Source organism: Panulirus ornatus, chromosome 6, assembly GCF_036320965.1.
Source record: "Panulirus ornatus isolate Po-2019 chromosome 6, ASM3632096v1, whole genome shotgun sequence".
Classification (NCBI taxonomy): domain Eukaryota; kingdom Metazoa; phylum Arthropoda; class Malacostraca; order Decapoda; family Palinuridae; genus Panulirus; species Panulirus ornatus.
Window position 1 is genome coordinate 4,709,008 of NC_092229.1, and position 63,487 is coordinate 4,772,494.

The 63,487-nt window shown below is 40.3% G+C and overlaps 2 protein-coding genes and 1 long non-coding RNA gene across 4 annotated transcripts; 2 read left to right on the forward strand and 1 right to left on the reverse strand.

Moving 5' to 3' along the window:
* The first annotated feature begins 11,523 nt into the window (after window positions 1–11,523).
* On the forward strand, window positions 11,524–21,096 carry LOC139749016 (uncharacterized). Its single transcript, XR_011712866.1, has 3 exons — window positions 11,524–11,638; window positions 17,441–17,547; window positions 19,476–21,096. It is a non-coding gene; the product is annotated as an uncharacterized lncRNA (long non-coding RNA).
* LOC139749015 (uncharacterized) lies at window positions 12,296–29,719 on the reverse strand. The gene is made up of 12 exons (XM_071662396.1): window positions 29,663–29,719; window positions 27,929–28,090; window positions 26,662–26,861; window positions 25,324–25,463; window positions 24,789–24,942; window positions 23,058–23,552; window positions 21,104–21,258; window positions 18,417–18,618; window positions 17,839–17,987; window positions 17,068–17,187; window positions 15,430–15,598; window positions 12,296–14,451 (listed from the first exon to the last, which is right to left on the reverse strand). The coding sequence occupies exons 2-12, from the start codon at window positions 28,080–28,082 to the stop codon at window positions 14,134–14,136; spliced, it is 2,256 nt and encodes a 751-aa protein (XP_071518497.1). The 5' UTR covers window positions 28,083–28,090; window positions 29,663–29,719; the 3' UTR covers window positions 12,296–14,133.
* A 1,580-nt stretch (window positions 29,720–31,299) lies between these two features.
* LOC139749018 (carboxylic ester hydrolase-like) lies at window positions 31,300–45,337 on the forward strand. Of its 2 annotated transcripts, none has more exons than XM_071662397.1 (12): window positions 31,300–31,456; window positions 36,337–36,599; window positions 36,802–36,957; window positions 37,387–37,534; window positions 38,454–38,639; window positions 38,927–39,120; window positions 39,393–39,543; window positions 39,790–39,968; window positions 40,896–41,055; window positions 42,772–42,901; window positions 43,396–43,510; window positions 44,765–45,337. In XM_071662397.1, the coding sequence occupies exons 1-12, from the start codon at window positions 31,375–31,377 to the stop codon at window positions 44,978–44,980; spliced, it is 1,980 nt and encodes a 659-aa protein (XP_071518498.1). In that variant the 5' UTR covers window positions 31,300–31,374; the 3' UTR covers window positions 44,981–45,337. The 2 variants fall into 2 exon arrangements, with proteins under 2 accessions (XP_071518498.1, XP_071518499.1); XM_071662398.1 differs by having other exon boundaries at window positions 31,319–31,456; window positions 36,340–36,599.
* Window positions 45,338–63,487: the final 18,150 nt, after the last annotated feature.

Sequence of the window (63,487 nt, forward strand, 5' to 3'; positions counted from 1 at the left end):
GTAAATTTTCTTGGGAAATATTAGAGAGGATAGTGGCGAAGTTCGTGTGATAAAAATTATCGTGGTTACTATGAGGGACGGGATAGAGGACACAATAAACACGTAGAAAAAAAACAGAAGGAAATGGTTAACGATCACATGAAATAGGCGTCAAGTATAACATAAAAAGATAAGAAGGGAAGTAGAAATAAGGATAGAGAGAGAGAGTGGGAAGTCTAAGAGGGAATAGTACAGACACGAAGGGCGGTTGAAAAGGGAGACGAGAGAAAAGAGATGAAAAGATTAAACTACGACTCTCAGAGACCGAACAATAGAAACTAAATATCCCGCATCTCTTATGATGTAGTGTCTTTTGTTCACCTTCCGCCCGGCACCATGAGAGAGCTTGGTAGGTCGCCATGGCAACAATACATCAGCGGAGAACATGGACAATGGGTCGTCTTCTCACCGTGAAATCCAATCAGCTATACAATACAAATAGCGTCTCGGCCGACCACATACCCATGCAGTGGATAATCACATAAATTAGGACTCATCTGATCATAAAAAAGGCCCCAGTTGATCTCGTACAAAAAAATAACATCAGCTGATTACGTAAACATAGCCTCGATTGGTTCTCAAGAATACACAAATATCAGCTGATCGCGTAAACAGAGCATCAGCTGATTCTCAAAAATAAACAAATATCAGCTGATCACTAAACGCACACGAGCTGATCGCTTCATTAATCATCCATGATCAGAACTAACATATGTGAGGTGATTAAATCAAGAGAGCTTCAAATGCTCCTAGTCTATAATGTCAGATGATCATATTAAGGACGCATGAGATTATTATATACATGATTAATCAGATAACATGAAAGTACATGACCTAAATCTGGCAACATAAATCAGCTGATCAAGTGAATAACAGAATAATGCGAGTATGAAAAGATTTCAGTTAAATAGAATCACTAGACTTTGTCATGTCTCCCTTTACGTGTGAGCACCTACCTCATGGCTCTTATTTTAACAGGGAATTTAAAGGAGAGGAAGAAGAGGTGGGATAAGGCAAGGGATAGTTTGAAATGAAAGAGAAGACTAAAGTGTGCACGAGCGTTTGAAGCAAGTTTTTTTTTATGCATGTGTCTGAAAGCGTGTTTTTGGGCGACTCATTGATTGCCCCACAGGAGACTTGGGGGTGTACATGCATTTATGTCGTATGCTTTGGTTTTTTGGAACGAGATTCGCTATGTTAAGCTGAAAACTGATCGGAGAAAAGGTAAGGTGGACTGACCACCTAGCGGAGACGAAGGTAAACCCATGACTAGATATTTCTGATAGCCAATGGTTCACCTCTTCCTCGTCATGAATTATAAATCATGAGATTTTGTAATAGATCGTCCAGCAAATCGTGTGAAATTACGTCAACAAATACTATTTTTGAAGTTCCTTCAAGCGTCGTAAGGTAAGGACACAGTATGAGATCCTAGGCCACTTTGTGAATACTGGGTCACTTTGTGAGGACTAGGATCTGGATCTCACAGATGATTTGAGAAAATAAGCTTCCTGCCCTTACGTCAGATCACGAAAGAAGAGACAAGTATGATAAGCCAGTGGAAGCCTAAGTGTATATAACCCTAACAGGCTAGATCAACCCAAGGAATGATTCAAACATGTGAAACAAAAAATGAATTTGCCATTTCATCTCTTTTTTGTCTGAAGGAACTTTGTAATTTCTATCATTTTCTGAAAACCTAACTAAACCAACAGGATAGTTGAAGGTCTTTTGCAAATCATGTAATTTCTGTTACTTCGAAAGACTAAAGTCAATACACTTTCATGTTCAGAGTCTGTTGGACGTGCGTGTGGTAGCGCTTCTAAATACACTGTTCAAACATAGATTTATATTCGAGTTATCATGAGAGGTCTCCACACAAAAAGAATTGAGAGCAGTAAGTAATAAATGAATTATCCTGCCCCGATGTGTTCCAACACTACCCTACCCCCCTACGATCACCTCCCAGTTACGAACCCTTAACCCCATCGCCTTCCTTTAGGAACCAGCAACCCCTAGTTAAGACTCCCCTCCCTCTCTAACTAGTGGGCAGCTGCAAAATTTCCCTCTAAAGTACCCTCAACCACATATTCCCCTCGAACCACAACAATGGTCCTGGACACAATGAAAAAAAAGGGGGGGAGAAGGGTCTCTTAAATGCCCCTCAGCCATCCCGCCTGAGGGAAGCCCAAAAATCGAGCGTATAAGGAAAGGTTTCCGAGTCGCCATGAGAGAGGAGAATTAAGCACTGAAGGGTGTTTGAAGCCTCCCCCACCATCATGGTTTCCCTCCGTGAAAAAAAAAGAACACACAGTTGAAAACGAATCAATACTACCATAGAAAAAAATGCCACCGTGAAGAAAGGGTATTATGACAATGCCACCATGAAAAAAAAATGACATCGTTACAAATGCCACCATGAAAATAACGCCATCATTGAAAAAGCCACCATGAAAATAGCGCCATCATTAAAAATGCCACCATGAAAATAACGCCATCATTACAAATGCCACCAAGAAAAAAGTCCATGATCAAAGTCCATCATGAAAAAATGCTATCAGGAATAGCCATGCACCATAAACAAGTCATCATCATCATCAGAATCATTTGAAGTATCTATATCATGACCATATCCTTATCTATGCATTATCTATATCATGACCATATCCTTATCTACGCATTATCTATATCATGACCATATCCTTATCTATGCATTATCTATTTCATGATCATATCCTTATCTATACATTACCTACTTCTTAACCCAATATATCATGAACGGAGTATACCGCATACTGGGCCACCGAAATCCGTGAATGTCACGGCGTACGGTCGTCAAACTACAGTCAAGCATTCTAAAAGTCACCACTAATGTTTAAGGGACGAGGAGAGGAATCCTCAGGGTCAAGAGTGTGTTAAGGATGAGAAAAAAATTGAAGGAAATTATAGTAATATGGTCCTTGTGGAGGGGGAAATGTAATTAGGATTGTTGCTGTGATAGATGGCAAACACAGAAATATAATCAACAAATTGCCTTTAAAAACAATTACCATGATTTTTCGATTACGTAATTATTCTTATCTTTTATATCTCTGTCTGAGAGCTATATTGGTAGATATTCTGAATGTAAAACGTATCGATACGGCGAGTGACATCCAATGGGCATTAGAAGCAATTTCTTGAAGATGTTTTTTCCTATATGATTTACCGCAGCGTTAATCACATACGAAAAATTTGCTTTAATACACAAGGACAAGTTCAATACACAAACATTCCGACACACACACACATACACACACACAGTAAATCACGCCCCACGCTCACAGAAGCGCACCATAAACACAAACGGACGCAAATAAACACACAAGAAACACATGAACCCACGCGCACACACACCCTTACACGCACTCAATAAAAAGACACACATACGTCTACTTAGCCTAATAATGGTCAAACCCTTGTCACCTCACAACTCATTCGTCTTTATTCCCATCAAGTATCCATTGTTCTGTCACACACACACACACACACACACACACACACACACACACACCCTTCCATACAGTCTATTGTTTCCCTTCCTTCCCTCCATCTCCCGTAATCATGGTACGAAACAATACACATTAAACTTCCTGTTAACGATCGCCTCCTTCACTGCGTTCTCTGATGAAGCAGGCGGCTGACTCAAAGCCTTTTTTTTTTTGTGGGGGTGTGTCTTCTGTACATTGCACGTATCACATACAACCGCGATCGTAAATGGCACTTGTTGCCTTAGTTAACAGTATATGGACGTCGATTGTCAATCTTATGTGTTCTTAAAAGACTGTAGGACAAACGTACGACCCTTGAGCGCGACGGTACGACCCTTGAGCGCGACGGTAAGACTCTTCAGCACTAACCGTGCGACCCTTGGGCATGATGAACTACCCCCTGACCTGACCCTAAATTAAGGTTCACATCAAAAAGGCTAGACCATTATATCCAGGGGAGGGGGGGCATACCGTCGTGGTCATGGGTCGCACCGTAGCACACAGGGGCCCTCACGTCGTGCTCAAGGGTCGTACTGGTAATGCTCAGATTTACCACCCCCTGCCATCTGTTGGCACTACCCTCACCAGCACAAACGCTGCTCTGATAACAACCTACCACATCTCCAGGTACTACTACTACTCTCCTCCTACTACTACTCCTACCACTACTACCTTTTATCCTTACCTAACCACTTCGACTGAACCTCTACCAGTACATCACTGCCCCAACCACACCAACCAATGCCGGCTGCAGCTTCCCCTCCCACAACAATAACAGTTGATGAACCTACGTGATAAATCGCCCATTCATGATCTCTAAGTCTCGAGAGCAACACACCATCGTCGCTAGTGTTCCCAACCACACACACACACGCATACACACACACACACACACACGCACTTTAAAGAGCTTAACAAGGCCCCATTTGACCACCATCACCTTCAAGTGCCCACACCCCCCCCCCCAACACAATTTTCTCCTCGAAACCACCACTCAACAGATGGCCATGTCCTGACACCACCTAAATATGGCCATTATTTTGTGCTTGATGGCTGACTGACTGACTCTCTCTCTCTCATGATCGCTCAAAATCTTTTTCACTCCATCCTTCCGTGTGATATATATATATATATATATATATATATATATATATATATATATATATATATATATATATATATATATATATATATATATATATATATATATATATATATATATATATTCTCTAGCGAAGCTCTCCAACTTCCATTCTTTTACCCCCTTCAGACCCAGATTATTAAGCAGATGTGTACCCTCCCACCCTCCAAGCCCCTCCTTACCTCTAGCTTCCTTCCCTCCCACCCTTCAAGCCCCTCCTCACCTCAAACCCCATCCAGACCCCCACCATATGCCCCCAACACGAAGCCCTACTCATCCATTAGTGGACTTCACCAATACGTCTCATGTTCCATGTCCGGCTCCCACCCTCAACCACTTATTTCTTTTCTGAAATAAAAAAATATTAAATTCCACATCATTCATCTAAACACACTAGGTGTAAGAATTCCTATGTATGAGTACGTAAGTTACTGGAGAAGTAAACGAACAAAAGGCGATAATTTGTAACGCAAAAGTTAACCATATATATCAATGTCCTCGCCTTCTGAATTACCCACTGACGACTGTTTGAAATTAGGCCTATCGACCGCCTAGGGTCATTAAGGACGTCAGGGTCGATTAACGATCAAACGAAAACCTTAATCACCTTCTCCAGGTGTTCAACCTAATTCAAAACCATCGCCACCCTTGCCACATGCGTTATCTTTAATATACCATCCCTATCAAAAAGAATTTCTAAGTGCAACAGCACTGATGCATCGGCAGACTTCACAATACCAGGGGTGACGAAGGTAAACTGATACTCCATTGAGAAGACTCCGACCCCTTGTGATTGGTGTTTGAAACCACAGTTTTGAGGGTTCAGTCTGCTCGACATATGGGCGTAGCTCCCTCCTGGTTGATGAGACAGGGTATACAGCGGGCAACGATATCACAACCTTTTTGTGTGTGTTTTGACAAAACAACGCGTGATAACACAAGCCATTATATAGATTTAAGTAAACTGTCGCAGCGAAACAGAAAATGACAACAAGACGTTTGGATAAGGGTTTTGTCATAGGCTGCAACGCCATAACTTGAGTGTATTCAAAGTCATATCTATATAACACGCTATCATTATATATATATATATATATATATATATATATATATATATATATATATATATATATATATATATATAAGAATTATATATTTGATATATAATCATTAGATTTTCTAAGAGACAGAGAGAGAGAGGTAAATCTCGGGAAGGATCGAGGCAAATACTCAGGTAGAACATTTCCCGCCATCCTCGATGATCACAAGACAAGCTGATGGGAGACGATACTGAGCCTCACTTTGTAAGCCCACAATGGATTGCCCTAAACACACAGACAGAGTCAACTCCCTCTAAACTCCATTAAACCCTCCCGAGACATGTTGCTAAGGTGGCCGGGATTTAAAGAGGACGTAAGATATCGGGAGATACGCTTGGGAGGAAGCCGTGTCACATACTTCTTTGGCGGTGTACACTCGGAGGTGGAGAGGTTTTTGCTACATTTAGCACCTGCCGCTGTCTGTTACCTCGCCCGGGGGGCCCAGAGTGTTGGAGAACTGACATTTCATTTGTTTGATTCAGGCTTTCTCTCTGTTTGAAACTGATAGGATTTTGTAGAATTGCATGTCTACGGGAAATCTATTAACAGGCTTCTATTGGAAACGAAATCGGGTGAAATGGGACGTGAAAACACTCGAATAAAATATGCCTTAAAACACTGCCCATGTAGTTTCACTTACGGTAAGCAAACTAGTGTTCGATACCTCTGTGTGTGTCATGGCCACATGGCAAGACTGCCGGAGGATCATGACATCACCTACAAGCAGACATCAGATGGTGGTTCCTCTGTTCAACTGCTTGTACAAAGTACCTCCGATGGAATACCTCTGGAACGGACTGTTGGGGAAACGGTCAACAGAGACACTCAAGCTCTGTGTAGCACAGAGAGCTTCCACCTGGAACCATCTGCTGTGTCAGAGTCTCATCTAACTGCGTAGCGTCGCCACATATGCCTCGCAAAGCTGTGTAGTGTGAGAAACCTGCAGGAACATGGTGCGAGTCATTCTCACCGAGGAAGCTTCTCGTCTTCAAAAAGGACTGAAGCAGTAGACTGATCCGTTCCATGACTACGATGATGATGGATCTGATCATCATCTCAGGAGCAGGTACTTCTCCTGACGTGGCAAATGTCCTGCGAAAAGGTCAAAAAGATCAAGGACAGACAGCATACTGAAGTGCTTGTGGACACAAGACTTGGGAAAAGAGATCCCATTCTTCGAACGACTTCCGAAGGTGATATCAAAAAAAAATCGACAATACCCCAAGCAAAACTGGTGGCTGAAACGTCCCACAGGGGACAACTTTAGTGCCTTCCACAATCGCTCTGAGACTTGGCTTTCGTCTGTCTCCATAGACGAGTCTGAAAATAACTTGTATACTTGGGATACCCATTCTTCGAGTTCAGTGCAGCGTTGAAGGCATCTCTTTGTGCGCATGTGGTACACATTTCTAATGTTGGATTTAGCTGTCTAGTGTGTTCTAAAGGTATCTATCTATCCATTCCTTTCTCACTAGTCACACCCAATGTGTGTGTGTGTTTGTGTCTGTGTGTGGGACAAAATCTCTCTCTTAGGGATCAGGGATCGAGGTAATGTGAAAGGAATAGTGATGGCGACAGGGACAGTAATGTTGGCGATATGGTGGTGGGGATGGTGATGGGTGGTTGAATGGTGGTGGTAAAGGAGAGAGATGATGGCGATGAGGAAGCCTAGCCTTGAACATGACACTGTAGAAAGGACAGCGAAAAGCTCGTGTATTGCTGGGCGTCGGCTGATACTGGATAGGCTGTGTGTGTGTGTGTGTGTGTGTGTGTGTGTGTGTCAGGAGACGAGAACAGGAGGGAAGAGAATGGGTAAGAAAGAATTTAGGGGACAGACGAAAGAGAATGAGAGGTGAAGTCAACGGGTGAAGCCATGCAAGGTAGACTGAATAAGAACAGGGCAAAAGATGGATAGTGAAATGAGATCGGATGATAGCGGGAAGGATGAATGGAAAGGAGGAACACGGATAAAGAGAACTATTTAAAAGAAGACAAGCCTCGGGTCCCGGATGTCGAACGATAGAAAACGAGTATATATCTTACCACCCACTAAATATAGTGGTCCTCTTCTTTCCCTACCTTTCGCCCCCGCACAGATCATCTGAGATTGGCCGCCACGGTAATAATACGCCAGCTGGAAATAGCACAATGCAGCGCCAGATGACAATAGATTTCATCTGCGGGCCAAAGAGCAATATCTAATCAGGGAAACAATGCATCGCAGCCAAAAATTAATCAGTTGATTATACGAACTCCATGGCTATTTCATTTTTTTTCATATATTTCATCAGCTTCGTCTGTTTTCACTTATTCACTTCTCTATCATTTCTGCATCCCTGAGGATATGAATTATCTCGAAAGCGCTCGGATCTTCGTATTTCATTTACTTTGTAGTTACCAGCGTATATATGATTAACATGATCACACTGCTCCGATATAATTCTATGGAGAGGTAATCGCACTTCAGTCAGAGTTCAGATAATTCAGTTTAACTACAACACGGAAAAACCCGCCTCGTCAGGTGTAAACAGTTCACAAAGTATCAACTTCTAACACAAGCACACAGACCTGCACTCCCTCTTAAACCCATGTCAGAGTAGGAACAATGTCCCTGGACGTTAAAGGGAAAGTAGGAGGTGCCTTGTGGTTAAGGATGGTAATACGGGAGTGGATAGAGAGATGCGTGTTCAACTTCCATTCTTATGCTATCCTGTCATGCTAGTTTATCTTTCATTATCTGGTTGATGGTAGGATGTGCTTTAAGGTTACCTAGGGATAGGTTAAAGTTAGTAACATTTAAAACAGATCCAGTGACAATAAGGGTAGCATAATCACACGAGTGAAATATGACTGTGCTTTGTTTGCACCTGAGGAGGTGGATTTCTTCTGCAAAACATTACGACCATGCGAGGGTACATATCTGCGTATGTTTCTAAACATAATCTACTCTAATGATTGCCGAAACATCTACGTTATCTTAGAAACCCCCACAATACGGAAATCCCAAGTCTGCCTCTCAGTAAACCAAGTCCACTTCCCCTATTCTGTTGGTATGACTTTGGTATCTTCTCCCAAAAACTGGCCTCTTGTGTGCCCGCACACCATTAGCTACACCACGCAACACTAAGCAAGCTGCTGCGTCACATGATTACTGTGTGGCTGATGGCAACTCGAGGGTGGGCCGTTTTGAGAACTGTTTCTTTCCCTACACCACGAAGCTTTGGAATTCTCCAACCTCTCGTCTTTTCCAATAACTACGACCTGGGACATTTCAACAGACATGTCTCATTCACTTCAAAATGTATAAATGTTCTCCCTTATCTCCTTTCTTCAATATCCTATTTTAATTAAGGCCCGGCCTCGATATGGACTGTTGTCTGTGACTGATGTCTCCGGGAAAAACAAATAAAAACAAAACCGAAACACACGTGGACATTGGTCCATCACACTATAGCCATGAGATCCCCAAGATTAGTTTCCTAACTCTGACCAGGTTTGGATCCTAACACAAATCTAACGAAAACTAATCTACAGAAACGTTAGGGTGATCCAAGCCCATCTCTCACTCATTCCACATTGTATTGAGGGATATAAATAATATAGTAGCCATAAATCTACCCTAATCTTACCTCATCTCAGATGTCCGTCCTTCCTTGGGAAACCTTCAGTGTTGACGCACTGCTATGGACCAATACCGGCCACTTTACACTATCTTACGTCATCCTTTCGATACGCAGCTCTGTGAATTGGTATACTAATGTCAACAAGTCTAACAAGGGTAGTCATTTTCTCTATATTCAACGAATACACTCACACTGTAAGGTCATTTCAGGATACACCAATCCATTTACAGTTCAGTCTGTTTACGCGTCAAAGAGTCAAACATACAAAGGTCTTAAAATCAACACAAACACACACCTAATTATGGAAGAGGTCTACTGTTTATCAAGAAACGTCACACCAGTCACGAAAATACTAGTTATTACGGTAAGATGATTACGCTACGGGTTCTGTTCCCTCACAAATATGCATAATTACTACGCACGGCACGTTATCACTTAAAAAGATATTCAGAGTTACTGAACGGAGCTGGAAATCACCTTACACCACTGAAGGAACAACTTGTCACCTCAACAACCGCCGTGATTATGCCAGTCTTTGTGTTTAACGTCTTACTTCGATTCACTCCCGCGAATGAACTGTTTCGGAATTTCAGGCGAAACAGTAAGGCAGTGAAGTGGTAAAAAGCTAAGTCCCAGTGTTTTCCTGCCAAGGTTGCAGTTATAGGACAACTTAAACCCTCAGCAGCTTTATGCCACTTCGTAATTGCACAGGTATATCGAATTTATCTATCCTCATCCAAATTATTTTGTGACTCATTTCAAGAAATGGCGAACCACGTCTCGAGTTTTATATCAACCCCAAAAGAGACATGAACATCTATGCGGTTCCTTTGTAAGAAATGCTACATACAAATTTAATCAACTTCAAATATTCATAAAAAAAACAAAAAAATAATTTGAGGAGATAAAAGTAAATTCGTCTTATCAAGACACTTAAAGAGGTAACACGGAATTGAAGACATATCCGGATTCCGGAGCTTGTCGTGAAAAGACGTATGAATAAGTGTATAAAGTGAATGCGAAACATGATAAAAGCTAGTCTGAATATTCTCTAAGGGAAAGCTAAGCATGATGAGAAATGAGAAAGCAGGTCGGAACAGATGTTGTGCACTTGGTGCGTAAATAACTTTGTTGATGTGTAGTGGTAATATAGTTATTAGTAAGACAATAACAAGTTTAAAGTATGATAATATCACGCTCATGATCTGATACTGAACCTAACTGGTTTATTAACAGCATAACTGCGAAAATAGCATGTTGTTAGGATGACTCTAATATGAATGCACTGTGTTTTAATCATCAGCAACGAGTAGGCTGATCAGTTCCTAGAATACGTCAATCCTCGTCTACGTTAAAAAACATTCCCGAGTAGTATTATAAACAGGTGGATTTTGTAAAAAAAAAAAAAAAGCCACTAAAATCAAGAGGCATGTCCTAAATTTAAGAGAAAACGAAGTGTTCAAAACCCGACTTTACTGAAAATATGATGGATTGCCCAGCGTGGGACTTTCAAGAATCATTGCCATCAATTGCACCGGAGCCTTGAAGCAGCAGGAACCCATGGAGAAGGGGTCCTGGGGTTATATAAAAATATGCTATCGAAAGTTTGGCATGGCACTGGCTTCAACACAGTTTTCACTCATGCACATATCAGCCGCTACTTAGATACCCTCAGATGTTATGTACTTATCCGTTCAAGAAGCCTGCGACATATGACCACATAAGAGATTATTACGTGTAACTGAATCACCCGGCACAGGGAATCGAGTACGTTCGCGGAACGAGGACTAGCTCACGGATACGAAACAGTGGTATCAAATGAAACAATCGACTGGTTCACCGTAGTAAGCTGGATACCACAAGACATACGTGCCAGTTTGCTTTGAATACTTAAATGAACAGTTGAAAGAATGAATGGTGTAGCATTTGATTTGGTGGTGTGGAGAAAGCCTGTGATACGGCTGAGGGGTTGTGTAAGGTGTTGCTAACCCTATGCCTCTTCCCGTAATCTGTTTCGGACTGTCCGAAAAGCGCTTCTTTCTCTAAACACAAGCAAGGCTTATGGTCTTGATGGCATCCATCCCCGTGTTCTGAGTGTGCCTCTGAACTTGCACCTGTGTTTGCTCGTCTGTTACGTTTCTGCTTAAAAACCAGAACCTTTCTTTCTCTTTGGAAACGTTTTGATACATCCCATCCCTAAGAAAGGTAGCCGTTCTTACCACTCTTAACTATTGTCCTATTGCTTTGACATCTACCATTTCCAAAGTATTGGCATACCTCCTCAACTCCCATATCTTTAAATACCTCGAAAACACAGTCTTCATTCTGATTACCAATATGGCCTCCGTAACGCGATTTCCACTGGTGATATTCTCTCTTATATTACTAAGACCCAGTATCTACCCATCTCCATTAAAAAGTCACAAATCTCCACTCTCCTTTGACAGTTCTGTAATTCCAACTCTTGACTCGATGAACATACTTGATATTACTGTAACATCCACTCTTTTTTGAAAACCCCACATTATAGGAATAGCTAAGTCTGCCTTAAAGAAACTGAGTGTCCTGTTTGAATGTCGAACCTTCTCTTCTGAACAGTTGCTTCATATGAATTTGAATTTCCAAAAAAAAAATAAATAAATAATGACAACCCTTTCATTTTCCATGGCTTGACTTCCTGAGAGCAGCAGGAGCCCCAGGATTTCAGACAGATCGAAGGGACTCCAGGTTAAGATGCGAGATATCTTTTGTCACTCCAAAAGAGTCAGTAAGCTCCCCGATACTGTCTTTAGCATAACCTTAAAGTTGCAGGAGCCCCATAAAAGTGGGCTGTAAATGAAATCAGATTTTCACAAACCATAATTGTGTTATATTGTTGTACTTCATTTATTAGATAAGAGGACTGCAGACCGACCCTATGTACATGATCTTTACCTTTAATCACTTCCAAAAGGAAGGTTAATTATAATATATCCTGACAAACATGCACTCAATATATATCATAAACAATGTATAACATTATATATTATATGCATATGGTAAATTTACCTAGAAACCAAACATGCTCCTGTAAATTTACAGATGATGAACAAGTGCAATTATTGCTATAATTGCAAATTTTCCTGCAAGGAAAATGCATTAAGATGCAATATAAACTATTTATCACAATGACATCAGGTTTCTTTCTGTTGTATATATAGATAAAAATCTTAAGTGGGGTTTGCAAGATTTTTCTTCTAAATTCACATGCTTCTACTAACTCTACGTGGGTGCTAAAAATAAATGAACAACGGTCTCATTTGCACCAATCCCCTTTCTAAGAATGCCACTGACACATTAACAATCATACTTACAATCAGTGCAATCACCTAGTGTTACTGTGCACAGTGTTTGAAACTTTCATTTTTTTTTCTATACACTTTATTTATTTTTCATGATCACCCTATAGATGGAACACTGTACTAGGTGAGCAGGAAGCAAGGACCAGATGTAGAATATTTCTTGCATTATTAATTGTAAATATAGGTATTCAATTTTCTATAAATGTTCAATTTTGTTTTATATTTCTAGACATAAAAAAAAAAAAACTGGATCTAGGAACATAATTCATGCATAAGTTGGAGACATTCTGTACTGAAACCACAATGTACCATCCACAGATAAACCCCACAGGCTATTCAATGGTTTACAATGAACGCTTCATTATGCCTTGGTTCAGCCAACTAACATGTCAACCCCCACACATCACATCGACCCAATTCACTTCATCCATGAACATATGTAAACCTCCTGGGTGTTCAGGCCCCTATACCCCATAGCCTTTTAATTGTATCCCTCCATTTCTTCCTTGGTCTCCCCTTCCACTTCCTTCCTCAACGTCTGACAAGCTGATCCTATTAATCAGTTTTCACTCATCCTCTCCATATGTCTGACCCATTTTAACATATCCTGGGTAGTTCTTCTAACAAAGTGCACTTACTATCACACCTCAAATTCATTCCTTACACAATTTCTTCCAACAAATAAATTATTATTAATTTATTTTATTTTGCTTTGTCGCTGTCTCCCGCGTTAGCGAGGTAGCACAAGGAAACAGACGAAAGAATGGCCCAACCCACCCACATACACATGTATATACATACACGTCCACACACGCAAATATACATACCTATACGTCTCAATGTATACATATGTATACACACACAGACATATACATATATACACATGTACATGATTCATACTGTCTGCCTTTATTCATTCCCATCGCCACCTCGCCACACATGGAATAACAACCCCCTCTCCCCTCATGTGTGCGAGGTAGCATTAGGAAAAGACAACAAAGGCCCCATTCGTTCACACTCAGTCTCTAGCTGTCATGTAATAATGCACCGAAACCACAGCTCCCTTTCCACATCCACACCCCACAGAACTTTCCGTGGTTTACCCCAGATGCTTCACATGCCCTGGTTCAATCCATTCCATAAATACAATACTTTAAAAGAATTTCTAATAAGAGCTGAAGAGATGATGCTACACTAATTTTACAACTTTCTAATAATTACTCTAAATTCTAGACATAAATAAGAGATTTTTCCATATAAATATATATATATATATATATATATATATAGATGATAAAACAAGTAGGACTATCAAACTGTACCTGACTAATTCCCTGAAACCTGAAGACAAAGCCTGATCTACACCTTAAAGAATGATGTAATAGGTATTTGTCCTCTTGGGAGATCAATCTTCTTTCTCGTCACAGCTTTCTCTTTAATGTTTTTCACTGGACATTTCTGCTTTTTACATCCTGACTGCTCAGCATTGTTAGGCTTCGTGTTTTTAACTGGGGATTTCTTCTTTTTGCATCTTGACTGATCAGCAACATTGGATATATCTGACAAAAGGGACCTTTTGCTGCGCTTTTTTGTTCTTTCACCACCTTTCTGACCACCCTGAGATTCCTTTGTGGATTTGTCTGGAGCAGTGTCAGCTACTTTTTCTTCATTCAGATCCTGTTTAATATAAAAGGTTGAATGTCAATGCAAATTTTTGTGTGAGAAGGTTATGTGAAATAACTGATGGCAACAGTATACACTTTATGGATGGGTGTCCAGTAGAAGACATGCTCTTACTTTCTAGAAAAGTAGACATATATGATTACTTACTTCCTGTCCCAAGAGTCCCTTCTATATGCATATATATGTATACAACCACAGGATCCATTTAAGGGCTCCTGTTGCTTCAAGGCTCCACTCCAATTAGAAGCAAAAAATTGATGGACTCCTTTTGGAGTGAGAAGTTCCTTGATGAGATTGCACTCATTTACTTCCATTATTAATGACTCAACCTTCCTGAAGGTGGTCATTCACCAATAATGTCACTACATGCAAGCAGTATGATAACATCTGTATACACAGATTTATCTAACTTTCCTATTCAAAGATCCCCTGCTGTGGGTCTCCCTCAGAACTCTGAAAGCTGGCCATTTCTATCGGGAATGATCATGGGGCAAGAAGTGTAGATATCTATTGTATATGCAAGAAGTGCAAGACAAGTCAATGTTCAGTGTATTCATTGTCTTGGGCTTGAGTGATCATGTGATATAATAAACCAGTGTTTGGAATTTTGGAAAAATGGGTAAATCCAGAATGCATATGGGAATGTGTAACTCAAGCATGATTGGTGTGGGTGTGTCTGGCATGAAAGGTAGAAAGAGCAGGTTAAATTGTGCTCTAGAGGATGCATGAAGATAATTCTACCACATTCACACCCTAGGAAGGCATTCCCTTAGCAATGGGGAGTAAGGCATCTAAGATAACAATGCAAATACAAATTTGACTTCTGCAAAATTTTCTCAGCTTTACTGTGTGACCACTATTTATGTATCCAAATTCAGTGGTTAATCTCACCCTATATTATAAAGACAATTTCTTAAATAAAATTCAGTACCATGTTAACCAAAAGAATAATGTCATTTTACTCCAACATACCTCTCCTTGGGATAAAAATTCCACAATATTTTTCCAGTCATTAATAGTCTTCCTTTTACCTAAGACCTTGAGAGAAGGACCAGTAATTGGAGAAGCTGAGGTAGGGCTACCTGCTCCCATGTTTACAGGGGAAAGATCACTAGGGGCCCATGCACATCCTGAATAGTACCTGTAAAATTATTAGTAATACTAGTATCAGCAGTAATAGGGAAGTTGAAAGGAAGAAGAGAAGTAGGGAAGGAGTAACAGGAGGAGGAATCATTATATCATACAATGTGGAAATCCATGAGTGTGAATGGGATACAGCAACTAAAGACAACAAAAGCTTGAGTGACATGAATTTTCACCACAAATTAAACAAGATAGCAATCACTGAAAGGATTTCAAACACCACTTGCAACAATATCTTGAAGGGCAACAACTTATCAGTAAATATGAAATTATAATAAGAAACATATGGCAAACAATAAATTTGCTAATACCAAACAAAATGAAAGTGCAAAACCAAAGATATGAAGAGACTGAAAACACTAGGTGTATGAATATGAGCATTGAAAAGAAGAAAAAGCTTGGGAACCCCAACTGCAAAAAGTCAAAGAATTCAAAAAAAATGAAGAATGCAGATAGATGCAGAGAGAATGAAATCCGAAATATAACAAGAAATCAATACTGGACCCTTTAAAGTGGTGGAAAAGTATGAAAATTACCCCATAGATATGTGCAAGAGCAATACAAATTGGCATTCAGCTTAAAATGCAATAATATATCATATGATTAACAGTTTACCAAACACAAAAAATGCACTCACAGATAGTGATATATCAGGAGATAGTACAATTGGAGTGACTGATCAGCTTTGAGAAACTTCAGCACCAGGGCCAGGTGAAATCCCAGCCATATCCCTCAAAAAGACTGAGACAGCAATAGGGAAAACAATGATGTTACTGATAAGGCAAAGTTTAGATGAAAGAAAAGTTGAAGATACAAAGTGACACTTATGACATCAGCATACAAAGGATCCATGCAAATTACTAAGCCGTATAGACCAATTAACTTGACTTCACATGTAATGAGTCTGATTTAATTCTGGGAGTGTGGAAAGCTCTACAGCCTAACAATTATTCAGCACTTTGTAGCAAAAAAGATATCTAACAACTTAAAACCATCCAAACAGAATTACAGACATATATTTTCTTGCTTAAAACTATTTCAATAAAATCATGTACATCTGCTTCCTTATAAAATTCATCAATCAATTTACAATGACAATGTTGTCCAAAATTTCCCAAATACTTTTATTTCTTCTGTTACAGTTATGAATTGTTCATATCTGACTGAGCTTCCTACATTTATGGTGCTATGTTTGTACATGTTCGATGGTAATACTGGCATGTCACTTCATTATATGGCCATGGGTCATTGTTATGTAAGCAATCCTTGATCAAAATAGAATGTCTCAAAATGCTACTTTCTGCCAAAGAATTGTCATACATCAAAGCTTTTCTTTGGTACTTTGTTATTTTTTTCGAAATGTAAGTCCAATCAAGCTTGTCATTTACATCTAACAGAATTCTTTATGCTGCTCATAAATCCTTTAAACATTTGAAATATCAACCATGTGATGGGATGGAGTCATACTTTTTGGGTTCTGCAGCAGTATTGGTGGAAAAACCCATCTTCTTCAGGACTCGAGCCTGTAAATCTTCATCATCTTTGTCTGATGCCCCAAATTCTTTACTTTCCAATTCACCAGGGGACCTAAGAAAAAAAAAATCACAAAATTAATGTCTGAAGAGATTTCAGCTTTAACACAAGCTTTGATTCACTATAAATATATAAGTCAACAATTAATACCTATGAATCCAATGTACAGATCACCGGTACACATTTACAAATCTAAATCATTAAAATGATGATTGAAAGATCAGTCAATTAGGGTGTGCAAAACCTGCTTTACTGCATTTCTACTACGTGATAGGAACAAACTGGCTAACTTAATACTGTTTTCCAGGCTGTTTAAGATGGCAAGTCTTTACTCTCTAGTTTAAACTGACTGGTTCCAACAATGAGCCCTCAACCTTTACAGTGATAACTACATTAACCTCCTTACCATCAAAGGTAGGTTTCCTTTACAACTCTGCACATATTACATTTTTTCAGGTTGTATAAGATATGTATTTAAACTTACAGATTTAATGATAATAGCCAGACACAGTTTTGTCAAGGTTAGGCATGTGTTGGCAACAGCACCTTCTGCCATGCTATGGTAATTATGTGCGGCAGCTGGAAATTTGCAGTTTTCATGAAAGGGTCCACGTACTTAAATTACAGTTTGAGCTTTATAAGTAACAGTAAGTAAACCTTTCGATTTGTTATAAATTCAATAGAGCAAATACTGTGATCACACACCTGAAAAGTGAGAGAACAGTAGGTATCTTAAGTGGTGTTGTAAACTTGTGTGCACTACTGCACTGTGTTAAGAAGTTCTCTCCAAGAGCATCCACAATTCCTACGTCATACACATGCCCACTGGCTTCGTCACATAGGTGGATCAAGTACTGTAAATTCACATATATCAATCATTAGAAAGAGACTAAAAACTTACAGTTATTAACAGCAACATCTATACATATCAAAAGCTTTTTCTTATCAACAAGATCATGTTATTTTTTATCATTTACTTATACTATTTTTAATAATAAACTGCATCAGGAAACCTTACATACTTCATAATTCAGTGTATGAATAAATAATGTATCCATACCTCCAATACAACCCTATAAGTGGAACATCATGGGGTGACATTAAGTACAAGGATGATAAGTCTTTGATCCTTATCTGAGAAAAAGAGAGAGAGAGAGACTACCTGCTTACAAGTACCTACAACAAAGTTTTGCAACTGGACAGAGCAAAACATAGTGCTAATAGCATATCCTGCATACTACTCTCAACTCTCCAAATATCAAAATAAAAAGGTAGCTGCTCACCTTAAGACATGGCTGTAAAGAACTTTGTTGTAAAGGTGGTTGAGCTTCAAGTTCACCCGCATCTGTGGCTAGATTCATGATACAACTGAGTGCTACATTAAGGTAAGTCCACACTTTCTCCACAGTGGCTCTTTTCAGAACACATCCTCTCATCCGTAACAGGTTAGTTTTCAGTGCAGATAACACATGTATTGCCCCTTTCCTGAAATACAATTCTAAAGATGACTAATAGATAGACACTAACTGTTGCAAAACTGTGATGATGGGATATAGACTTAATGGTTAAGCAATTAAAAGGTAAACTGAAAATTTTTGGCATCGAAAAGAACAGTAATACATACTAAATTATCATGGATGTATGTAGAAGACTTGCTGGCCTGTATTAGTCACAAAAGCATTTAGATTTGCATGCTTTTCCATTACTGACCCTCTTTTTGAGATAGAATCACAGTGCAGCTAATCCAGTCTGTTACATATCCCCTATCTCCATACTCATCCTTCCAAGATAATTATTTCTCCACATAAGTCATTTATTGCTTGCCTTATTTCTGTCTTCTCTTTCTTTTCTTTTTTTTCCCATTCACAACTTTCCCCATGTGCATACATAATTAGGAAACTCATTCTTTCCACATATTCATATTTCTAGTGTGTGCCAAAGTAAAAATGGGGTCTTCCCAGGACAAGCAAAATTTACAAAACATCCAAAAAATATGAGCCACTCTAACAGCTACAGCCTATCAAACCCAGCAAAATCTAAACATCAAAATATATTAACAATTTTAAGAGCTACAGCCATTCAAACCCAACAATGCACATACATGTCAACATTTGGCATGTTGCTTGTCATCTATATACTGGTGAACAACATGCCATTTACAGCTAACAACCTAGCACATTTCGTGTGCTCTCACTTTTCTTTAATATGCTTGAAAAGTAAGTGAACTTTCTGTTGATATCATACACAAAATCACTATTGTCATTTCCTGGTATCGGTGAGTCCAAACACGACTGCTAGTTGTCATCTGAGCCCTACAAAATCATGTTTTTTCTACATTGCAGATATGCAGGATGGGTCTGAATGGGTGCCAAATCTATTCCCACCATGGTGTTCTATGGATAACTGAGAGGCTTGAAGATTCTTCTGTATGCTTACTAGAAGTCTAGGTGACATATGGCTTTTATATATGCCTCTAAAAAGCAGACCTTTTCAAACATAAACAGTATAGGGAGAGCACTTAAAGGTTAGAGGAACCACCTGTTACTACAAAAGCAACTGCAAACTGTGAGAAAAGAACTATAAGGTCGGTGATTACCACATCTGTGATCCCAGTTAATGTTCTATAATATCCAGTCACATAATGACATTCCTAAACTCTGAATGAGGCTACATACTTTTACCTGATGAGAGGATAAATTCATCAACTTAAGATGTATCTCTTGTGCAAGTGCTATGGAGCATAAAGATCACTCATTTAACATGGTGCTTCAAGTGGTAGATAATATAGTATCTATCTGGTCCCTTACATGAAATCCACTGGATTTCTGATGAGGTAAAGAGACAACTCATCAGGGTCACTGAGAGTAGACATACAAAGTAATATTTCAAAGATCTATCCTATCACTCCTTTCACTGACATTACTGATATGTACCCCCAAATAAACAATGTTCCATTCTTCAACACAAATTCCACTACATTAGCCAATTAAAGAACCACAAAGAACTAACCAAGAGAGTCCAGAGAAAGACAGTGAAAACAGTACCTGAATAACAAAAGCCAGGTTATAGTAAAAGATTAAAGAACACAAACTTGCCTGGCAAGAAATAGAAGTAAGGGGTGATATAATTGCAACCTTTAAGTTTCAAAACAAGTTTGATGATACAGACAGTGAACACATCTTCTTAAGCAGCAAAAGGTGAACAAGCAGAAGCTTTAAAATGAAGCTAATCAAGAAACTTATTAGGAAGAATGTTTCAGAGTACCTTTTTAGCACCAGAAGTGGATGGATGGGGTAATTTGAATGTTGAAATTATTTTTCCAGTAATGATAATGCAGCAGTATATAAATATTTAAATAAAAGATGGTAGAGAAAGCTCAAGAGATAAGCTCCATAAGTGTAGAACTCCCTCTCTTTATTGTACAAATAAGTTCCATAATCACAAATGGGAAATCCTGTTCTCTCTTATCTAAGAATCTACCATATGACTTCAACGTTCCATACTTTTGAAAAATACATACTAGTCTACAAAAAACTTGTTAGAGATAGGAGATAAACACTAAAATGAACAGTATGTACAGTTTCCATGTAATACAAAAAACAAAAAGGAAATCTTTTTAAACGTCCCTCAAATTCCTGCATCATAACTTTTACAAGTGTCTGGTCCTACAAGTGTGATAATGCAAGAGTAAATCATGTCAGAATCTACTTAAATATACCTGACAATACAGAAGCAAATTACTGAAAGTAGCAAATTACGGCCAGCTCATGGCAATAATCTATCAAACTTCTGAGACTATTTTCAATTTCCCTGAATGACTGGCTTTCCTATAACTGCAGGCATGCAAATCAGTATGGATGAGTGGAAATTAAAAGAAACACTGGTGAAAGTTAAGTCAAGTCAAATAGAAATAACTGGCATTTGACTCTATATACATAGCTAGTCATATCAACACTTAAAGAATGCTTGCCTTGGGTTGGGTTCCTCCTCAACAATGTTTTGTAGTTTCATGACTGAATCAACAAATTCTCCTAAAGGCTTAACATGAAGCAGCACCGGATTTTTAGGATCTGCCTGATAACCCTTTCCTCCTAGTCTTTGGCGCATGATGAATGACAAAATTGTCTGGAAGAGAAAAAATATATACCATTAAGCAAAAAAATAGTACTAAGCTCTATGAATGAAAAGGTCCAAGCAAACTCCCTATCAAAATTTTGAATAAAAAGTAGGTAATGATTTGGCTTTGCTATGTCTGACCACTGCACAAATATGTCTTTCTACATCCCTTTAAATACTAAAGGAATCATCTTTAGACTGAGCTTTATTTCCTCATTTCAAGTCGTTGACAGATTTTGAGATTCTAACTAGATTACTAATACAGATTATAAAAAGTATTTGTCCTAGAACAGTCTTGTGGCATCTAAAATGTCATGCTGAATCAGTTGGATGTCTTTCTGCTTATTACCACATATTATACACAGGGCATGTGAAGGGGTAGGGTGAACCATGGAAAGGTCTCTGGGGCCTGGTTGTGAATAGGGAATTGTGGTTTTGGTACAAAAGACTGTGAGAAAGTGTGGCCTATCTTCATCTGTTCCTGGCACTACCTCACTAAAGCAGGAAATGGTAATCAAGTATCTAAAAAACTATTATACATCTGTAAACCAGTCCCTATTCATGCACAGAGTTGCTTTTATATGGTGTGAGCTTTTATTTTACCCAAAAATCTTTTATGTGGTAGTTCATCAAAAGCTTTTTGGCAATATACGTATTTAATAAGAGGGTACAAACAAGAGTATGCATGATGATAGGTTACTTAAGAAAATATACAGCAAATGAGGTAGAAGGAAATAGAGTAAGGAGAAGACAGCTGGCATCCTGGAAGGGAAAAGCAAGAGAATACACTGAAGACAGGATCCAGGAAGGTATGATCAGTAGGGAACATGCCAATGAGGTATGTTCTAGTGTGGTCATCCACACATGGGGAATTTCACAAGAAGGAACAAATATCAGAGATATATATGTAGATAGGTACACAGGCATATAGAGTGGGATGCTAAGTATTTCATTTTAAAGTCTTATTTTTTTAAAAATGGAGAAATAGTAATGATAATAATAATATAACATTCTAGTTAATATCAAATCAACTAAAATGTACTTAATCAAACCAATCTCATTCTTGGTATAACTAAGTGATGTATTGTGCCACTGCTTATTTTCATTATCAAAGGAAGATACATTATAATAATCAACATAGGTATGTTACATACAGTGCTGTCTGTTCAAAAAATGTATCTGGTACAGTATGTCTAAAGACTTTCATCACATACCTAGCACCTGCTTCTACATATTTCCAATAAAATGATATAAAAGAACAAGGAAATGTTTATGAATTACACCAGGGGATAGTGATGCTGTTTTCCTATGGTGCAGGGTAGCGACAGGAATGAATGAAGGCAAACAAGTATGAATATGTGCACGTGTATGTATGTAATGTCTGCGTAGGTGTATGTATATGTTGATATGTACATGTGCATATGTGGGCGTTTATGTATATATGTGTGTACATGAGTGGATGGGCCATTCTTCATCTGTTCCCTAGTGGTACCTCGCTGACACAGGAAACAGCAATTAAGTATAATGATAAACAAACGTACACCCATTCATTCGCTGTAACTCATGTTATTTCTTAAAATTTTTGATTTTGATAAAGTACTACATTCAATCCAAGAAAATGAAATCAATCTGCTTCCATTCAAATTAAATCAATTTAAGCCTACAGAGAATGCTTCTATGGATAACTGCTTTTAACAATTCTATACAGATTACCCTGTACCTGGTGGTTTAACAAAATAGTATATCAAATACTAATGGACATAAAGCTTTAAGCAAATCATTCTGACATGAAAAAAAAGCATACTTACCTGATACATTGGCATATTTTTCTTCTTAGCTTCAAGTCTTATATCAGTAAAACCCTGCTGTGTGATTTCCCTTCCAGGCATGCTACATGTCACAGTTAAAGCTAGCTCATCACGTGTATTTACAAGGAGTCGGAGATGAGCCAAGATTATTTGCTCCACATATAACTCTGACTCAGTATTGATATAAGCCTTGCAAGGACTTTTTGGAATATCATTAATATAATCAGCTAAATTGCTGTTAATGTTGTCCACTTTAACTACAGTTATTTCTTCAGATACATGCTTATGTGTTTCGTTTGGCTTATCTTTTGCTGGAGATAAAAGGTCATCATTTTCAACTATGCCTGATACATTTAGATCGTACGAAATAGCTGAAGCATCAAGTGTGAGAGGAAATTCAGCAGACAGCTTAAATACATGTGAACCAGTAAAGATGAGCTTCAGCAGTTCTCTCTCCATGGTAGGCATTTGATTTACACCTTCAATGATATATGCCTGAAAAAGTGAAAAAGACAATATTAAATAATTCATGAAATATTATTCATTTCTTTTTCATGTGTGTTTGCTATTTCCTACATGAACAATGTAACATCAGAAACAGATGACTGAGCTTTTGAAGTAAAACTCCTTGCTTGGCTCTTTCCTGTGCTCTTTATTCACATGTCATGCAGAAGGGAAAAATTTAGTCCCCACTTCCACACCACTCAGTCACCATCTAGTATATGCAAGATACACAGGTAGTTTTCTTGTCTATCCTACCTTCTAAATTTAGTACTATAAGATACACCACTTTTGCCACTAAAGCATTCAATTTTTGTCTGCTATCTTGAGAAATCCCTTTAGGATGCCATGTCAACACACAGTCCTGATTGACACAGCACTGCAACTGAGGTCTTAATGGATACTGATTTAAATATTTGAAAAGCTGAACCTATACCATTTCTGTTTAACTTTACTGTTTTATCTCTTCATTTGCCTAATGTCACAAGTTTCACATATTCAGAATTTTTTCAAAACAAATTAAATTGCTGACCATCCACACAAAGTCACATATCAACATCCAACATCAATACTCAACACACTATGGTGTAATTGTATGTTGGTTTGACTATCCAGTATGAAATGCAGGTACTGGTTGCAAAACTATGTAAATAAATCTCATTATTATGAAATGATATAAAAACTTGGCTGTACCTTTGCATTGTACAAAAGAATGTTTGTGTGGTGCAATATTATACGTACATACATAACAGGAGGCAGATATAGAACTAGGATGGATATACTGACATGGAATATGGGATTAAGTCAGTGAATGGAGCACTGAATACCAAAATCAAAAGAAAATGAAACAATGAACAGACAGGATTAATTGACTAAATAAAAGATGAATTTAGGTAGCAAAATTATGAAGAAAACATTTAAAAGTGTACATGACAGGCATATAAAATCACTGTAAAAGACTGAAAGGCGGGGGGAGGGTCAACATATACGAGTATGTCAAAAGTGTTTTAGAAGTGGATTTTAGATATAAAAAAGTTCTGAATACATCATCTTGATGAGAATTATGATAGACAGTAGTTAAGACCTTTCTACAGTTCATTCAATTTGTCTGACTAAACTTTACATGAATAAAGGTTACATCTAAAAGATTTTGTTATAACTCAGTACCAAATATAATATCCTTGATTAGTCTGGTACATATTACTTACTTCATTATTCAGTGCTCATTACCTTAGAAAGAATATCCTTCTGAAGATCCTGATTTTGTTTCAAGTTTTTGCTTACGCAGCTGTAGATACTAAAATGATCCACACAGCTTGAGTTCACAAGAAATTCTTGATAGTCTTGGATGATTTCCTTCATTTCTCTTGCAAGTGGATCATAACTGTAAAATCCAAAGCAGCACTAGCTTTTTAATATTGACAATGAGAGTTCACAATAGAAAACTCCTGTCATCTTATTACACTACAGTTACAAGTGCACTTGTTTATGCTTCACTTCAAATACTTTCATACATACATGGAAGTAAATTTTGCATTGATAACATACACTAATCAATAGTTCTAAACAGTCGTACAACTGAAAGGTGCAACAAAGGTAAGCTTTCTTAGTTTTTTTTGGGGGATCCATTATTGCATTGACTAGTGGAATGGTTTGGATGGGTACAGTCTAATTTATGTTAGCTTTGATTTCCTCTTACCATTTTATTTATCAGATCCCTAAAAGGTACCAAACATCAAAAAAAAATTACACAAATGTGACTTACCTTTTCTTATCAGAACATGGAAGTCCTAAGTCTACACAATTTTCACTCAGAGTCTCATGATCTGAAGTCAAGATATTTCTATACATTTCATTCCACACATCCAGCACATCACTTGCAGCTGCCATAAATTCTCCATGTTTCTGTAAAAAAAAACAAGTTTCTATTGTATAACTTGTCCTAAGATTATACAATAATTTCTAGAAATACTGAAGCAAAGTGAATTTGCTACTTAACATTACCTCCCACTTTCAGAAGCCCAGCCTTCACACAGCTTATCCCTGGCACATATATATGTCTTGTGACTATGACTCCTTTCACATTTGTAATCTCTTACGTCATCTTTGGACCTCATCCTCTATCTTCAGCTTCTGCAGTTAAAAGTAGTCACTTAAAATCCATTACCCTTTTAGACCTTACTTTTTGAGAAATAAAAGGTCCCATAGAACATTGTCTAAACTTTAAATTTAACCCATGAGACACAGATTCATGCCAGGAACTTGGTAGGATTGCAAAGACATTCACTACAGTATGAACAATTCTTTATTCTTGTACAAGTTCCTAAACTAGCTATCCTATCTTGCCTGGGAGGCTACCATGCTACTAATGTGGAGCCACTTTGAGGTTATCAGTTCCATAAGTTTTCTGAACATTTTCACACTCTCTGAACATCCTCTTTCATACAGTAGGACAACTATATTACAAGCCCATTCTCAACCTAAAACACAGAAAACTTGTTCTTTTCTCCCCTATAACATAAGCAAACCCACTTTTTTACCATATAACTTCTTCTCATGTCTAAAACACATATTGGCTTACCATTTCCATATCTAATGATTATTACTCTTTTCCTTAACTTGAAAGGTTTGAAGCCTTTCAAGACAAGCATTTGAAGGTACAATATTTGCTATGAAAATAGACAATAATAAGTTTAAAATACAGTGTTCATTTTGCATTACATTAACACCAAATATAACTGTGTAATAACGTAAGCACTCTGACTAACACAAACCATCAGTGTATGTACAGGGTAAAAAGAATAAGAATATGGTATGCACATTTTTAAGGCAACATATATTTGCATTAAGAAAATGGTAGAACCTACTCCTTAATTCTAATTGCAAATCAATATTTTTCACGAGAAGAATTAAGAGAATACATATCAACCTATATCTCTGATGCCCATTCCCTCCAGAAACTCCCTTGAAAGGGTGGCCACGGCATAAGAGTCTCCATAACTAGTGAATATGTACGCTTAAGCAAAATTAAATAACACAAATATATGCATGAAAACTAAATAAATCCCACTGAAGCACAAAAAGTGCATAGTATGGTACTTACATTTTTGTTTATTTTTGCTAAGCACAGCTGTATGACCTGGTACTGGTCATGTAATGAAAGAAGGATGGAACGTTCAGAGGGTAGGAGGTTATGTCTGCGACACAAGGACATAACATAGTAAGTTAGGCTCGTAACTTGACCCACACATTTCCATCCACTTTGGCCCAAGTAGATGACTTTATAAGGAAATTTTTCTTTCTCTGAAAGAAAATAATGATATGAATATAATTCCAAGAAAGGATATATCACAAAACTGTTACTGACACCACGTATATCTAGACAGACAGGAAATACACAAGAACCCATATAAAACCATTTGGGGTTAATCTCATGCATAAAAGCATGTAAACTGAATTTCTTTGTATCACTATTACCAACTTATGGAAAAAATAGGAATGTATTCCTAAAGCTTCAAACGATACTACTTTCCTCTATATCTTATATCTGGCAAGTGCTTTCCCTCCAGCTGTCATATAAACCCAATCATAAAACTTAACACACACCTCTGTGCATTTGGATATGTGAATAATATAAATGGTTAGTTTCATACCAGCTTGAAAGTAATTCTTTTATACTGGGACTTTAGTGTACATATGCATTAAACTTACCTTGTACTTGTGCCCCAGAAGCCCCTTCAATGGTGCTTACAATGCACAATTTATGGGGGCTAGGACATATACAGACTCCACAAGAGCAGAGACTTGTGGAACAGAGACAGGGAAGCAAAACTGCAGCAGACAGAACGGGATAGTTAAAGAGATATGCTATCAGAAGGGAAGAAGGCTCTTGATTCCATTATGGTTAAGAGAGGATGTTTCAGGCATTCACTTATTGATCAGTCAGCAAGATTATGGCCAGAAATGAAAGTGCTGGAATGGGTCAACAGTTAGGGATTTTACCACCTGTGGATGATATAGAAACACAAGCAAAAATGGAATATATCACCACCAGTATTGAGGGAATATAGAAATGTGTGTACTACAAAAGCAGAGTCAATGCACTGCAAAGCATCATGATTGGATCAAAGAGGGGAGCTGCACCGTAAAATATGACGGCAGAGAAATGATGGAAAAAGTACACTTCTCTGAACATCTGCATGGTCATACCTGCTGTATGAATGAAATGTAAGAGATATAGAGGTGTGACATATTCTTAGAATCATAACATAAATCAGGACAACAAATCCTTAACCAGGTATGCTTAGGTTAAGGAGTGTAGAAAAAAGTCTGCAGGACAAATCTAACTGTACATAAACAGATTACCATACCTCCAGTTAGGTATTCTTGAACCTTTTCAAGTACAGCTGTCCTCTGTTCAGCATTGTCAAGAGTGGTAATGAAAAACAATTTTGTCATATCTTGGTTACCCATGAATTCTTGAGGATATGAAGGAATTAAAACTTGGGCTTCAGGTTCAACCATTTAAAAATCTGTAAGATAGACATGCATCTTAAACTGTAATATGGTTGAAAAAGAACATTCACTGTCTAGGCAATAAAATTCCTCTCAGACACTAACACAGGATAATTTCAAATAAAAATGGAAATGAAACCAACACTGAACACAAGGAATAACTGGTTGAGAAAATGTAATTATCAAATCATTATACTTATGAATCAAACGCTTCCATTTGGAATAAGAATACTGTGCATGTGTTCTTACAAAAACAATGTACTTGTTTATCCCACAGCTTTGATATTGGAAATGTTAATATACTGCATGCGAACGTGTGCACAACAGCAGTGGATATGAGGTTATTAAGATCATAGAAATCTTTCATGCTCATTTCTGGTAATATAGCAAGATATTACTGTGAATTTCAAAGAAAAACCTGTTTTGAGTTTATTTCAACACAAGCAGCAGTTGTAACTACCCTTGCACTCATTACATTTTTCCCTTGCCCACAAGCATGGAAGGAGTACCTATTCTGGGAGACATAAATTATCCAAATTCCAGGAACATTTTTAAACAACCTTTCACAAGTTGGCCACTAGATTTGCTGTTCTACAAGCATCAATAATCCTTTTTATTTACAGAGCCAGATCTGATCACTATGTCGCACTGGCTGTTCTCAATGGTACTGGACATTTATCATAAAACCAGGCCAGTCATAATTCACATTCCCAATGGTTATTCTGCTTCAGAGGTAAACTAATTAATTACCTACTGTATCATTTACAACAAACAATATGACAGATCAATCCTCTACATGTATTTATGTAAAAACATCGAAATACATAGTGGATCTTAAACATGAAGTAGTCAAAGCTAATAGTGATGCGGAGCTAAAGTAGACAATAAATACTAATTATAAGTAGAACAAGTCATATTTTAGGAATTTTACTTTTCAAATTGTGACATATCCTTAAAATCAACTTCTGCCTAGTCCTACCCCTATGGTAAACCTGGACACAATATCAATGGGAAAAAATAATGCCCTGTGTTTGAAAATATTTGGAAATTTATATCATAATCATCAATATCACAGAATTTAGATAGAGTCTGGTCAAAAATCAAAATCAATTTCATTGTAAGTTTATGCCCCTGTGGCATCTGGCAATAGACCTGGGATGGGAATATTTCAAAAGGCTTGGGATTTGTAAATGTCAGTGGGTGTGGGAGTGATACCTGTCAACATCCCTGGGATAGATGTCAATACACCTGGGACTGGGAGGTCAATAGGTCTAAGACTGGTGTCAGCATACCTGAGATTGGTATGCCAACAGTCCTTCAACTGGCATATGTCAACAAATGTTGGATTAGTATCTGTCAATAGACTTGGAAAAGGTATCTGTCACTGCTAAATAATGGTACAAGTTCTAGTCCGGACCACAAACCAGCTATTTAGAGTATTTCCCATACATTTATAGCTATTCATTAAAGTCCTACACATAAAATACAATCTACGTCACTCATCTATCAAGCTCGATCATCAGGTGAATGAATAACACACTTGTAATTCAGAGCAGAAAGTAAAACGTAGGAGAAATGTAAACACTTACAATTTGATTTTCGAGGGTGACGTTTGGGGAAGAGATGAAGGTTGTAAAGCGTACAGCATCTTCATCTCCATATGTAAGACCATTGTCCTTAAAATCAATATATATATATATATATATATATATATATATATATGAATGTGACATCGCAATTCAGTTCATATATGGTCATATTTCCCCTGCCTTTAATATGAACAAAGCTTTCATTGGTTTGTTATAATTTACGTTTAAAGTAACATGACTTGGCGATTACAATTGAAGGTGGACAGATGATATATATGATTAAATCTTTTCAATACTTTTATTATTGTACACATACCAGTCAAATATCAATTTATCTTCTAAGTATTTGTGTTTTTTCATTTTGTTTTCATAATAATCCTCTTGGACTTAGTAATAAATGGGTTGCAGGCCTCTTAATCTCTCCTAATTCATCAGTATCTTCTCTAAGGTATGGGGACCAAATATGTACTGCAGATTTTTAATGTAACCTTACATAATCTTTATGTAGTATTAGGGAGCCCTCTGCCTAGTCTCTAAGTGATTCAATGAAACTATCTAGAAAGAATCCTTAAGTTTTGGGTGAACCTTGAAAAAGAAAACCCAAGTTTGTCACTTGAATATCCATTAAGTCAAATATCTGACCACTTAACGAATGGTAATATCTCCTTGGATTTATCAATCAACAGATTGTACGTGGAATGTAATTAATTTGGTACATCATCTAAGAATACTGAAAGCATTTGTGGCATTAAAAGTAAATCATGTTCTCTGCATAAACAGATTAAGATACTGTGGGGTAACACACGCCGTGATAATATGAAGATTTTGACTGTGGCATATTTTAGGTATATCGATAGAAATCAAAATCTTATTAAAGTTACCCCAACCATTCATAGAAAACCTAGATCTATTTTGGTAAACTTCGTTCTCTATAATGGTTCATGTTAACGTCAAGTTGAACCTAACACGTGTCAAACGTACCTCAGATCAAAATATACATAACTAAGATTCTTTGAATACAGGCAGAGCTGCTTACAGACATGATAGCAATTCCAAAAAAGATAAAGTTGTGGCGCTGAAGTAGATAAATGCTTCATATTTTCTCTCTCAAGGTATCTTTAAGATTCTGAAATATATAGATGCTTCATTCTTTTTTCATATGACAGGGATATATGTAGTCAGGGATGAGGTAAATCTCTAGCAATATAGTTAATTCGTCACATTCCTGCCCTCTAGTGGAGAGGACTTATGGAGGAGCTCCGACAGTAGACCTTGTTGCTGTGATTCGGCTTTCCCCCGTCCGGAATTCGAACCTGAACCCGATCTATTGGTGGGTCGTGGCGTAAATCACTTCACCCCGGAGTGACTTACTTTTGGTATCTTGTTACACTAATATGGACCATGTATCACGTGGTCAGTATCATGTTGGATGAGCTAGACTTCGAAACTCATGATATGTGAGAGCCGTACATAGCTGAATGGGGACCTGGAGAATAAAATTCCATAAGATCTAGATGTTAGCTTCTGGAATCGAACCGACGATCATTTGGCTTTAAGAGGGCGTACAGTACCACGCCTCACATACGTCTGCGAATGCCCGTGTGACACGCATACCTAATTTCATTAATTTCATGTTGATTGATAACAATACATGACGTGTCGGTGGGAGAGTGGCCAAGTAGGTGGTGATCTGTGTACTGGGTGGTCATTTAATGGTACGGGCAACCAGTGTCCACCACATCGGCTGCGCCAGCACCATACGACGGACGTCCGCTGCTCCTGGCCAACGCTCACGTGAGTTGGAGTCCATCGAGACGGACTAATGATTTCATTTGATACTAAACAAAATTTTTATACATCAGGTTTATGTTATGTATATCCAAATGCATTGTGTACATATCATAGATTTTACTATTACAATCGCTCACATCCATTCTCTAGCTGTCATGTGCAATACACCGAAACCACAGCTCCCTCTCCACCACAACCAGGCCCCACAAACCTTTCTATGTATTCCTCCGAGTCTTGGTGATTTTTCTCACATATAGTCACAACATACTGCTCACCACAATATAGTGATCACGCTTCTTTCCCCTGAAGTTCAGAGGAACAAAATCTACGTATCAGATTAGGATTAATGCAGACGTGATATGGAAACGAAGATGAGATGCGAGGATACCAAGCTATAAGTAACTGAAACAGCAGGGGTAACTACATCATTCGCAGGTCCCCCCCTTTTTTTTTTATTCAGATTCAGCTTCACAGTTTTTACAGCTTCACAGGACAAAATAAAGATTCTGAAACATACAATAAAAAGCTCGGCCGCGAAAGGCAAAGATAGAGCATATCATACGTGTCAAGACGAGACGGAGGGGAACTGAGGCTGTGGTGAGATGGGTCGAGGTAGAGTACTATAGAGGTAGAGACGGAGGAATGTGTTAGTGTCGAGGATATGTGATTGTAAGCTGGGTTTGTGGCGTGCAAGGTTAACATGGGTTACCTTCGTGGTCCTTTCTTGTCTAGCTCATGGCTTGTCGATCAAGACATACATATATGATTCTATCCTGCCTCTCTGTTTGTATAACCACTTAGCTTCTTGTAATGCTTATAATATTTGATTTTACCATAGATGAGTCGACGTTATGGGCTGTGCATGGCGTACACATACTACTGACCATGAGTCTTGGGTGAGGCAGTCGGCCCACACCCAACCCAGGACTTCACCCTCCCCTCGAGGCTGGACGATAAATGGGTGCCAAGGCTTAGGCAGGGGTGTGAATGTGTGTGCGTGCGTGCGTGCGTGCGTGTGTGTGTGTGTGTGTGTGTGTGTGTGTGTGTGTGTGTGTGTGTGTGTGTGTAAAGAGACGGGGCAACACGAGGATTAAACTCTCTCTCAATAACACACAAACAGTCATCTCACAGAAAAACTTTCTTTTTCTTTCATTATCGCAAGACAAGTAAAGCATTTCACAAACCTTTATCTTGAAGTGCAATGGAATATCTTTGGATAAATCATATCAGTAAGTGAATGGCTGGTGTCAGAGGCGAGGGAGATGTTTGTGGTCGTTGTGGTAGTGGTGTTAGGGTAGGAGGGTGGTGGTTGCTGTGGCTGTGGTGGTGATGGTGGTTGTGAAGGTAGCGATGGTTATGGTGGTGATGGTGGCTATGCACGTGTGGTTCGTTGAGGAGGAATCTGTCTGAGACAGATAGATACATACAACGATCCAACCACTCCTCTTATCTCCTCTCATCCCCAGGTTAACTGTCTCTTAAGTTCTTCCCACTGAAAGCAGTCAAGGAAGCATTACCATCTCCACAGCATTACGTCTCTCTGTTTTCCATCTGGGACAACGTCCTCCATGAGCACCATGTGTCAACATTTCCTTTTCCACTGACACCCTTCTTCCCTACCAATTTATTCCCAGGGTCCCCAGCAACACAGTCATTACATTCCCCATCAACACGTTCCCAATTTCTTTTTTCCCAAGACGATGTTCCACTACATTCTCATCATATCCTCCCAAACGCTTCTCCTTCCTCCTCTTCCTCGAAGCAGGTCCTATATTCCTTAAGCAAGCCTTTTAGTTACTCATCCCCTGCAACAGCAGATCCCCCTCTTTCCCTCGCAATTCGTCGTCCTCTCCCCCTCCTAAGAACGCATCTTTCACCCTCCACAAAATTCGCACCATGAAAGCCCCAGTTTTCTTACCCAGAGAAGTTCAGTGACGAATCCAATTGTCTTCAATCTTTTCTAGACATCACACGTTAACGAGAGGATGAACCAGCAGTTTACTTACTGGTCTGTGGAGTCTACCATCATAGTAACACTTATCTCGATTCTCTCGTAGGGATCATCGTAGTGAGATAAGGGCGTCTGGCTACCTACCACCAGTACCAGGCGATAACGCTTATCTGTTGTCCAGCTTTATCAGCAGTGATGGTTGGAGGGTACGCGTCAATGATGCTAGCACATTGGGTCGCCATCTTGAATTCTAATCCTTGATCTTGAATTCTGAGATAGGTAAACGCTCTCTCTCTCTCTCTCTCTCTCTCTCTCTCTCTCTCTCTCTCTCTCTCTCTCTCTCTCTCTCTCTCGTTATGATGAATGTTACGTGGTGGCCTTGTTTCATGGTTGTTCGTAAGTACACACACACACACACACACACACACACCATCTCCAATGCATTTCAAGCCAGTTCTTAAAAAGTATCACACTGGTACCACACTGTATGTCTCATATCTCACATACTTGAGATTACTTAATACCACCCCTTATCATCGCTATACATCGTGCATGTGTGACAAATCTACTTGATTTCTTTTATAAGACAATCAACATGTATGACGGAGGCTTTGCATTTAATGCCATCTATCTAGATTTTCAAGAAAAGGAAGAATTTCCAAACTTTTCCACATGAGAGGTTAAAATGAAAAATTCAGTCACATTGGCAGTGATGGAGGTGTATCATCTGGGTGACTGACTGTAAACAAAGAGTTGTGACTGATGGTCTAAAACCACAGAATGGTGAGACGTAACAAGTGGTGTCGAACAGGGATCAATCTTGAGACCGAGTCTCTTATATGCATTTATGATGATGATGATGGTCTACATTGTAGATTGTGAGATGATTGAAATTCGTAGATGATACTAAGCAGGGAAATAGATCGACAGATAAACTTGAAAGTCTGCACCGTCAGATTGACAGAGACAAGCTGATGGGCTGGGCTCAATGGTGATAAATGAATCTTATATATATATACATGTGTATGGGGGGGGGGTTGGGCCATTTCTTTCGTCTGTTTCCTTGCGCTACCTCGCAAACGCGGGAGACAGCGACAAAGTATAAAAAAAAAAAAAAAAAAAAAAAATATATATATATATATATATATATATATATATATATATATATATATATATATATATATATATATATATATATATTTGGATTGATCGGTAAGTTTTACGATCTTAAGTCTCGGAGAATCATCCTTACTCTTTATGATTCATTGAGCGTTCGAATCACGAATATTGTGAGGTTTGGTTACCATACTTGAGAAAACACATAGACTGAATGGAGAGAGTACAGCGTCGAGCTACCAAGATGATTCCCGGGACAAGAAACAAATCTTATTAGAACCGACTAAACGGCTTGAACCTATTTACGCGACCTAATCAAGGCATTCAGAATTATCAAAAGCTATGATAACCTTGACCTATAGAGCTATCTGTGACTTGATTCGTCTCATTTCACCCGAAGTAACGAATGCAAACTCGTAAGCAATCGTTCTACCTCGAACGAGGAATGAGGCCAAATATTTCTTAAAACTGATAACGTAATGGTAAGTCAAGTTACCGCTTATTATGATAATCTTAAACCCTCTTCTTGAAATCACTTCCAGAGAAATGCTTTCTGAAAAGCGGCACATAAGCTTATCTTATCATAAGAGCAAATTAAGAAGCATTGAAGGTCGGGTGATTGAATATGACCGAAGCAGCGCTCCTCACGAGCAGATATGGAATCAGGCAGCTATCAAATGTCCCTGAGCTGATGAGATAGGATGCGTCAGAGGTAGGTGGAATGGTACGCGAATGGACCCCCTGTGACTGAGAGATTTTAAATGTGTAGATTTTACTGGTAAAGTATTGGTTGACTGAATGAGAGGGGATAGGGGAGAGAAAAGAATAGTTAAAATAAATCAAGAAGGAAAAAGTATTAGATACATCTGCACAGAGGGAAAGATATGAATTAAGAGTGGGTAGCGACTGATATATATATATATATATATATATATATATATATATATATATATATATATATATATAATATATATATATATATATATATATATATAGATAGATAGATAGATAGATAGAGAGAGAGAGAGAGAGAGAGAGAGAGAGAGAGAGAGAGAGAGAGAGAGAGAGAGAGAGAGAGAGAGGGGAGAACTCCATTTGTGCTGTACAAGTTCCCATGTTAATAGTTGATCTTTGTGGCAGCCGTTGATAGCGGCCACTATCATTTTTGATGACCCTGACAGATAACACACTCCACTCACTGAGGTCGTACACAACTCCCTCACGGGCGGGGTCGTACCACCTCCTCCTGCTGCTGCTGCTGCCGCTGCTGAATACGAAGATCCTTGAAATGAGCAGAAGACTGAGAAAATTTAGTTACCCACGTAATCTTTACATTCCGTCACCACGCGCCACTGTTGTTGGTCAATTCTTCTATGTGTGCTGCTTCAAATGCTTTCCTAATCTGTGTGCACAATACTCTATGCAATATTTCACTCCTTTGCTACCCAGGTAGACGTCAGGTTCTTGTCTATGGGACAAGAAACTCAATTCGCTGGCCTTTGACATCGAATGTGAATGAGTAAAGTGGTGACACGAACAGACGATAGAGTCTTACACGTCAAAATCCTCACTTGACTCCTTCCTCTGTTCCATCTTTTGGAAAATGACACATCGGTTCTAACACGTCAGTCTTCACATGGACTTTCGCACCTGCCACAGGCCTATACATCCTCTCCAGTACCTTAACACATGTCTATATATCCCTGACGACTACCCATGAATACGTAGATTACCAGTGCATCATTTTCAGCAGGTTATATATATAGGTACACGAAAATCTCTCATTTGCGAGCTGCCTAAATTCTTCACTCGACAGTAGCGAAGATGAGGGGCCTCCTGCTAGTGACGGCAATCTTGGCAATGCTACTGACGGTGGCGTTGGCGGTGGAGGAGAAGGAGGAGGAAGAGGCGCCGGTGATCGTGGCTGAGGAGGAGGAAGATGACGTGGAGTTTCCCGTGGTGACGACTTCGTCAGGCCAGGTGTCAGGGATAAGAGAGAAGTCCACCAAGGGCAACGTCTTCTATTCGTACCACTCCATTCCCTACGCTCAGCCTCCTGTAGGAGAGCTAAGGTTCAAGGTTCGTGTATAAGGAAAACACAATATGATCATCACCATGACCCCTTCGATGCTTCTGACATAACCTGACCTTCTTGATGAGCTTTTCCCATCAGAGGTGTGCATGTTAGAAACTTACAGAGTTGCATGTCAGATAAAATCTTATATTTTCCTTCGTGAATAGTTGTCGACTGGGACAGTACATCTTTTCTCTTTGATTACAGGATCCGGTTATGGTGGAGAGCTGGGAAGGCGTCAAAGATGGATCTAAGATGCCTCCAGTGTGTCCCCAATACAGCATAACAGCCATCATAACTGGAAAAGACGACGGGGTGGAGGGAGACGAGGATTGTCTCTTCCTTAACATCTTCACTCCAAGGGTAAATAGAGAGAGAGAGAGAGAGAGAGAGAGAGAGAGAGAGAGAGAGAGAGAGAGAGAGAGAGAGAGAGAGAGAGAGAGAGAGAGAGAGAGAGAATCAGTGTTAACATTCTCCACGTATGTTAAGGATCTGGACTCAACATTACACTATGATAACCAGAGGCATAAACCAGCCATCATTTCCATTTGGACTTCACCTTGTGCAAAATGGCTTCACCCCACCTACGTAAAAAGTCTGTGTATCTCACATCAGAACATTGATTTCTATCCATCATTATTCTCAGTCCTTCACAGGGTCTTTAACTGCTTCTGACACAGGTCAAATAAGATTATTCTTAAGAGAATTTATAAACTGAAGAACACAGAGATAAGTATTTCTTCGTGAGCTTTGACTGCAGCTTGATAATGAAGCACCTCTTGCTGTCCACAGATTAAACCTAAGAACCCTCTACTGCCCGTCATGGTGTTCATCCACGGAGGCGGCTACATCAGCGGGAGCACTGCTGAGTACCCACCACACGTACTCCTCAACGAAGACATCATCCTCGTCACCATCCAGTACAGACTCGGAGTCTTAGGTTAGAACTTGTCTTTATTGCATTTCTGCGCACGTTTTCGTCACTGCGGCTCTCTAATGCGCGCTTTCGCGGTGTAAGTCTTAAAGCGCATTCAATGAAGGGTGTGTGTATTCGGAAGTTTTCTTTTGATAACTGACGATGAAGAATTCATATGATCTAGGATGTATCTACTGATTTGACTGATGAGGATGAGGAACTTTCATGAAAAGAAAAAATGCAGGTTTGCCTCACACTGAGTCCTCTACATGCCTTTCTCTTATGACAGATGATCTGTGAGTTTCTGATGTTTTCCTATCACAAACAACCTCTATAGGACCCCAGTGGTTTCCTTCTGTGTATATTTCTCTGTATCTTCGTACTCCTTTACATTCTCTAATATATATATATATATATATACATATATATATATATATATATATATATATATATATATATATATATATATATATATATATATACATATATAAAGTTTGTTCTTGAAACGTATCTTTATGGTACCGCTTTCAGCCACTTTGACTGGAACCATAAGTGTTGTAGTGGTCAAGATGAGTGGATAGAGGCAGAGTGGCAATGGGGAGACCAAAGGAAATATGAAAGAATAGAATGTGCATCAAGTGATTATTGAAGGGTTGACGACCCATCACCTCAGTGTGAACTAGTTTTTCTACTACTTAACCACTTCCCGGAAGGAATGCTCTGGGCTAATCATTCTGGCTAGTGATTAAGGTTTATGCAAGCGTAAGTGTGTGTGTGTGTGTGTGTGTGTGTGTGTGTGTGTGTGTGTGTGTAATTACCTTAGACCCTAAATGCTCAGAAAGCAATATGATACACGAGGCTGGAGAGAAGACTCTTTCCTGATGTTCCGAAGTCAACCCAAAAGCTCTTCAGGACAAATGACTCTTCCTCTTTTCTTCTGCAGGTTTCCTCTCGACGGAGGACAAGGTAGCCCCAGGCAACCTGGGCCTGAAGGACCAGACGCTGGCCCTCACCTGGGTGCAGAACAACATCTTTAAGTTCGGAGGCGATCCTCTGCAAGTGACTTTGTTCGGGGAGAGCGCCGGCGCCAGCTCCGTCCACTTCCAGATCCTCTCACATCGCTCATTAGGTCAGCTGGAAGAGGCCATTCTTTGTTATCATTTTGTAATATGGATTTTAGAACGCTACCTTGAAAAAACAAATATTTCATTCCTTTCTCTCTTTCTCTACATCTCTCTGTCTCTCATATACATAAATACGTTCGTTGGTGGCAAAAACGAACGATCTGATAATGATATCAAATAATTTCCACTGTAAGTATTCAGTCCCACATATGAGGAACTTACAGTATGAAATCGGGACATCTTCCTGGCTTGGTGTCTGTGGCTACAGTATCATCACCGCCTTCTTTTCCAGGACTGTTCAGTCGGGTAATCTTGCAGTCGGGCACGGCGTTGTGCCCCTGGTCGTTGGGCGCAGCCCACGCCGTCGTGGCCGACGCCATCGGCAACGTCTTCAACTGTTCCAGCGAAGGCGGCAGCGAAGAGCTCATTACCTGCCTGCAGGCGGTGAACGCCAAGGACCTTGTTCCTGTTCTGCGCCATTTTAATGTTAGTGATGGAAGACCTACCACACACACACACACACACACACACACACACACACACACACACACACACTCGTGTGTGGTTCTTAGCGTCGTAGTTGGTGTGAACACAATCCTCTCTGACACTGAGTGTGAGTCCTGATAAAGCAAGATAGGTAGATAAATAGATAGTTAAATAAATGGACAGAGAAAAAGATGATAAACGTATAGGTAGCGAGAGAACTGTATTGACAGATGGGTATAGATACTGAAGGAGTGACAGATATGGCCTTACAGGTTTGGTATCAAGCCCCTACACTGATGGGTCCTCGTCTGGATGAAGATTACCTATTCGCTGAACCAGAATTCCTCATGAGAGAGGCGAGACACAAGATGCTGGACTTAATATCCGGCATCACGGAACACGAGGGAGCCTTTCTTTCAGCACGTAAGTAGGAAAGAGCGGCTTGTAAAGGTAACGTAACGACGGAACGTAAGGGGAGAAGGGGGGAAATCATCCGTGAACTTCGTAACAAAGAGGACGATGTAAGGTGGATGAGGAGAGAGAGAGAGAGAGAGAGAGAGAGAGAGAGAGAGAGAGAGAGAGAGAGAGAGAGAGAGAGAGAGAGAGAGAGAGAGAGACATTTCCTCCTCAGTGAACATCGTATACCCACTTCCCATCTCTGTACCGCAGCCACGTATGCGAACGAAGCCCTACGGTCAGCGCTCAAGTACAACTTCGTTCAGAACGCACCCATCGCGCTGGAGTTCGCTGCGGGTGACGTGTCTCCGCTGAACCAGTCGGTCCTGATCTTTGATCACTACCTCAAGGGCCTCAACCTGGACGCCCAGCATGCTGACAACGTCACTGAGGTAAGTCTTCGTTGCTACTGTGCCAAGCAGGACGACACAACAAAATGCCAAATATCTAAAACTTACCAGCGTAGTACCAGAGGGGGGTCCCTATGGTTTTTTGGGGCCACGGGTAAAAGAATCGATGAAGGGGACACTTTGAAGGCTTAATTTTGATGATTTACAAGTATCGTCGAAGATTTTATCTTTGCTTCAATGTCACTTTAGTCTAACTTTGAAACTGTAGTGGGAGAATCTGAATGTAATGATGACAATACGAATAACAGGAATCAATTCAAGCATTACAAGATATACAAAAATCTGGGAAGTCCCTAACAGTCTAGGGCCTATTTACCTATTTGTACTGCACGTGGAGGGAGTTTTACAGTCATGGTGCCCCATTTCTTGTTTGCATGTATGTGTGTGTGCATATATGTGTGCGCGCGCGCGCGTGTGTGTGTGTGTGTGTGTGTGTGTGTGTGTGTGTGTGTGTGTGTGTGTGTAAATTTGAGTGGTGAGTAAACAGGGAAGAGCTTGTGAATTCTATTCTTATAACCTTTGGGCTGCCGAAACGTTAGAAGAAGAAAACTCAAAAGCTCTCACCTGTCTTTGCTCACCACCCCAATTTACACATTTGTCGTAATGAATAATTCATATATATATATATATATATATATATATATATATATATATATATATATATATATATATATATATATGAAAAGCATTCACGTACTGTACTTGAGTATGGATGAAGCAGGGTAAAGAAATGATCCACTCGTGGTGTCATGCATTTGACGCTTTAGATGACTGACTGAGACACAAGTCACACGAAAAGAAATCGATGTTGATACTTCGTCTCCACAGCTGTAAAATGTCTCAAAGAAAACGTACACATCTCCTTTAGATAGATGTACAACTCTCCTAAAGTTTATACACCTCTTACAGATGTTCACGGACCGGTACTTCAGAGTGTGTCATGACCTGACTACCACTTTGCACGCCAAGAACGTCAAGAGAGCAGATAAGAAGACTTATAGATACGAGCTGCGCCACCGTGGTCAACACTCCCTCACTGATTTGTTCTCCCTTGACATGGGCAAACACTGTGAGTTATCCTGTCGAAGTCTTGAAGTCTAGAGACTCTTAATGAATGTACTGGATCACGTCTGGAAAGTCTTTCCTTCAGTCTTGAAGTCTGGAAATTCTTAATTTCATTCTAGAAGTCTGAAAACTGTGTGTCTTCACATCTGGAAACTCCTACTCAAAGTCTTGATGTCTGGAAACTTCTACTATATTTCTGAAGATCTGGAATCTCTATCCTGAAGTCTTGAAGCCTGGAAACCACTACTTTGATCCCTGGAATCTCAAAACTTTTTCTTTAAGTCTTAAAGTCTGGATATTCCAACTTTATCATATCTTAACGTCTGTAAACTCCTACTCAAAATCTGGAAGCCAGAAAATTCTTACCCAATCAAGTCTGTTATCTCCTCCTGAAATCTACAAAACTGCAAATTCTTTATCTGCTATCCCATTATTTCTATCTGTCTGTCTGTCAGTTTGTGCTGTCACCATTTTGACAGTGCATCTTCATTACATGACAGAGAACGTTATCCATCAGTTGAAAATGATGAACGAAATCAAGAATAAGTCTTGACAGTGACTTTCCCTCTTCTCTTCTGCATGGTGGACAGATTTGTAGCCTATAGCTTCTATCACAATTCAGCTGCCTTTCATATAATCATCATTCTAATAGGTCCTCTTTGGACACTATCAACTAGTGGGTTTGTGGGTTTGAGTTAGAATCAAAAGTAGCAAAGTTATAGCTAAAAGTACCATTTTCTTTTTACAAATTCTAGCTAAAGAAAATGGTAAACTCGAGGCTAGACTAAATGGAATCACTGTCATATTGCCTGTGAACAACATAATTAATCTTATCTTACTTGTGCATTACCCATTATCATCTATGATAAGGGGAGAAAGTTCTGGTATCTCTGAGATCACTGCCTCTCATCATCACCCCTTTTGTTATTCAGATTTCATAATTCTCCAATGTGACTTGCATGATTATTATTACTATTATCATTATAACTATTATTATTATCACTATTATCATGATTATCGTAATTATTATTATCATTATTTTTTTAATGTAATTATTGTTATCATTATCATTATCATTTTCATCATTATTAGTATTATCATTATCATTATTATTATCATTATTATTATTATAATTATCATTATTATTAATATTATTATTATCATTATTATTATTATTATTATTATTATTATTATCATTACTTCTTTCGCACGAGTCGACAGCTACGTCGATGAACAAATACCTCCTCATGTTCCTCTGAACACTTTCCTTGATTGGTTTCCTTCTTTGCCTTCTTGTTCTCGACCTTCCTAATTTCAGAAGAGTGCCCTATATTAGCATCGTCGTCACGACCCATTAAGAACGTATATTTACCATATCTACCTTTGTTCCTCCTTCTTCTGTGGTTGCCAGACTGAAGGACTCTCTCTAACCTTCCCATCTCATTCAACTCAGGTCTGTGGTACTGATTCTTCTCTCGTCTGTTGCGAGTATTCTCTTCCACTTGGTAACCACCTTAACCCTACCACTCGTCCTTGTGAATGTCTCATTCTCAGTGGGAGAGGAGTAACTATATTTTTCACACGTATCTTTCTCCAAGTGATGGATCGGTGACCTTATATCTTTTGTGTCTCCAGTGGTGACTTATGGTGTTCTCGGAGACGATTCACGAAGGACCTTCTTTCTGATGCGTGTGTGTCTGTCTCCCTCTCTCCTCCACAGGGGTGTCGCACGCTGACGACCTGTTCTACTTGTTCTCTGGCGGACCGTTGTGGAAGCCCCTCGAGCGGCAGGAGGACCTCGAACTTCGAGACGTCATCACCAAACTCTGGGCGAACTTCGCTGCAACTGGGTAATGGCCACAAGGAGGAAACCCTCCGAATGTGTTTGAAAACTCTAGAGTAACAGGTTATTTAACCCCAGGATCCCTTTTATGGGACTCCAGCAGCAGTGAGGCTGTACTCCGCAGGAGCGAGGTAATGTGGGTCCCTTGGATTGGAAAAGTCTTCGACGATGTTGCAATTTTTTCCGTCAGCTAACGATTGATTCCAGCCGAAGGTGACTTTACGCTCATAATGTTACCTACCACAATCAGAGCTTGGAAAACTGATAATATATATATACTTTTCCTCGTGGACTCATAGGAATATATATATATATATATATATATATATATATATATATATATATATATATATATATATATATATATATATATATATATATATATAATGTTCAGTTCTCTGATATATTACCCATTTTCTATCACTCGTATTGCATCGTGTCTCGGTCGCTTTCCTTTCCTTTTTTCAGCATTGTAAAACGATTTCCTTTCTTTCTCGGCAGGAACCCGACACCGGATGATTCCCTGGGTTTCACCTGGGACCCGGTCACCGACAATGACTTCCGCTACTTAGCACTCAAGCCATCTCCGGCCATGGAGGAGGACTACAAGAATGAGGTAGTAACCAGCACTGTAGACACTCAAGTAGTTCTGTCATTACTCTTGATATTGAGGCATCAGTTAGTTGAGCTACTTTCCTTTGGAGATATATAGAGTTTTCGTCTATAAGAAAATGTGCTGTTGTTAGGGAGACTCTTGTAGACATCTGTTCAGATGAGCGGAAAGAAAATTGTTGAAACTTATTGGTAAATTCTCTGAACTTGAGTGAGATTCGCGTCAGGGGCGCTTCTTTCTGAACAAGGCTTCGTTCCAATAACTTTTCGTGTTACCAACCATGAATCAGTTATATTTTCATTGATATATGAACCTATATTGATATATTGTCCATTCTTCTCATTACTGTACCTTTAGGCGATATCAAATATTCAAATATCTTGCTTTTAGGCGGTATCAAAGTAAAATCGCTGGCGATTAAACTTGAACGTATAAACCTATAGTAACGTCTGTGAGGATCGGACCTTATACTACTGCAATATGATAGAGCATCTTTTTTTTCTGTGTCCTCGTACAACTGTCGAATAGCTTACTTTTTGAGGTGGGCGCCAACGTTAAAGTCACTGTGAACAGATCTCCAGTCTTGTCGTAGGGTGGAGGGACATATTACTGTGGGACAAACTCAAGATATGTTTGGTAGCTGACGAAAGTAATGATTAATATCGTTGACCAACGGGTTCTCTTATATCCTGTACAGTTGCTTTACGACCCTGGGTAAAGTAAACCACATATGTAATGAAGTTATTCACGAAAGAAAGAGTGGCTCTTGGAGCAACGGATGTCCTACTGTTGTGGGGTTAAGTAAGGATCATCAGTTTGTCTGGTTTCAAGCCACTAATATCCTGTTCTCAATGCATCCTTGGCTTCTTCTTCTTCTTCTTCTTCCAGTCTATACGTGGATTAATCGACTTACTCCGTAGAAGAAACGTTGTTGTAGTCATCGAGATCTTTAAGTTTCTCTTGTCCTAGTTTGAAAAATGAAACTTGTATTTCTAGAATATAACGACAAAACAATATCCAATTTTCCAATGAACATTCTTAATGATTTCGTTTTCTCATATAAACATAGATATTGATGGAAATCTCCATGATTTCAACACCTCTTCTTCTGTATAGTAAGCCAACAACTTAATCATTCCATGGAATATTTTACCATAGTAAAGCATATATCATTTACAGCACGATATTGTAAATCATTTACTTTTTTATAGTTTTCTGTGAACGTAGTCTAACGCCTGTTTTCTTTCATCGCTTCAGACCCGGGAGTTCTGGGCGTCTTTGCCACTCAAGCAAAACCTCATCCTCCACCCTGACCGTGTGGCCAACATAACCTTCCTCAAGGAGGAGGAATTGGAGGCCGAGTCCACGGAAGCCCAGGGGAAGGAACCTGCCGAAAAACAAGATAGTAAACAGACCGAGGGAAAGGCGTCAAAGAAAACGGAGTCCGGTGATAAGAAAAAGGATGAACTGTGAAAAAGGGAAGATTGTGTATATAAATCTATCCTAATTACATTACTTTCTATATCGTATATAAGGGAACACAGTTAAAATGCATAATGAAATACACTCGAAATCAAGATTTTTTTAAAGTTCATTGCGTTCATGTTTCACACTTCGTTACACATTGTAATGAAGACAATAGTACAGTCAGGTGATAATTTATGTCGGTGGCGGGACTTGCCCAAGTAGGATGAAAAATGATCGATTTAGACCACAAGACTCACGGATCTGAAGCAAACAGTAAGTTATGTCGAGTGGGAGTTCGGGGGAGAGGCGAGAATACAAGCGTCGCTCACTGTGATATTTGACATTAAAGATGAGGTTGATATAGTAATCTGTTTTTATCTCCTTCATCATACCGTACATCTGTCTCTCTTTCTCGTATATATATATATATATATATATATATATATATATTATCTTGCTAACCACGGCAGAGAAACGTGAGGAAATACCGTATTCTTTGAGAAAAAAAAAGAAAATTGTATTATGAAAAGCGTAACCCATCTTACAGCATTCCTGAGATTCTGGTCGGTCCAGCAGCCGATGGTGGCCCACGGGTCAACATACTGTGTGTGTGTGTGTGTCTGTGTGTCCTGAAGCATGAAGGAGGAATAGCTGCTATTTCTGATGTTGAAATTTCTCATTTCAATATCTACAAAGCCTTAGAAAATGAAATGGATGAAGTTACGAGGGAAAATAGCAAGTACTTTGTACCTATATAGTACAAGGTCATTATCAAATCCATATTTAGATTATAGAGTCAAACACGTAATTAAGATTCGATTCGATAAGTCTGGTATTGATATCTAAAAGTCAAAACAAGTTTTGTTCCTCAAAGGTGATCCGAATTTTTCTTTTGTCAATATTGAAATTATCCTATAACTTTTTAATTGCCAAATTCTTCAATGTAATTCACAATGAAGTACATAGATAAATGATTTCATATACGAGTAAGTAAAAAAATCAAGTGTAATGTAAGATATATATATATATATATATATATATATATATTTTTTTTTTTTTTTCAAACTATTTGCCATTTCCCGCATTAGCGAGGTAGCGTTTAGAACAGAGGACTGGGCCTTTGAGGGAATATCCTCACCTGGCCCCCTTCGCTGTTCCTCCTTTTGGAAAAATTAAAAAAAACGAGAGGGGAGGATTTCCAGCCACCCGCTCCCTCCCCTTTTAGTCGCCTTCTACGACACGCAGGGAATACGTGGGAAGTATTCTTTCTCCCCTATCCCCAGGGATAAATATATATATATATATATATATATATATATATATATATATATATATATATATATATATATATATTGTCGAGTTTTTGGCGGGAAAAGTCTGGTGGTGTTGATGTTCCATTAGCGTCCGACATGATATATGGTGTAGCATTGTTCTCACCCTGGGACGCCCGGCTGTAATGGAGCGATTGTCTACCAGCCGGTGTAATGACGCGGCCGACACGACCATCACTGCTGCTGCTGCTGCTGCTGCTGCCGGGGTTGGTTAAATGTACGAATCATGTACCACCTCTGCCACCACTGGTGGAAATGGTGTTGGAAGGATGATCCCATTTACAACACTATTAATGGTACTTCGAGAGCTGGTGTCAATGACATCACCGGTGTCGCTAATGCTGTCTTTGCTACGTGGGAAAATGCCACTTTTGCCGCCAGTGTTGTCACACCTGCCATCTGTGCTACGTGGTTAGTGCCACCATTACCAACACTACTGCTACCACTTGTGTTACGTTGGTAATGCCACTTGTGCCACCACCACGATCGCGTTTGTTTCATCATTTATCCAACTTGGTGGCTGGGGCTCACCAGCTACTCAAAACTCATTAAAACTCAGAGGGAAATCAATTTCAGGAGTTCTTACAAATTCCAACCACAGAGACAACATACCTGAACTTTACTCGTGTCCCTAAACTGATTAATTAACTTCAGGTCATGAATGTATACACACACACACACATGTAAGTATATATGTATATATGAATTGAATAATGGCTTTTGGTGTACAGAAGCCATACTTCAAAGAATCAGATCCAATAAGTATTCCATCATGTTCAAACCTTACTCAAAATATCTCAGAATAAGATCATCATCACACATACTGGAGTAGGAGGGACAAGGCACGTAGAAACTAATTTTTTTCCAAGCTTTGTGATGATCATTGACTTATGCGACATTGTCTATCCTGCCAGATCCTTCAAGCAGTTCGCGTCACCCTCACACCTCTGTTGCCCTTCGATGTCCACCCTGCTCCAGGAAACTCGTATAATATCCCCTTGGATATTTACGTCGTTCTCACCCAAATGGGTTAAGGCCTCCACATGTCATCATGTTTTGCCTTTCCTCCTTACAGTGTTTAAAGGGGAATCAATTTCCCCTGATCCATCAAACCTTTAGAGACATTAATTACAAGTGGTTCCGTCTAGTGTTGGAGTCTGTTGTCGTCATGGAGGTTGGAATACACCGGTTCCTTCCGTTTCTTTCTGTTTTTTCGTTTATTTTTTCCGATCTCCTCACTGCTGCTCAGCTGTTTTCTTTAACTGTTATATTCTGGTGTATTGTCTCTATATATGAGAGTGTTTTCTTGCCTGTCTCTAATGTGATTAATATTTGTAATTGTTCTTTGTGTGTTACGGGGAGAGAGTTTTACACTCGTCTCTTAACCTTGTATATATGTGACATGTTTTCCCTCATACACACACAAACACACACACACACATACACACACACACACACACACACACACACACACACACACACACACACACACCTTAGCCTTAGCCCGACTCCCATTTATCGACCAGCCTCCAAGGGAAGGATGAGCAGCTGAGATTGGCTGTGGTCCAACTGCCGCGCGCAGGTATGCCCGTACATGAATCATGGTCAGCAACGCTATATGAATAAATTTGTGTATCCATTTGCATACTTTTTCTTCACGTGTAGAAATGGGTTGGAGCTTTTGTATTGGGCAAGAGAAAGTGGCTCTTCAATCTAATTATGTTTTTATCTAATCAAAATATTTGGTAGCCTCACAAATATTGAAGCTGATTTAATGTTTACCTTCGAAGTCAGCTCCATTTTCGCTATTATGATAACCTTAGAACCTTTCCCAGGCGTCCCATGGTTATTTTTTTCATCTTCTGAATGAATATTAACGCAAAACCTTGTTTCAGTACTATGCGTTTATCACATGAAGTAGGTGTCATATCTTTCCGTCCTAGTTTCCATTTCGTTCATAATCTTTCTCCTGCTTCATGAAATATAATGTTTTTTTGATTAATTTATCGCTCACTCCCTCATCGTTCCTTTATTATTCTCCCTCAACTCTCTTAATCAGTCTCTCTCTCTCTCTCTCTCTCTCTCTCTCTCTCTCTCTCTCTCTCTCTCTCTCTCTCGCTTCTATATATTCATCATTATCTTCATAACTCTCTGGTATAACTTACTCCTTCATCTACTCAATTCTCTTCATCATTTACGCTCCTTCCATTCCTTACCTTACTATCTTATTCGCCCATCTTCTCTTATTTTATTCGTCCATCTTATTATCTTATCTTAGTCGTCCATCTTATCATCTCATCTTTTCTATGACTTATATGTCAATTTCTTACCGCCATACATTTTTGCTAGAATCATTTCCTTCTACTTCCTCTTTGCGTCTGTTTCTTTCTGTTTCCCATCCTCGTTTCTTTCGCTATTCCCTTCTCCTCTCTGCAGCTCCTCCTTCTTCGTATTTTTCCTCATCCTCCTCTTTCCCCTACTCCTACTCCACCTGTTACTACTGCTACTCCTCCTCCTCCTCCTCCTCCTCTTCATCCTCCTCCTCCATCTGCTGCTGTTGCTACTGTTAGTCTTCCTCCTCCTCCTCCTCCTCTATCTGCTGCTGTTGCTACTGTTGGTCTTCTTCCTCCTCCTCCTCCTCCTTCTTCTTCTTCAGTCCCAGCGGTGACGTTTGCTAGTCTACCCTTTATATTAAGACTTACGAGAGCACTCGGGACCGAAGTGAGATCTTCATAACTCTCTGATGACACTAAACAGCGATTTCACCTTAGGCTAGCGGGGAACGAGCGCTGAGGGAGGGACGGGAGGGAGGAGGCGCCCCACAAACGAAGAGGACCGGGTTCTCCTCCTGAAGGAGCGCTGGGCGAGGACCAGGCCATTGCCGCCCCCATTATCCACTTTTGTTGCCGGAATTATGGAGAATTATGACTCGCTCGAGAAGATCCGAGAGGTATTGTAATGGAGGCTTCTCCAGTCTCAGGTTCGCTTGTGTGTGTGTTTGGGGGTTACGGATTCGGGAGGCTTGATCTAGCGTTCGTTGGAGAGGAGGTAGAGTGGTTTGATCTGGAGCCAAGTGGCTTGGTCTCGAGACGAGTAGCTTGGTTTGGAGGTGAGTGGCTTAGTCTGCTGGTGAGCTGGTTGACTTGGAGCCAAATGGCCTGATCTGAGGCCGAGTGCCTTGGTCTGGAGCCTAGTCGCTTGTTCTAGAGTTGAGTGGCTCTTTGTCCGGGGTTGAATGGCTTGGTCTGGGAATCAAGTGGCTTTGAGTCCATCCAGTGTTAAAGGCGACAGAGAGTGGCTTAGTCTGAGGTTTGTCATGGGGAAGAGAGTGGCTTGGTCTGGCGGGTGTCGAGGAGGAGAAGGGGTCACGGTTATGTGGATTGTGGAGTAGGTCAGAACGTCCTCCACTTGAAGATGGGGCCGAAAGTCTCCCTCCTGCGTGTATATAAGGAGCAGACTTGAGGTCATTCTTTTTCCAGATCGAATCTTCATGAGCTTCTCCTCCAGTCTGAATCCTCCGCCGTTACGTTCATTGTGTTTCCATTGTCTCAGTTGTAGGTCTTTCATGCCTTTATGTTTTTCAATCGTTTTTCTTAAAGGATTTCTATTTCTTATTCTTAATCGCCTCATTAAAATGATTTTGAGGTTCAGAACATCTCACACGTTTTCATATTTGATTCTTTGGTATTTCTCTCTCTCTCTCCCTACTCATTACATATTACTTCTGAATTTGCTTCTTTGAAGATGAAAACAGAAATAAACTTTTGATGTTAATGCAAGATTTACCTGCACATTACAGCTAAGATGTTGTGAGAACGATGATGTCACAGCCAGGGTGTTGTGATAACCATGTTGTTGTCACAGCTAGGATGTTGTGATAACCATGATGTTGTCACAACCAGGGTATCATCCAACCAGGGTATTGTAACAACCATGATGTTGTCACAGCCAGGGTGTTTTGACAACCATGATGTTGTCACAACCAGAATGATATCAAACCAGGTGTTGTGACAACCATGTCATCATCCCATCCAGGGCGTCCCAGACAACAGGGTTGCAGCAGTGACGATGTTATCCCAGTGAAGGAGAAGAAGCTGTCACATCCATTCCCCCTCCCAGGCTTATGACCACGGCTGACCGTGGTCCGCCGTCATTTATCACCGACTTTCATTAGCCTCGCTCAAGCCACATTTGTCTCCCAATTTTGCCCCTGTCCTTAACGGGATTCTGGTGCTTCTTGTGGAGTTGAACGTGTCTTGGAAGACGTCAGGGGAGAGAGAGAGAGAGAGAGAGAGAGAGAGAGAGAGAGAGAGAGAGAGAGAGAGAGAGAGAGAGAGAGAGAGAGAGAGAAATGGTTGTCATTCCAGCAGATGTTGTACTACCTCTTGTTACCGTTATGTTATGTGTGTCTAAAATCTCTAAAGCTATGTTTGCAGCACCATGATATATCACGAAAGATTTAGACAAGGGTGTTGTATATATGACACCTGATCCTAAGGATCTTTGCTTTTGGCATCCTTCTTCCCTGTCTCCCCATACGTAGCCTTCCGTCTTCTACCCAGTTTATCTACGTAGATGTTGATGGCTTTGGGGCATCTTCGCCTACGAGAGTAGTTAAGGCAGCAGACGTCAAGATACATAATACTAAGACCTTATTCACTCTCACTATATGTCCCTGAACTGCTCAGAGTCGGTCATCTGCTACTACTAGCCCTGCTGAGCACCCTGCCTGCCTGGCTTGCTCTGTGCTCCGCCTTGCCCTGTTCAAAGGCGTTTGAATGACGTCCCCCTGCCCTCGACCCTGTCTCTCACGACCCAGCCGAGCATGAGACGTGGTTTGTGCTGGTGGTTCCTGAGACGGAGGAGGATGTAGAGTGGGATGTATGTATGTATGTATGTGTGTGTGTGTGTGTGTGTGTGTGTGTGTGTGTGTGTGTGTGTGTGTGGTTGGCGCATCTGTTGTCTGAGTGTTGGTGAGGCAAAGAGGCTTTGGTTGATTGCTTGTGGGGTGGTTGAGTAGCGGTGTTGGCACTAGTAGTGAATGGTTGATTGATGAGGTGGTCGTCGAATGGTGATATTAGGTCGAGGATGAGTGATGGAGAAGTGATGGGTGACGGGTGAGATGGGTGCCTGGTGATGGTGACAGTGATGTGTTGGTGAAGTATTGTGACAATGAAAGGCTCGTGCTGGTCAGGATTGTAGAACAAACACTTGAATATATAGATACTTGAGTATATATATATATATATATATATATATATATATATATATATATATATATATATATATATATATATATATATATATATATATATATATATATATATATATATATATATATATATATATATATTCAAGTCCATCATAGGTTTAGCCCAACTTTACATCTTCCTCTGCCTCTGTCGGAGAATGAACCACTGCGCGTCATATGCAGAACAACAGACAGTTATGGCCGTTGTTAAGGTGCTATAAGAGCAGTGGAGCGTTGGTTGTGATAAGGGAGGATGGGGAGGAACACAACGGGCCAGTCGACATCGCCTGAGTAATGGAGGACGCTTTTAGTAGCAGGAGCGACGCTAGCATCATCATCATAACCCTTGAAGATAAACTCTGGACAGAGGCGGATCCTGTGATTAATTTCAGCCGCTTCAGATAACAGTTATGGTCACTGCGAATCAGTCCCCCAAAAAAAACACTCTTGGAGCTTGTTACTGACAGGGACTTCAAGTTTCATAACTGATTATGATAATCAGTAAGTTTTTTATCTAAATGATAATTTACAATCGATAATTTACAAAGTAGTTGGATATCCTCTGATAATTCATATATAGATACTTGTAGATACTTATTAGCATTTATCCATTGTGTGAGGTGGGAAAGTATCTATGAGGAGGAAAGTATCTGTGAGGGGGAAAGAGAACAGAGTGGCATAGGAAAAAACTACCCTTATATACATAGGGAAAGATAAGGTTTTCTTATTTGGAGTAAAGAGAGATCGATAGATCTTACTTCTATCAGAGTGTTGAGTATGACTGCTCCATGGTTGCTGGAAGGTGAGAAGAATGCTTTGCAGTCTTTAAGGTTGGGAAGTCGAATGGGGAGCTGATGAAAAATGGCTGTAATGTACTCTGGGAGGGAGGGATAGAGAGAGAGATACAGACAACGAAAAGGATTCCAAAGTCTGAGACGTCAAAGAGTACAGGCATAAGAGACTTCAGTCTGAATGTCTTATTTCTACTATACGATCTCTCTCTCTCTCTCTCTCTCTCTCTCTCTCTCTCTCTCTCTCTCTCTCTCTCTCTCTCTCTCTCTCTCTCAACATCTATACACCAGCGAGGAATATTTCAGCTTCAAGGGATCAACTCCACTGGAGGGGGTCGGGGGGAGTGTGTGTGTGATCCGGCCCGTGACGTTAAACGCTCTCCCACTGGAGCCTTTAATCTTTATCATTCACCCAAGAATTCGTTAAACTTCTTATCGGAGAAAGACTCGCCTACTTTGGACCTACTGATGTCTCTTTCTTTCTCAGTCTTTTTTTAATGGGTAGGTACTGCTGCCTCTTATCTAGCCAGTTATACCTATTTAGAGTAGTCGATCTCTCTCTTCTCTCTCTCTCTCTCTCTCTCTCTCTCTCTCTCTCTCTCTCTCTCCACACACAGACACACAGACACACACAGACACACACACACAAACATATAAATATATATATGAATAACCTCAACATGTGATGCAATTTTATGCCTATTTAATTAAGCCCTGGAAAAAAAATAATGGGAAACGTTTCGACGAGAGACTCCAGGACGCGACTATCAGACAGACACAGAGCCTCCCAGTCTTACCAGGAAATAAATCTCAGCTAGAGGGTGTCACCCAGTCTGAAATAACAAGAGACATTAAATACCAAGGAGCCCCTTGCACTCCCACCCCGGCAGGAGGGGATGGGCGGTGTGGTGTCTGGATCCCCTCCATAAATGCAAACAAACCTATGTGGATTCCACGATAAAGTAAGAGAGAATCGGATCCTCCGATGCGACCGTCTTTTACATGGCGTAGCGTCTCCCAGCTTTCTCTCTCCTGTGACCTATTCGCCTCCCAGGCATTGCCCTTCTTTGTGTCTAATTTCACCCTGTTTTCTCCCCCATCAATGAGCCCATCTCTTCGTTTTTGCTCCGGATATCGGCCCTTCTATTCCTCTATCCATTCGTCTCCTTTTCCTCATACTTATCCCAACGGTCCACCGAGCCCCGCTTATCCCTGGCCACAACACTCCAACCTTCTATTATCACTCATCTATCCTCTAACCAAAGTTGATACATCTCCCGTCCTTCAGTTACCAAAGAAGGTTGTTCCTAGCCTTGGCTCACAGTTGGGTTCATTCAAGAGTCACTTATGGGCAGTAAAAGCAAACATGGTCTTAAAATCATCTTGAACACTTGCGAAAAATGTTCAAGATGACTGGAACTGGTGGTTGTAACTTTGACCATGACAGCCTGAATGACTTTCGGGAACCATAAGTCTGTTACCAGACTATCCAAACCGAACCAACCCAAGTCATCGTTTACTAGATAATCATTGTATCAATTACTATCATAAAAAGCTCAAGTTCATTCGACATCTCATCTACACTCGGGCCCTTAACAGCAGAGTGGCAGCAGAGTTGGACCATCTCTGACAGACGTAAGTAAACTAATAATGATAAAGAAAAGAAAAAAAAATAATCACTATCTTCCTCCAGCATATAATACTCGTCCCAGAATATCCGGAAAAAGACAATATAAAAAAAAAGAAGACGAAAAAGAGAAAAAGTACAAAACAAATGCGCATTAGTCATTCTTCCTCGGAGCAACAAGGCTTTCACTTCCAGCGGTTTAACTCGACAACGCTACTCAAAAATCAGGAAGCTTAACTTGAGCGAAGCTGGCAGCCATAAAACAAGGAAAGCCAAGGAATCAGCTTACAGATTAGCGTCAAGTCCCGCGTCCCAGATTTAAAGCTTACTTGAGAAATTGGCCTGTCAGGGGTAATAAGGCCACCAGACGTAAAAATCCGGCTTGGGGGAGATGTTTCTGGTTACTAAGTCTTATACAAAGACGGAGAGCGGGGCAGGACGGGTCCGGAGACCGGGGCAGGACGGGTCCGGGGAACGGCGGGGCAGGACGGGTCTGGGTACGGCGGGGCAGGACGGGTCCGGGGACGGCGGGGCAGGACGGGTCTGGGTACGGCGGGGCAGGACGGGTCTGGGTACGGCGGAGCAGGACGGGTTCGGGGACCGGGGCAGGACGGGTCGTGGGTACGGCGGAGCAGGACGGGTTCGCGGACCGGGGCAGGACGGCTCTAGGTACCGCGGGAGAGAGAGAGAGAGAGAGAGAGAGAGAGAGAGAGAGAGAGAGAGAGAGAGAGAGAGAGAGAGAGAGAGAGAGAGAGAGGGCAAAAAACCATCAGCGTATGTCGTCAATACGTGACGTTGGTCTCCACTTAAAAAGAACAAAGATGACTTACAATAACTCACCGAAGACTCGAGATATCCTGCACCCGTTTTGTCCCCTCCCTCACTGTCATGCGCACTGTGAGGAAGAAATACCTACAGTAGACGCGACGCGCCGGTGCTGGTTGATCTTGAGGTACGAGAGGCGACGAGCCACTATCTCCGGTCTTATCTAAGGCGGATCAATCACATTGTGTCTTTCACGGCCCTCGATTGCCTGCTGGTCATAAAATGGTTCCTCTCTCTCTCTCTCTCTCTCTCTCTCTCTCTCTCTCTCTCTCTCTCTCTCCTTCGTCCAGACCAACATGATATGACAGTCCCGGATCTCACTGTGTGTGTGTGTGTGTGTGTGTGTGTGTGTGTGTGTGTGCTTTACATAAATGGAAATTATGAAAGAGTTGCCTCGGATTCATGGATCCAACAAACCACTGAAGCCTCGGTCAGTCAGTCAGTCAGTCAGTCAATTGCTTCAGCGTCTCTTCAGCGAAATCCTTTAAGAATCGGTGCTAAAGAAAACGGAAACTTAACATCGGGTAGTAGAGTTCGCATCGCTTCCAGCAACACAAATCCCTATGTACGTTGCGTCTTTCCTGGTGTTGCAGTGGTGTTTGACTCTCTTACTGAATTACTCTTTCCTTTTTTTTTTTCTCTCTCTCTCCCTGATAAAGTGGAGTCGTTTTCTCCTCCAAGGAATTCCCTATTTATTTGGATTTGAAGTAACTCACATCTCTACCGTCTGACGCAATCAAACTGGCTGGATTTTTTTTCTCTTTGAGGTTATTGGACGTTTTACTTATCTTTTGGTACTGATGCCATGTATAATTCACTCAGATTTCTAATGAAATCTATAGGGAAAAGTAACCATGAAAGTGAAAGTAGTTTAGATTTTTGTATCTTTTTTTGGCACGAGTTTGTTTTCTCTTTTAAAACCTCGTAATCTAAGGTTTAATCTTATAATTCATGTTCTAGGTGGAGGAATAGTGATGGCTTATGGATTACTTTTGCTGTTTTGTTTTCTATTTGTTTGGGGGAAGGTCAGAAGAAAGCATTATGAGGAAATAAATATCTTGTCAATTCGTTCGATAGATCGTTATGAACGGCGTTCAGACACTGAATTGATCATTGTAGTCAAATCGATAGAAAGAAATTAGACAGTTTTAAGATGTTTGAGGATGAAGATGAAGGGCTTTATTATCTACCGAGGTGTTCATTTTCAACCAGAGGCGTTACCATACATGTTTGAAGCTCCTGCCGTCCAAGGATATCAAACGGTCGACAATCAAAGTTAAAGAATATCAACTTGACACTTGTGTTGTACAGAAGTGGTTAGCAACGTTGCTTTGATAGAGGCAGCCAAAGCTCATTTCTATATATCTCAATCTACTTTTGAGTTTGACAGACTCATAGGACGAAAGAACATTTGAAGAAATGAATTTTCTCTTTCTAGAATAACTAAGAGTTCACTGTGAGTGCAGATACTAGCATTATTTTCACCTTGATCCATGACGTCTTTGTCAGGGATAGTTAAAACATTCGTTAGATTTTTCTTTGTCAAGTCCTTTATGAAATTTTTCTTCGTCTGTCGCCCAAGGCCATGTTTATCGAGAGCTGATGGCGTGAAATAGCGAGCGATGTATTTCAAAGTGCTCTGGAATTGTTTTATCAGTGAATCTAGGATTAAAAATGTACCCATGCCAGGCACAGTAAAAGAAATCTTTGGTATATATATATATATATGGTATATATCATAGGGTGGGGGAGGGGGCGAAAATCCTGGGGGCCTTGAAGAATGTGTGGAAGTCGAGAACATTATCTCGGAAAGCAAAAATGGGTATGTTTGAAGGAATAGTGGTTCCAACAATGTTGTATGGTTGCGAGGCGTGGGCTATGGATAGAGTTGTGCGCAGGAGGATGGATGTGCTGGAAATGAGATGTTTAAGGACAATGTGTGGTGTGAGGTGGTTTGATCGAGTAAGTAACGTAAGGGTAAGAGAGATGTGTGGAAATAAAAAGCGCGTGGTTGAGAGAGCAGAAGAGGGTGTTTTGAAATGGTTTGGGCACATGGAGAGAATGAGTGAGGAAAGATTGACCAAGAGGATATATGTGTCGGAGGTGGAGGGAACGAGTAGAAGTGGGAGACCAAATTGGAGGTGGAAAGATGGAGTGAAAAAGATTTTGTGTGATCGGGGCCTGAACATGCAGGAGGGTGAAAGGAGGGCAAGGAATAGAGTGAATTGGATCGATGTGGTATACCGGGGTGAGTTGACGTGCTGTCAGTGGATTGAATCAGGGCATGTGAAGCGTCTGAGGTAAACCATGGAAAGCTGTGTAGGTATGTATATTTGCGTGTGTGGACGTATGTATATACATGTGTATGGGGGTGGGTTGGGCCATTTCTTTCGTCTGTTTCCTTGCGCTACCTCGCAAACAGCGGACAGCGGCAAAAAAAAAAAAAAAAAAAAGATATATATATATATATATATATATATATATATATATATATATATATATATATATATATATATATATATATATCAAAGCAGGATCGAAGTTAGCAAGCATGACCCTGGTGGAGATACGAGTAACTACCAGAGGCGGAGGGGAGTGCCATGTGTCTCATTCCTGTTCGTCGTGCGGGTGATGTGTTCCTCAGGCGCCCCATCCTATGTTTCCCATTTGTCGGGCTGATGGGAACGGTGGAAGAGGTGACTGGGCGACGCCACGAAGAAAACGGTTAGCTTTTATATATATTTTTCCTTCATTACCGTCAAATAAGCAGGCTTATTTCATATGCTTTTTTGGATATAAGTCTAAGTATCATAACAATTAATGACACCGAGTGATAGTACCTAAAACATGATCAGACCACCTTAGTCTAACTTCCTTTTACGTTATGACCAAGAACATCCGTTGAAGAAGATGGAGTAAGGACGACTGCCATAATCTATCCTGCTACACATCTTTCGTGACCCAGTGGTCGTGAGATGGACGCTTTCAAAGCTGTCTAATTCCTGCTCACCTCCTCATATGGAGCTTTCCCTCCACCACGTCGGTGGTAGGTGGTAGAGCAGCGGCGGCTGAGGAAAGCACAGGATGCGCCATCATAACACTGATCTATTACATCACGGGTGTCGGAAAGCATTCGTAACCATCAGCCAAGACAGGTTGTTTCAGTACCAGTTAGCCCCTGTAGTGGACAATCAATTCTCCAGAGGAGACTGAGTGATCAGCTATTTTAGCTTCACTTTGCTTTAAGAGACGCGGAGAGAGTGTGCAGAGAGGCAGAGCGGTGGACCTCGCACTTTAAAGAAAAAGACGGACTTCGGGAGGTGAGGGTAAGGAGCTACTTTAAAAGGGAGAGCGAGGATGATGCTCAGAGAGGAACTCGACAAGGTCGCATCAATCAAATCTCAGATGTTCTTGTCCTAGATCTATATAGAGACCAAACTTTTCTATTCAATATAGCCTCAAAAGGGCCAACAAGTTTGAAGCACACATGAGAAGAAGAAAATGCAGAGAGGAGAGATATATACAACGAGTATGTCAAAACACCAACGGGAAGGGTACACAAGGACAATTCCTCTGGGATATATGCGGGATCATCCCATTGGTGGATTGGAGAAATTCCCTCAAGTGCTGCGGGCAAGGAGGAGGAAGGAAAAAGGGGGGTTACTGCTGGCAGGGATAACACCATCCCTTAGCAACGGTCGAGAGGTGTGATCCTGCGGCGCTTGAGAGAAGCGCTGGAGGAGGTGAAAGGCGGGACAGAAAGGCGGGACACTAAGGGGATTTATGAAACACCGAGTATGCGTTCCAGAGACAATAAAGGATCAGGGGTTTTGACAGATGGCAGTCAGGTGCACACAGAGGGGGAAGAGAGAGAGAGAAAGGTGTGGGTCTTGCCGTAAGCAACACCAGAACGGGACATTGTATAGTTTGCCGTAGGGAAGACGCTGGGGATTATTGTGCTTTTAACCTTTCCTCCTTCAAAAGTCAGGTCTACAAACATCCAGGGAGTTCAGACTCTTCTCCAGTCTTTTTTCTGCTCCTACTCATTTTTCATCCCTTCATCTAAAATGGCCACAATTAGATGTATTCATCTTATATCATGTCATGTATGATCAGAAAAGACTGAAATAAAAAGACATCTAGCGGAAAGAACAGCTTGACTGAATCCTTCGTCACGACAGGTAAACAACATTTGGGTCTGAATTGTACTTGGAGTTGATGCGATCGACTTGTAATCATGTGGCTTCGAGCCCCAAGGGTATGTGTAGGTAACCTCGACAACTCTTTATCGTGTCGCTGAGCACAGAATTCCTTATCAACAAAGGCCTTGATGGAAAGGCGAGGTTGAACAGCTTAGATCTGATCTCTAAAGACGTATATGAAAAAAGGTGAGATCTCCGTATTGGAATACGAAAAGGAGTTTTATCAAAAACCTTTCGACATTCAGGAGAGATAAAGACTTGACCAGAGTGACGGGAGGAATATGGAGCTTAGCATGGTAGAGTGATTTAGGTCAGGTAGATACCATCTGTAGGTCAGAGTGATACCAGTATGTAGGTCACGGTAAAATGCTTTACGACCTCAACTGAGAACGAACTGAAAGGAAGTTCTGAGATGGGCTACATAACCAGTGTGTTAAGATAAATGGATACAACGCGACACAAGAGGTTATAGTAATCAGGTGCCAACGTAATACAGTAGCCAATCTGAAACTGGGGTCAATCAAGGTCATGTTTGCTAACGGTTTTGAATATATAGATGAGAAGAAGCGTAAAGAATTGATTGGCTGAATTGCGTAGATCAATATAGGGTGATGGAAGTGGTTTTGGTAAATAGTTCGTAGCATCTGAGACAAAAATGGAGGATTAGATAGAGAGTCGGTCATTCTTGGGGAAAGATTAGAGGAAGGCCTAGGAACAACGGGAATGAAGGGGAAAAATCTTGAATTGTGCGAAAAAAGTGTTCTGTATATTACACACATTTAGTCTGTCGTAAAACTGTTCAACGGTGCTTATTTTCTGGCGTTGATGTTGTTCGCAAAACACTTTTGGATAGTATGACTATGTGGTATTAGACCAAACAAGATATGTAAGATGAAAAGAAAAGATGAGGTTTCCACTAGGCATTGTCAGACTTCCGAGAACGCAGGGATATGAAAGGGGATGAGAAATGGGTGGTTGTTACCAAGATTAACAATTTATAAGTTGAAGAATTAGAGAGATTTGTCAAGAGATGATGAGTGCAGAGATAGATGACTGGCCGTATGAAGGATGTGAAGAAGTGGTCGAGATGTTTGAGGGAGTTGGTCTTCTTGAGCGTGAGGAGTTGTGCATGCAAGCCAGAGGAAGGGGTTCAAGCAGGGAGTAGTGAAGTTCATTCTAGACAGGGAAGTGGGGAGCTTGGCTCTCTAGCTAGGAAGTTGGGCGCTTGGTCATCTTGGCTGGACAAGGAGAAGGTTGGACATCTAGGTTGGACATTGGAGATCTTGGTTATCTGGCTCGGGAAGCCTGGCTGTCTAGACTGGGAGATAAGGAACTTACTAGTCTAAGCTTGGAAGTGGGGAGAAGTTTTGCTGTCTGGACTCAAAAGTGGGAGGCCTGGCTCACTAACGAGGTCAAGACTGGGAGTAAAGACCTGACGAAATGCAAGGCTGAAGACGACATGAGGAAGGGCCTTGGCCGTGAGCAAGACAGTGAGGCCCTGTTAAAAAGGTGTGCGAGGTAAATATGAGTGTGAGCATGTGTTATGAGGGATATTCATAATGAAATGAGGGTTTAGTCTTTTACGGAGGGATGACGGAGATTGCTGTACAACTTTGAAAACCTGTATAATATATATATATATATATATATATATATATATATATATATATATATATATATATATATATATATATATATATATACAGAAAGATTTACTAGTAGTCTCTGGAATATGGATAAAAAGTGCTTGGTCTTGTACTCCTCCCACTCACACGCATTCCTTTCCTGCAGATTACTCCGCTTTGAGAATGACTGCTTCTACGACAGGTATGCGAATCCCTACCAATATTTCACCTTTTCATATATGATAAGAAGAACCAAAGCAATAGAATTAGTCTGTTGAGTGAGTTCAGAAGGCAATGGATGAGGAGTAACTATAAAATGTGGTGTAAGGGCATTTGTCAAACCTAATGGAGGTCTGAATAAGATCTTTTGTCCAGGCTGGATTGAGCTTGGGGAAGAGTAAGCCATCACGATTGTCGTAATATTCCTGCATGGCTGTTTTACTAGGGAGAGATGACCTTAGTGGTTCAGTGACACAGAGAGAGAGAGAGAGAGAGAGAGAGAGAGAGAGAGAGAGAGAGAGAGAGAGAGAGAGAGACTTTTTATATCTTCCTCTCCCTCCAGACATCCTTTAATCATTAATTTAGGAAAAAGAAAACTGTTCTGAAGAATAAACTAATGAAAAAACGAAAAAAAAAAAAAAACATGATCACCAACCACACTATTTCGCTGATGGTGTACAAAAATTTTACTCAGTAAGAGGATTTCATTTGCCAAATTAACCATAATGAAGAGAAATAGAAGAGGCAAGGTGGCCAGCTGGGATGGTGGGTAAGTAACGTGGCCACGAAGAGTGGCCAGATGATGCCACAAGGGATGATGCCAATGTGGCCAGGGTAGTGGCAGATAGAGTCTGGGAGGATGGCACGATAGCATGGCATGAAGGGTGAGTAACAATGAGGGTGAGGCAAGAGGATAGATAGAGGACGACCACTGGGATGAGGGAGAGGAGACAATCAGTGAGGGAGGAGTAGGAGGAGGGGAATACATGGTAGTCCCATGTACTCCCTGAAGACTTATGAACGACATGGGGGATAGATAATGGACTCTGGCCAGCGGTATGGAGAAGACAGTGAAGACATCAAAAGCAGTGGGTTTACGTAGACTTTTAGACCAGTTCTAAACGTGAGATGACGATATCAATTATATATATATATATATATATATATATATGGATGGGGTTGTAAAGGAGGTAAATGCAAGAGTCCTGGAAAGAGGGGCAAGTATGAAGTCTGTTGGGGATGAGAGAGCTTGGGAAGTGAGTCAATTGTTGTTCGCTGATGATACAGCGCTGGTGGCTGATTCATGTGAGAAACTGCAGAAGCTGGTGACTGAGTTTGGTAAAGTGTGTGGAAGAAGAAAGTTGAGAGTAAATGTGAATAAGAGCAAGGTTATTAGGTACAGTAGGGGTGAGGGTCAAGTCAATTGGGAGGTGAGTTTGAATGGAGAAAAACTGGAGGAAGTGAAGTGTTTTAGATATCTGGGAGTGGATCTGTCAGCGGATGGAACCATGGAAGCGGAAGTGGATCATAGGGTGGGGGAGGGGGCGAAAATTTTGGGAGCCTTGAAAAATGTGTGGAAGTCGAGAACATTATCTCGGAAATCAAAAATGGGTATGTTTGAGGGAATAGTGGTTCCAACAATGCTGTATGGTTGCGAGGCGTGGGCTATGGATAGAGATGTGCGCAGGAGGATGGATGTGCTGGAAATGAGATGTTTGAGGACAATGTGTGGTGTGAGGTGGTTTGATCGAGTAAGTAACGTAAGGGTAAGAGAGATGTGTGGAAATAAAAAGAGCGTGGTCGAGAGAGCAGAAGAGGGTGTTTTGAAATGGTTTGGGCACATGGAGAGAATGAGTGAGGAGAGATTGACCAAGAGGATATATGTGTCGGAGGTGGAGGGAACGAGGAGAAGAGGGAGACCAAATTGGAGGTGGAAAGATGGAGTGAAAAAGATTTTGTGTGATCGGGGCCTGAACATGCAGGAGGGTGAAAGGAGGGCAAGAAATAGAGTGAATTGGAGTCATGTGGTATACAGGGGTTGACGTGCTGTCAGTGGATTGAAGCAAGGCATGTGAAGCGTCTGGGGTAAACCATGGAAAGCTGTGTAGGTATGTATATTTGCGTGTCTGGACGTGTGTATGTACATGTGTATGGGGGGGGGGGGGTTGGGCCATTTCTTTCGTCTGTTTCCTTGCGCTACCTCGCAAACGCGGGAGACAGCGACAAAGTATAAAAAAAAAAAAAAAAAAAAAAAAAAAAAATATATATATATATATATATATATATATAATCGACGCAACTGTATGAGAAGTGCTCATAACGTGACACTTCTCTGCCGCATAAGAGACAAACTCTGACATTGATCCACGTCAAAATAACCAGAATATCTGAAATGCTTAAGGTCGAGTGTGCAGTTAAAACAACAAAGTTGGCAAAATACTCACAAACAGGCGGGTTATATACAGAAAGAAAGAGGGAAAAACACAGTAATTGATTCAAAGTTATCTCAACTCATATTGACTAAACCTTTGCATTCTGATTGCTTCAAAGAGAATCTAGTTCGAACCATCAGCCCGAGAGTTCGAACGCTCTGTCTGTCTGCCTCTCTCCCTCCCTTAGTTCAGGGTAAAACTCTCTCAGTGTTTGCAAAACACGTTAAAGCTTTGGCCAGCTATGGGATGTGAATAAGCTAGAGATTCTAAAGCGTTGGGACAAGATTGAATTTGTGTTTCCCGTAAATGAAAGCCTTGATCAGTCGTTCCATTCATCACTTGATCAACTGATGTATTAATCGGTTGATCTTTTAACTCGTTATTGCTTGATCAATTGATGTAAATAATGACTGAATCAGTTGACTTGAT

Excerpts from the sequence above, each read along its gene's own strand:
- LOC139749015 (XM_071662396.1), bottom strand. The coding sequence starts at position 28,082 with ATGGTTGAACCTGAAGCCCAAGTTTTAATTCCTTCATATCCTCAAGAA. Across the intron at positions 26,862-27,928 it reads TCAAGAATACCTAACTGGAG|AGAAAGAAAAATTTCCTTAT; the intron begins GTATGGTAATCT and ends ATTTTCTTTCAG. Across the intron at positions 18,619-21,103 it reads GAGGAGGAACCCAACCCAAG|GAAAGGGGCAATACATGTGT; the intron begins GCAAGCATTCTT and ends ATTGTATTTCAG.
- LOC139749018 (XM_071662397.1), top strand. The coding sequence starts at position 31,375 with ATGGTACGGGCAACCAGTGTCCACCACATCGGCTGCGCCAGCACCATA. Across the intron at positions 37,535-38,453 it reads GTACAGACTCGGAGTCTTAG|GTTTCCTCTCGACGGAGGAC; the intron begins GTTAGAACTTGT and ends TTTCTTCTGCAG. Across the intron at positions 38,640-38,926 it reads CCTCTCACATCGCTCATTAG|GACTGTTCAGTCGGGTAATC; the intron begins GTCAGCTGGAAG and ends CTTCTTTTCCAG.